We start from the raw sequence: 72,089 nt of genomic DNA, 5'->3' as shown, positions 1-72,089 counted from the left end.
ATTGTATGAAAAGTTAAACTGTTTCAGTATAGACTTAATGAACCTATACTTGGGACAGGCAAACTATTCATACCAAGATTTACATAAGCTTTAAATACGTACGTTAAGCAGAGAAAAGAGTAACCAGAGCAGAATAATGAGATACAGAGAACAGAGTAACCAGAACAGAGAAAAGAGATCAAGGGAAAAGAGTAATTTGATAAAGATGGTTTGAATTAAGATGTTGTAAAAGTGAAAGATGTAAAGTTTGTACAGAATGACTGAACAGAGAAAGAAAGAGGTACTGCATAAGAATGTGAAAGTGATGATGAATAATGAGAATGATAATGAACGATGATAATAAGAATGATTATGTGATGATCTGCTGCGTGAAGGCAGTCAGATAGATGGTGGTACGACCACTGAGAGCGCTTCCCTGGGATACTTAGCTATAATGCTATTCTGTAAGTCAGAGGACTCTTACAGAGGTATCAAGAAAACATAACTAGCATATACTCCTGTAAGTCAAAGGACTCTTACAGTGAGAGTGTGTGTGTGCTCCTGTAAGTCAAAGGACTCTTACAGTGAGTGTGTTGGGCAGATATAAGTTAACTAGCTCCGCCATGCAAGTCAAAGGACTCTTGCAGTGGGTTGCTAGTGCCGTCCTGCAAGTCAAAGGACTCTTGCAGTGGTTTGCCTCACAAGTCAAAGGACTCTTGCGAGGGGCATTGCCAACAGGGAAGCCTTACCTGGTCAGAGGACTCCGGGTAACGTCGGGAGCGGGTATGTAACCGACAAATGAGCTCATTACCTGCGCTAGGGCTAGACATGCATCATTCTTGTCTGCGCATCATTCTCTGTTGCATTCTTTTCTTTGTGTGATCTATTTCCTTGTGTTTGTCTGCTTGTATGCTATTTCTATGTTTTATTTTCTTGTATTCTTTTGTTTGTGTTCTGCTTTCTATTGTCTCTACTTTCTCTTTCAGTCTTTATCCTTTGTTTATTGCTTCGCTATATTCTATTATTCGTCTGCTAATCGACCCCAAATAAATGAACGTAACTAATAACCCCGACCCTACTAAGGACTCCCCAGTTCTTACCCCTTCTCTCTCCCTTCCCCTTCAGATGGAAGTAAGAGTACCTTACCGTAGTTCGTTGATGATGGTTCTGCAACGAGGATTCTGCTCTAGATAGTCTTCTGAGTCTAGGGTGAATATCGTTCTCTGATTATACGTATATACTGTGAGACCAGCCAACGTCTGCACCCCGTTCGTATGCGCACTTTAACCTAAAACCCGTGTACAAGACTCCTGTTGTGTGGCTACTTGATGAGGTACCAGAGGGACGTCCTATGGCAATGTCTGATTGTGCAGAGGAATAGCAGATGATGTCCTACCTTTGGTGACGTTCCACCTGACTTGAGTTTTGAAGACTTAGAATGTACTTTCCCTCGCTTTAGTAGTGTAGAGGGACTAGGTGAGTATAGAGTCTAGGCTAGCCTAGGTGCCAGCTTAAGGACTTCTTGAACAGGTCAGGACCTGGGATGTTGTATGTATATATATGTACATAGTTATTATCTAGCTATATCTAGGGGTGTTCTAACTAAAGGTCTATACTCTAACAAAGGCTGGATAAATGAATGTTGCTAGCTACCCGTGATGTATTTATATGTGGTTGTTTATAACTGTTTTATCTGTTATTACTTGTGAATTGATTATGAGTGATTCCGTCTATTAACCCAAATGTTTTCAAAAAAAAAAATACCCCGCAAATTAACTACGTTTTTAACAAAAAATTAGGCTCATATGATAAATAATAGATAATAATTAAGAGGACAAATTGGTAGCGCTCAGTTTTCGGTATGATCTAGACATATTGAAAATTGGGTCGTTACAATTTGCTCACAAAAACAGACCAGGTAACCTTATAATATCATTCAAGCATTTTCTAATACTAATATAATGATAATATTATACTATTATCTCTCTCCTCTCATGAATCGAGTCCGGATTGTCAAACAAAGACTATTTATGAGAATCAGAATCAAAACTGCCAACCGATACGGTTCAAAAACTAGGTTCTTCGCGATTGCATTATTGAGCTTGCCTCAAAGGAGGTTCTAGCTTAAGGATGACATAATGATAATGAGGATTGAGATGCTTGATGATATAACAGAGGTGTTCCCTTTACTGATCTTCCGGAGGATTCCGTGCCTTTAGAAAAGATCTCGCGTACACGAAAATCAGGGTCGTTACACATTAGAGCAACTAGTTGAGGTTTCAGCTCAAAATTGTTTGCTCCAATGGCAGTAATTGAGATGCTTCTTCCATCAAACTTGGAAGTAGGTGTAGTATAATCACCAAGCATCCTTCTTACATTATTGTTGTTGGGTTCGGCTGCCATCTCCTTCTCTTGTTCAAAAATTTCAGTAAGGTTGTCTCTGGATTGTTGTAATTTGGCTTCACTTAGTTTCCTCTTCAGAGTCCTTCCAGGTTCAGGTTCAGCTTCAACAAGAATGCCTTTTTCCTTATTCCTGCTCATATGAAAGAGAAGAGAACAAGAAAAGAAGAGAAGATGAGTCCTTTATGTCATAGTAAAGAGGTTCCTTATTATTAGTAGAAGAAGAAAGGGAATAAGAAGAATGGAGAAATCCAAACACAAGGGTAAGGATAGAGGTAGGGATTTGAGACGAAGAGAAGTGTTAGTGAATAAATAAATAAATAGAGAAAGATGAGAGAGAGAGAGAATTCGAAAATTAATTTTGAAAAGCAGTTAATGATTTTTGAAAATTAAAGGTGAGATAGAATTAAAATTAAAATTTAAAATTTAAAACAATTAGTTAATTAAAAAGAATTTTGAAAAAAAGGTGAGATATTTTTGAAAAATTAGAGAGAGAAAAGTAGTTAGGTGGTTTTGAAAAAGATAAGAAACAAACAAAAAGTTAATTAGTTAGTTGAAAAAGATATTAAAATTAATTTTGAAAAAATAAGAAGATAAGAAGTTAGATAAGATATTTTGAAATCAAATTTTTGAAAAAGATATAATTTTAAAAAGATATGATAGAAAGATATGATTAAAAAGATATGGTTGAAAAAGATTTAATTTTTAAAATTAAAATTAATTACTTAACTAACAAGAAACTAAAAAGATATGATTCTAGAATTTAAAGATTGAACCTTTCTTAACAAGAAAGTAACAAACTTCAAATTTTTGAATCAATCACATTAAATGTTAGTGTAATTTTCGAAAATCATGAAAAAAAATTAAGAAAAAGATTTTTGAAAAATATTTTTAAAATTTTTGAAAATGAATAAAAAAATGAAAAAGATTTGATTTTTTGAAAAAGTTTTGAAAAGATAAGATTTTTAAAATTGAAATTTTGACTTGACTAACAAGAAACAACTTATTTTAAAAAAATTTTGACTAAGTCAACCCAAAATTTCGAATTTTTGAGAGAATAAGGAAAAAATATTTTTTTATTTTTGAATTTTTAATGATGAGAGAGAAAAACATAAAAATGACCCAAAACATGAAAATTTTTTATCAAAACACATGATGCATGCAAGAACACTATGAATGTCAAGATGAACTCCAAAAACACTTTGAAGATCATGATGAACATCAAGAGCATAATTTTGAAAAATATTTTATGCAAAGAAAACATGCAAGACACCAAACTTAGAAATCTTTACTGCTTGGACACTATGAATGCAAAAATGCACATGAAAAACAATAAAAGACACAAAACAAGAAAACATCAAGATCAAAGAAGAAGACTTACCAAGAACAACTTGATGATCATGAAGAACACTATGAATGCATGAATTTTCGAAAATTATAAGAAAAAGATGAACATGCAATTGACACTAAACTTAAAACATGACACAAGACTCAAACAAGAAACACAAAATATTTTTGGTTTTTATGTTTTTATTAATTTTTTTTTTGTTTTCATTTTTTTTTTGAAAATTGTTTTGGAAAATGAAAAAGAAAAGAAAAATTTTTGAAAGATTTTTCAAAACTTGTTGAAAAGTAAATAAAAAGAAAATTACCTAATCTGAGAAGCAAGATGAACCGTCAGTTGTCCAAACTCGAACAATCCCCGGCAACGGCGCCAAAAACTTGGTGCACGAAATTGTGATCATCAACAATGGCCCCAATAACTTGGTAGCGCTCTCAAACGTGAATCACACTTAGTCACAACTCCGCACAACTAACCAGCAAGTGCACTGGGTCGACCAAGTAATACCTTATTTGAGTAAGGGTTGATCCCACGGAGATTGTTGGTATGAAGCAAGCTATGGTCATCTTGTAAATCTCAGTTAGGCGGATAATAAATGTTATGGATTTTTCGAATATTAAATAAATAAACAAAAAATAAAGATAGAGTTACTCATGTAATTCAATGGTGGGAATTTCAGAGTTACTCATGTAATTCAATGGTGGTAATTTCCTACTGTCTTCCTTCAATCCTTCTTATTCCTTTCCATGGCAAGCTGTATGCAGGGCATCATCGTTGTCAAAGGCTACATCCCATCGTCTCAGTGAAAATGGTCCAAATGCTCTGTCACAGCACGGCTAATCATCTGTCGGTTCTCGATCATGTTGGAATAGAATCCCTTGATTCTTTTGCGTTTGTCATCATGCCCAACAATCGCAAGTTTGAAGCTCGTCACAGTCATTCAATCCCGGAATCCTACTTGGAATACCACAGACAAGGTTAGACTTTCCGGATTTCCATGAATGCCGCCATCAATTCTAGCTTATACCACGAAGTTTCTGATTAAGGAATCCAAGAGATATGCGCTCGGTCTAAGGTAGAACGGAAGTGGTTGTCAGTCACGTGTTCATAGGTGAGAATGATGATGAGTGTCATGGATCATCACATTCATCATGTTGAAGTGCAACGAATATCTTAGAATAAGAACAAGCGGAATTGAATAGAAAATAATAGTAATTGCATTGAAACTTGAGGTATAGCAGAGCTCCACACCCTTAATCTATGGTGTGTAGAAACTCCACCATTAAAAATACATAAGTGATGAAGGTCCAGGCATGGCCAAATGGCCAGCCCCCAAACATGATCAATAGTCTCCTAAGATGAATAATAGAATAAAACCGAGACCAAAAGATTTTAAATACAATAGTAAAAAGTTCTATTTATACTAAACTAGTTACTAGGGTTTACAGAAATAAGTCTAAGTGCAGAAATCCACTTCTGGGGCCCACTTTGGTGTGTGCTTGGGCTGAGCTTGAAGTTTACACGAGCTGAAGCTTCTTTTGGAGTTGAACGCCAAGTTGTAACGTGTTTTTTTGCGTTCAACTCTGGTTCGTGACGTGTTTCTGGCGTTTCACTCCAGAATGCAGCATGGAACTAGCGTTGAGCGCCAGTTTACGTCGTCTAATCATGAATAAAGTATAAACTATTATATATTGCTGGAAAGCTCTGGATGTCTAATTTCCAACGCCATTAAGAGCGCGCCATTTAACGTTTGGTAGCTCCAGAAAATCCATTTCGCGTGAAGGTCATAATCCAATAGCATCAGCAGTCCTTTGTCGGCCTTCTTTCAGAGTTTTGCTCAGGTCCCTCAATTTCAGCCAGAAAATACCTGAAATTATAGAAAAACACACAAACTTATAGTAAAGTCCAAAAATGTGAATTTAACTCAAAAACCAATGAAAACATCCCTAAAAGAAGCTAGATCCTACTAAAAACTACCTAAAAATAATGCCAAAAAGCGTATAAATTATCCGCTCATCAGTAGGGCATCACCGTTGTCAATGGATACTTCCCATCTCCTCAGTGAAAATGGTCCAAATGCTCTTGTTACAGCACGGCTAATCATCTGTTGGTTCTCGATCATGTCGGAATAGAATCTATTGATTCTTTTGCGTCTGTCACTACGCCCAACAATCGCGAGTTTGAAGCTCGTCACAGTTATTCGATCCCTGAATCCTACTTGGAATACCACAGACAAGGTTTAGACTTTCCAGATTCTCAAGATTGGCTGCCAAAGGGTTCTAGCTTATACCATGAAGATCCTGATTAAGGAATCCAAGAGATACACGCTTGGTCTAAGATAGAACGGAAGTGGTTGTAGGTCACGCGTTTATCGGTGAGAATGATAATGAGTGTCACAGATCATCACATTCATCATGTTGAAGTGCAAAAAAATATCTTAGAACAGGAATAAGCTGAATTGAATAGAAAATAGTAGTAATTGCATTGAAACTCGAGGTACAGTAGAGCTCCAAACCCTTAATCTATGGTGTGTAGAAACTCCACCGTTGAAAATACATAAGTGGTGGTCCAGGCATAGCTGAATGGCCAGCCCCCATAAACATGATCAAAGGATCATAAGGTAATCCAATAATAATCCCAAGATGTCTAATACAATAGTAAAATGTCCTATTTATACTAGACTAGTTACTAGTGTTTACAAAAATAAGTCTAAATGCAAAAATCCACTTCTGGGGCCCAGTTTGGTGTGTGCTTGGGCTGAGCTTGAGCTTTACACGTGCAGAGGCTTCTCTTGGAGATAAACGTGAAGTTGTAACATGCTTTTGGCGTTTAACTCTGGTTTGTGACGTGTTTCTAGCGTTTTACTCTAGAATGCAGCATAGAACTGGCATTGAATGCCGGTTTGCGTCATCTAAACTCGAACAAAGTATGGACCATTATATATTGCTGGAAAGCTCTGGATGTCTACTTTCCAACGCCGTTAAGAGCGTGCCATTTGGAGTTCTGTAGCTCTAGAATATCCATTTCGGGTGCAGGGAGGTCAGAATCTAACAGCATCAGCAATCCTTTTTCAGCCTGAATCAGATTTTTGCTCAAGTCCCTCAATTTCAGCCAGAAAATACCTGAAATCACAGAAAAATACACAAACTCATAGTAAAGTCTAGAAATGTGATTTTTTCATAAAAACTAATGAAAACATCCCTAAAAGTAGCTAGATCCTACTAAAAATTACCTAAAAACAATGCCAAAAAGCGTATAAATTATCCGCTCATCATCCTGCTTGGTTAGAGGGTAATTCAAAGCAGCATGATCAGTATAAACAATCACCTTAGAACCAATTAAATAGGACCTAAACTTATTAACAGCATACACAATAGCTAATAATTCATTTTTTGTAGTTGTGTAATTATTTTGAGTATCATTTAACACACGGCTATCATGGTAAATGGCATGTATAAGCTTGCCATGCCTCTGTCCTAAAACAGCTCCAATAGCATAATCACTAGCATCACACATTAATTCAAATGGTAAAGTCCAATCAGGGGGAGCTATAATGGGGGCAGAGGTAAGGTTTGCTTTCAGAGTTTCAAAAGCATGCAGGCATGCAGCATCAAACACAAAAGGAATATCAACAACTAATAGGTTGCTCAATGGTTTAGCAATTTTTAAAAAATCCTTTATAAATCGTCTATAAAATCCTGCATGACCCAAGAAACTCCTAACCGCCTTAACCTTAGATGGTGGTGGTAATTTTTCAATTACCTCCACCTTTTGCTTTATCAACCTCAATCCCCTTGCTTGAAATCCGGTGTCCAAGAACAATACCTTCTGTAACCATAAAATGACATTTTTTCCAATAAAAAACAAAGTTTGATTCTTGATACCGTTTCAAGACCAGAGATAAATGCTTAAGGCAGGATTCAAAAGAATTACCAAAAAACAGAAAAGTTATCCATAAATACCTCAATGAACTTTTTAACCATATCAAAAAAATTGAAAGCATACACCTCTGAAGAGTTGCTGAAGCATTACAAACTCCAAATGGCATTCTCCTATAAGCAAATACTCTAAAAGGACATGTGAATGTTGTCTTCTCTTGATCTTGAGGGTCCACTGCAATTTAATTATATCCAGAATATCCATCTAGAAAATAATAAAAAGCATGACCAGCTAACGTCTCGAGCATCTGATCAATGAAAGGCAGGTGGAAGTGATCATTCCTTGTAGCAGTGTTGAGCCTCCTGTAGTCTATGCACATTCTCCATCCTGTGATGGTTCTTGTAAGAATCAACTCATTCTTTTTTATTTTTGATCACTGTCATCCCTCCTTTCTTGGGAACTATCTGCATAGGACTCACCCAAGGGTTGTCAGAAATAGGGTAAATAATGTCGGCTTCCCATAGTTTCATTACCTCTTTTTGGACCACCTCTTTCATAGTTGGATTGAGTCTCCTTTGTGGTTGTACAACCGGTTTAGCATCATCTTCATGTAGGATCTTGTGCATACACTTGGTTGGACTAATCTCCTTTAAATCACCAATGGTCTACCCAAGAGCTATTTTTTGGCTCCTAAGCATTGCAATATGTTCCTTTTCCTCTCCAGGCTTTAAGGAAGAGCTAATAATCACTGGATATGACTTATTTTCACCCAAGAACACATATTTCAGAGAAGGAGGCAAAGGTTTGAACTAAAGCTTGGGGTGGTGAATCATCAACTTCAACTAATTCATACTCAGAAGTAAGATCTAGAACATCATCAAGTACCTCAGCTTCTAGTACCTCTTGAACAAGTGGTTCAACAACATCAACTCTCATACACCCTTCAGAATCATTTGGGTGTTTGAGAGCTTCAAATATATTAGGACCACCTATTCTTCATTGACCTTCAGGGTTAATTCACCCTTTTGCACATCAATTATAGCTCTACCTGTAGCTAAAAAGGGTCTACCAAGAATAATAGAGGACTTTGCATCCTCTTCTATATCCAATATAACAAAATCAGCAGGAAAAATAAATGGTCCTACTTTCACAAGTAAATCCTCAACAACACCCACAATAAATTTTATAGAAAAATTAGCAAGTTGAAGAGAAATATGAGTGGGTTTTACCTCCTCAATTCGGAGTTTTTTCATCATTAAAAGTGGCAGGATATTGATGCTAGCTCCAAGATCACATAAAGATCTCTAAATAGTGACATCTCCAATGGTGCAAGGAACTACAAAGCTCCCTGGATCCTGCATCTTCTCATGAAGGTTATGTTGAATAATAGCACTGTATTCCTTAGTAAGTGATGAGCGGATAATTTGTACGCTTTTTGGCATTGTTTTTCGTATGATCTAGTTAGTTTTTAGTATATTTTTATTAATTTTTAGTTAAAATTCACTTTTCTGGACTTTACTATGAGTTTGTGTGTTTTTCTGTGATTTCAGGTATTTTCTGGCTGAAATTGAGGGACCTGAACAAAAATCTGATTCAGAGACTGAAAAGGACTGCAGATGCTGTTGGATTCTGACCTCCCTGCATTCAAAGTGGATTTTCTGGAGCTACAGAAGCCCAATTGGCGCGCTCTCGATGGCTTTGGAAAGTAGACATCCTGGGCTTTCCAGCAATATATGATAGTTCATACTTTGCCCAAGATTTGATGGCCCAAACTGGCGTTCAAAGTTACCCTCAGAATTCCCAGCGTTAAACGCCGGAACTGGCACCAAAGTGGGAGTTAAACGCCCAAACTGGCATAAAAGCTGGCGTTTAACTCCAAGAAGAGTCTCTACACGAAAATGCTTCAATGCTCAGCCCAAGCACACACCAAGTGGGCCCGGAAGTGGATTTTTATGTCATTTACTCATCTCTGTACACCCTAGGCTACTAGTTCTCTATAAGTAGGACCTTTTACTATTGTATTGGGATCTTTGGATTATTTTAGATCATTTGATCATCTTTGGACATCTAGTTCTTAGATCATTGGGAGGCTGGCCATTCGGCCATGCCTAGACCTTGTTCTTATGTATTTTCAACGGTGGAGTTTCTACACACCATAGATTAAGGTGTGGAGCTTTGCTGTACCTCGAATATTAATGCAATTACTATTGTTCTTCTATTCAATTCCGCTTGTTCTTGTTCCAAGATATCACTTGTTCTTCAACTTGATGAATGTGATGATCCGTGACTGATGTGCATAATCTTGATATGCTACGATTTAGGAAATTGCACGATCGGCAAAATTCCTTCCGGCAAGTGCACCGGTTATCGTCAAGTAAAAACTCACAATAGAGTGAGGTCGAATCCCACAAGGATTGGTTGAGTGAGCAATTCGGATTAGAAGTGTGTTCTAGTTGAGCGGAATCAAGATTTAGATGAGAATTGCGGAATGTAAAATTGCATGAATTAAAGAGCGAGAAGCTAAATTGCTGAAATTAAAAGGGATGGGGGTGATTGCATGAATTTAATTGCAGAATGTAAAGAGAAAGTGTAGATCAGAAATGGGGAGTTCATTGGGTGTTAGGAGATATTGAGATCTCTGAATCAAAACATTTTTATCTCTTCCTCAACCAATGCATTCATTGAATTTTGCTTGGCAATCTTATATGATTGGATCCCAATCCCTTGGCTCACCAATTCTCTCTAAAAACAAACAAATTCCCAATCCCTTGGTTTAAATGTTCATAAGAAGAGATGATACTCGATCACTGATTATACCACACAGTTTCATGAACCACAATTTGGTAGGATTACATGTCACAATATCCATCCAAACCCCAATCCAATTCACTGTGAGAAAGCTTCTCTAGCATGAATCCTCCATTCCTTTCCCAAGGTTCCGAAGGATTCCAATTATGGGTAGTTTCTTTCTCAAGACAACTACCCAATGGAATTAGATCGAGAAGCTTTCTAACAAAATTCAAGAGAAAAGATCGAAGAAGAAGGTAAAACTATTATTGATTCATTGAATTACAATAGAGCTCCCTAACCCAATGAAAGGGGTTTAGTGATTCATAGCTCAGAATTCAATTACAAAATATGAAAAGTGATTTCCAAAACTCAAGGTAAAAGTCCCCCTCAGGGGCTGGATTCCCCTTCTTCAATCCCCTTTGTCCCTCAAATGCAGAAACTAAGGCCTTTAAATAGGCTTCCTAAATTACAAAATGAAAATGAAATGAAAAGCAAATTACAGTCAAATGAAAATAAACTATTCTAGATGATTCTTGTGGCCTTGATTTGGTGTTGTTGATGGGCCTTGCTTGCTTGAAGGGTAGAGTGACATAATTGATCCAAAAAGGATAATGATCCATTAAACTACACTCAAACGTTGCACCCCCCTTTCTTGAGTCGTCACTTTGTTCTCTTGTCAACCTTGCCAATTTGATGCCAAATATAGACTATTATACCTCGTTGGAAAGCTATGGATGTCAGCTTTCTAACGCAATTGGAAGCACCTCAATTGGATCTCTATAGCGCAAGTTATACTCCATGGAAGGTGAAGAGGTCAGCTGGCCTGATTGCATGTTGGTACTATGCTCTTCTATGCACATTACGGGGCTGTTTTCTCCCTCAATTTTCAGTATCCACCATGCATGCCATATATGCTTGGAAAGCTCTAGATGTCTTCTTTCCAATGCATTTTGAATCACCTCATTTGGAGTTTTGTAGCTCAAGTTATTTATGTTTGAAGAAGGCATGGTCAAGCTGTTCCATATAACACGTTTAAGCTCCAGTTTAAGGTTAAACTGGAGCTTAAACGTGGAAATGGCTTCCTGGTGCATAATATGGGTCGAACACGTTTAACCTCCAGTTTAAGGTTAAACTGGAGGTTAAACGTGGAAATGCTCCCTTGGTGAAATTCTCATTCTGGCGTTTAACTTCCAGTTTAAGGTTAAACTGGAGGTTAAACGCCAGTTTCAGCATTTCTCAACTTCCATGATTCTGGCGTTTAACTTCCAGTTTAACCTTAAACTGGAGGTTAAACGCCACTTTCAGCATTATATGGCTTGGCAGTTTAAGTTCCAGTTTAAGCTTAAACTGGAACTTAAACTCCACATGTGATCTTCAAGCTTCCTTTATTGATTTTGTTGCTTCCTTGCCTAGCCTCTTCTTCCCTGAAATCATCCAAACAATTGCATCAAAGTCTTGCAAAATTTCATGAGAAATCTTCCATTCATAGCATTCAAGTAATATAACTAAAAACTCATGGAATTTGCATCAAAATCTTCATGTTTGAATGATTTAAGACAAGCATGACTATTTGGCCCAAATGATTACTTAAGGCTCAAGAAAATGCATAAAACAACTAAAAATAAAAGAAAAATGCTAGTGAAACTAGCCTGACAACCGAGCGCTCGCCTGACAACCGAGCCAGCCATTCCGTGAGATTAGAGTCTTTGTGGTATAGGCTAGAACTGATGGCGGCATTCAAGAGAATCCGGAAGGTCTAACCTTGTCTGTGGTATTCTGAGTAGGATTCAATGATTGAATGACTGTGACGTGCTTCAAACTCCTGAGGGCGGGGCGTTAGTGACAGACGTAAAAGAATCACTGGATTCTATTCCGGCCTGATCGAGAACTGACAGATGGATAGCCGTGCCGTGACAGGGTGCGTTGAACATTTCCACTGATAGGATGGGAGGTAGCCACTGACAACGGTGAAACCCTTGCTTAAGCTTGCCATGGAAAGGAGTAAGAAGGATGGGATGAAGACAGTAGGAAAGCAGAGAGACGGAAGGGACCAAGCATCTTCATACGCTTATCTGAAATTCCCACCAATGAATTACATAAGTATCTCTATCTTTATCTTTATGTTTTATTCGTATATCACCTATACCCATTTGAGTTTGCCTGACTAAGATTTACAAGGTGACCATAGCTTGCTTCATACCAACAATCTCTGTGGGATCGACCCTTACTCGCGTAAGGTTTATTACTTGAACGACCCAGTACACTTGCTGGTTAGTTGTGCGAAGTTGTGTTTATGCCATGGTATTGAACACCAAGTTTTTGGATTCATTACCGGGGATTATTTGTGTTGTGAAAAGTATTGATCACAATTTCGTGCACCAAGTTTTTGGCGCCGTTGCCGGGGATTGTTCGAGTATGGACAACTGACGGTTCATCTTGTTGCTTAGATTAGGTATTTTTTTCTTCAGAGTTCTTAAGAATGAATTCTAGTGTTTCAAGTGATGTTCTTATCATCACCAAAGCTGATTGATCTTCATCAATTTAGCTCTTGAATGCAATGTCCTGCTGAAGCTTGGCTAGCCATGTCTAATTTCTTTAGACTAAAGCTTTAGACTAACATTGCATGATTCCTGGAATTCTTATTAAGAACTTTGATATCTTTATTTTCTTTTCCACTTAATTTTCGAAAAGTCAAAAAAAAAATTTAGAAAATCATAAAATCCAAAAATTTCTTGAAGAAGAGAGATCTCCACATGGAGTCTAGAGTCTCATTTTAAGTTTGGTGTCAATTGCATGTTTTTGTTCTTTTTGCATTCATGCATATATCTTCATTAATCTTCAAGTTGTTCTTGATGATTTCTTACTCTGATCTTTGAATTCTCTTGACTTGAGTGTTTATGTGTCTCATATGCATTCTCATTAGTGTCAGTAGTATACAAACTGCTAAGTTTGGTGTCTTGCATGCATTGTTATTTGATTTTAGTTGCATTTTGATTATTCCTCACTATTAAAAATCCAAAAATATTTTTTATTTGTGTCTTTTCAAGTCAATAATACAGAGAATTGAAGATTCAGAACATACTGCAGAGGAATTACACAGAAAAAGCTGGGCGTTCAAAACGCCCAGTGAGGAAGACAGACTGGCGTTTAAACGCCAGCCAGGGTGCCTGGCTGGGTGTTTAACGCCCAAAAGGGTAGTAGTTTAGGCGTTAAACGCCAGAATGTGCACCATTCTGGGCATTTAACGCCAGGATGGCACAAGAGGGAAGATTCTGTTTTTAATTCAGATTTTTTTCAGGTTTTCAAAATTTTTCAAAATCAAATCTTTTTCAAATCATATCTTTTCAATCATATGTTTTCAAAATCAATTTCTTTCCTTTTTCAAAGATACTTGCTATCAATTAATGATTTGATTCAACATTTCAAGTATATTGCCTTTTCTGTTGAGAAAGGTTTAATGTTTGAATCATATCTTTTCTTGATAGCCAATTCATTAGTTTTTTTTAATCAAATCTTTTTAAAATGTTTTTCAAATCATATCTTCTCAATCACATTTTTCTTAAAATCAATCATATCTTCTTAACCACATCTTTTTCCAAATAGTTTTCAATCAAATTTTTTTTATTTCTAATTTCAAATTCTCTTTCAAAAATCACTTGATTTCTTTCCCACTTTTATTTTCGAAAATCAATTAGTGTTTTTCAAAATGTTTTCAAAATCTTCTACTCAATTTTCGAAAATTACTTCCCTTCTTCTCACATCCTTCTATTTATGGACTAACACTATTCCTTAATGCAAAATTCGAACTCCATCTTCTTTGATAAGTTCGAATTTTCTACTTCTGCCTTCTAATTTTCTTTTCCTCTGACACCTCAAGGAATCTCTATACTGTAACATAGAGGATTCCATATTTTCTTGTTCTCTTCTCTTTCATATGAGCAGGAGCAAGGACAAAAGCATTCTTGTTGAAGTTGATCCTGAACCTGAAAGAACCTTGAAGCGAAAGCTAAGAGAAGCTAAGGCACAATTCACTGTAGAGGACCCAACCGAATTCTTCAAAGAAGAAGAACTCATGACAGCCGAAAACAACAACAATGCCAACAATGCAAGGAAGGTACTGGGTGACTTTACTGCACCTACTCCCGACTTCTATGGGAGAAGCATCTCTATCCCTGCCATTGGAGCAAACAACTTTGAGCTTAAGCCTCAATTAGTTTCTCTAATGCAACAGAATTGCAAGTTTCATGGACTTCCATTGGAAGATTTTCATCAGTTCTTAGCTGAGTTCTTGCAAATCTGTGACACTGTCAAGACTAATGGGGTTGACCCTGAGGTCTATAGACTTATGCTATTCCCTTTTGCTGTAAGAGACAGAGCTAGGACATGGTTGGACTCTCAACCTAAAGAAAGCCTGAACTCTTGGGAAAAGCTAGTCAATGCCTTCTTGGCAAAGTTCTTTCCACCTCAAAAATTGAGTAAGCTTAAAGTGGAAGTCCAAACCTTCAGACAGAAGGAAGGAGAATCCCTCTATGAAGCTTGGGAAAGATACAAACAATTAATCAGAAAGTGTCCCTCTGATATGCTTTCTGAATGGAGCATCATAGGTATTTTCTATGATGGTCTCTCTGAACTGTCCAAGATGTCTTTGGATAGCTCTGCTGGAGGATCTCTTCATCTGAAGAAGACGCCTACTGAAGCTCAAGAGCTCATTGAAATGGTTGCAAATAACCAATTCATGTACACTTCTGAAAGGAATCCTGTGAACAATGGGACTAGTCAGAAGAAAGGAGTTCTTGAGATTGATACTCTGAATGCCATATTGGCTCAGAACAAAATATTGACTCAGCAAGTCAATATGATTTCTCAAAGTCTGTCTGGAATGCAAAATGCACCAAGCAGTACTAAGGAAGCTTCATCTGAAGAAGAAGCTTATGATCCTGAGAACCCTTCAATGGAAGAGGTGAATTACATGGGAGAATCCTATGGAAACACCTATAATCCTTCATGGAGAAATCAACCAAATTTCTCATGGAAGGATCAACAGAGACCTCAACAAGGTTTCAACAATAATAATGGTGGAAGAAACAGGTTTAGCAATAGCAAGCCTTTTCCATCATCTTCTCAGCAACAGACAGAGAGTTCTAAGCAGAACAACTCTGACTTAGCAACCATGGTCTCTGATCTAATCAAAACCACTCAAAGTTTCATGACTGAAACAAGGTCCTCCATTAGAAATTTGGAGGCACAAGTGGGTCAGCTGAGCAAGAGAATTACTGAACTCCCTCCTAGTACTCTTCCAAGCAATACAGAAGAAAATCCAAAAGGAGAGTGCAAAGCCATCAACATGACCGAATTTGGAGAGGAGGAAGAGGCAGTGAACGCCACTGAGGAAGACCTCAATGGACGTCCACTAGCCTCCAATGAGTTTCCCAATGAGGAACCATGGGAATCTGAGGCTCAAAATGAGACCATAGAGATTCCATTGGATTTACTTCTGCCATTCATGAGCTCTGATGAGTATTCTTCCTCTGAAGAGGATGAGTATGTCACTGAAGAGCAAGTTGCTAAATACCTTGGAGCAATCATGAAGCTAAATGACAAGTTATTTGGAAATGAGACTTGGGAGGATGAACCCCCTTTGCTCACCAAAGAACTAGATGACTTGTCTAGGCAGAAATTACCTCAAAAGAGACAAGATCCTGGGAAGTTTTCAATACCTTGTACCATAGGCACCATGACCTTCAAGAAGGCCTTATGTGACCTAGGGTCAAGTGTAAACCTCATGCCTCTCTCTGTAATAGAGAAGCTAGGGATCTTTGAGGTGCAAGCTGCAAAAATCTCACTAGAGATGGCAGACAACTCAAGAAAACAAGCTATGGACTTGTAGAGGATGTTCTGGTAAAAGTTGAAGACCATTACATCCCTGCTGATTTCATAGTCTTAGAGACTGGGAAGTGCATGGATGAATCCATCATCCTTGGCAGACCCTTCCTAGCCACAGCAAAGGTTGTGATTGATGTTGATAGAGGAGAGTTGATCATTCAAGTGAATGAAGAATCCTTGGTGTTTAAGGCTCAAGGATATCCCTCTGTCACCATGGAGAGGGAGCATGAAGAGCTCCTCTCAAAACAGAGCCAAACAGAGCCCCCACAGTCAAACTCTAAGTTTGGTGTTGGGAGGCCTCAACCAACTTCTAAGTTTGGTGTTGAACCCCCACATTCAAACTCTAAGTTTGGTGTTGGGAGGTTCCAACATTGCTCTGAGTATCTGTGAGACTCCATGAGAGCCCTCTGTCAAGCTACTGACATTAAAGAAGCGCTTGTTGGGAGGCAACCCAATGTTATATTTTATCTATTCTCTTTTGTTATTTTATATTTTTTGTAGGTTGATGATCATGAGAAGTCACAAAATCAATTGAAAAAGCAAAAACAGAATGAAAAAAACAGAAAGAAAAATAGCACACCCTGGAGGAAGAACCTACTGGCGTTTAAACGCCAGTAAGGCTAGCAGATGGGCGTTTAACGCCCAGTCTGGCACCATTCTGGGCGTTTAACGCCAGAAAGGGGCACCAGACTGGCGTTAAACGCCAGAAAAGGGCAAGCACTTGGCGTTAAACGCCAGAAATGGGCACCAGCCCGGCGTTTAACGCCAGAATTGGCTAAAAACGCATTTTTGCATGCCATTTGGTGCAGGGATGACTTTTCCTTGACACCTCAGGATCTGTGGACCCCACAGGATCCCCACCTACCCTACCACTCTCTCTCTTCTTCACCCATTAACCAATCACCTCAACACCTCTTCCCCAAAAACCCTTCACCTATCAAATCCCATCTTTCTCTTCACCACTCACATCCATCCTTCATAAAACCCCACCTACCCCACCATTCAAATTCAAACCACTTTCCCTCCCACACCCACCCATATATGACCAAACCATGAGCTCCCCACTCCTATATAAACCCATCTTCACTCCCTCATTTTCACACAACATAAACACTACTTCTCCCCCCCTTGGCCGAACCACAAGGCCATCTCCATCTCCTTCATTTCTTCTTCTTCTACTCTCTTCTTCCTTCTTTTGCTCGAGGACGAGCAAACCTTTTAAGTTTGGTGTAGTAAAAGCATTGCTTTTTGTTTTTCTATAACCATTTATGGCATCCAAGGCCGGAGAAACCTCTAGAAAGAGGAAAGGGAAGGCAAAAGCTTCCTCATCCGAGTCATGGGAGATGGAGAGATTCATCTCAAGGGTGCATCAAGACCACTTCTATGACGTTGTGGCCTTGAAGAAGGTGATCCCCGAGGTCCCTTTCAAACTCAAAAAGGGTGAATATCCAGAGATCTAACATGAGATCCGAAGAAGAGGTTGGGAAGTTCTTACCAACCCCATTCAACAAGTCGGAATCTTAATGGTTCAAGAGTTCTATGCCAATGCATGGATCACCAAGAACCATGATCAAAGTGTGAACCCGGATCCAAAAAATTGGCTTACTATGGTTCGGGGGAAATACTTGGATTTTAGTCCGGAAAATGTAAGGTTGGCATTCAACTTGCCCATGATGCAAGGAGATGAACACCCTTACACTAGAAGGGTCAACTTTGATCAAAGGTTGGACCAAGTCCTCACAGCCATTTGTGAAGAGGGCGCCCAATGGAAGAGAGATTCAAGAGGGAAGCCGGTTCAATTGAGAAGGCATGACCTCAAACCCGTGGCTAGAGGATGGCTAGAGTTTATCCAACGCTCAATCATTCCCACTAGCAACCGGTCCGAAGTTACTATAGACCGGGCTATCATGATTCATAGCATCATGATTGGAGAAGAAATAGAAGTTCATGAGGTTATAGCTCAAGAACTTTATAAGGTGGCGGACAAGTCCTCTACCTTGGCAAGGTTAGCCTTTCCTCATCTCATTTGTCACCTCTGTTATTCAGTTGGAGTTGACATAGAGGGAGACATCCTCATTGATGAGGACAAGCCCATCACTAAGAAAAGAATGGAGCACACAAGAGATCCCACTCATCATGAGATCCCTGAGATTCCTCAAGGGATGCACTTTCCTCCACAAAACTATTGGGAGCAACTAAACACCTCCCTAGGAGAATTGAGTTCCAACATGGGACAACTAAGGGTGGAGCACCAAGAACATTCCATCCTCCTCCATAAAATTAGAGAAGACCAAAGAATCATGAGAGAGGAGCAACAAAGACAAGGAAGAGACATTGAGGAGCTCAAGCACTCCATAGGATCTTCAAGAGGAAGAACAAGCCGCCATCACTAAGGTGGACCCGTTCTTTAATTTCCTTGTTCTTTATTTTCCTGTTTTTCGAATTTTAGTGATTATGTTTATCTATGTTTGTGTCTTGTGATCATTAGTGTCTTAGTATCTATGCCTAAAAAGTTATGAATGTCCTATGAATCCATCACCTCTCTTAAATAAAAAAATGTTCTTAATTGAAAAAGATAAGAATTGCATGAATTTTGAATTTTATAACAGTTTAATTATCTTGATGTGGTGGCAATGCTTTTGTTTTCTGAATGTATGCTTAAACAGTGCATATGTCTTTTGAATTTGTGGTTCATGAATGTTGGCTCTTGAAAGAATGATGAAAAAGGAGACATGTTACTGAGGATCTGAAAAATCATTAAAATGATTCTTGAAGCAAGAAAAAGTAGTGTTAAAAAAAACGAAAAAAAAGAGAGAAAACGAAAAAAAAGAGAGAAAAGAAAAAAAAATAAAGTTGTGATCCAAGGCAAAAAGAGTGTGCTTAAGAACCCTAGACACCTCTAATTGGGGACTTTAGCAAAGCTGAGTCACAATCTGAAAAGGTTCACCCAATTATGTGTCTGTGGCATTTATGTATCCAGTGGTAATACTGGAAGACAGAGTGCTTTGGGCCACAGCCAAGACTCAATAAGTAGTTGTGCTCAAGAATCATCACACTTAACTAGGAGAATCAATAACACTATCTGGATTCTGAGTTTCTAAAGAAGCCAATCATTCTGAATTTCAAAGGATAGAGTGAGATGCCAAAACTATTCAGAGGCAAAAAGCTAAAAGCCCCGCTTATCTAATTAACACTGATCTTCATAGATGTTTTTGGAATTCATTGCATATTCTCTTCTTTTTATCTTATTTGATTTTCAGTTGCTTGAGGACAAGCAACAATTTAAGTTTGGTGTTGTGATGAGCGGATAATTTGTACACTTTTTGGCATTGTTTTTAGTATGTTTTTAGTATGATCTAGTTAGTTTTTAGTATATTTTTATTAATTTTTAGTTAAAATTCACTTTTCTGGACTTTACTATGAGTTTGTGTGTTTTTCTGTGATTTCAGGTATTTTCTGGCTGAAATTGAGGGACCTGAGCAAAAATCTGATTTAGAGACTGAAAAGGACTGCAGATGCTGTTGGATTCTGACCTCCCTGCATTTGAAGTGGATTTTCTGGAGCTACAAAAGCCCAATTGGCGCGCTCTCAACGGCGTTGGAAAGTAGACATCCTGGGCTTTCCAGCAATATATGATAGTTCATACTTTGCCCAAGATTTGATGGCCCAAACTGGCGTTCAAAGTCACCCTCAGAATTCCCAGTGTTAAACGCCAGAACTGGCACCAAAGTGGGAGTTAAACGCCCAAACTGGCATAAAAGCTGGCGTTTAACTCTAAGAAGAGTCTCTACACGAAAATGCTTCAATGCTCAGCCCAAGCACACACCAAGTGGGCCCGGAAGTGGATTTTTATGTCATTTACTCATCTCTATACACCCTAGGCTACTAGTTCTCTATAAGTAGGACCTTTTACTATTGTATTGGGATCTTTGGATTATTTTAGATCCTTTGATCATCTTTGGACATCTAGTTCTTAGATCATTGGGAGGCTGGCCATTCGGCCATGCCTAGACCTTGTTCTTATGTATTGTCAACGGTGGAGTTTCTACACACCATAGATTAAGGTGTGGAGCTCTCCTGTACCTCGAGTATTAATGCAATTACTATTGTTCTTCTATTCAATTCCGCTTGTTCTTGTTCCAAGATATCACTTGTTCTTCAACTTGATGAATGTGATGATCCGTGACACTCATCATCATTCTCACCTATGAACGTGTGACTGACAACCACCTCCGTTCTACCTTCGATTGGGTGAATATCTCTTGGATTCCTGATACACGATGCATGGTTGATCGCCTGACAACCGAGCGCTCGCCTAACAACCGAGCCAGCCATTCCGTGAGATCAGAGTCTTCGTGGTATAGGCTAGAACTGATGGCGGCATTCAAGAGAATCCGGAAGGTCTAACCTTGTCTGTGGTATTCTGAGTAGGATTCAATGATTGAATGACTGTAACGTGCTTCAAACTCCTGAGGGCGGGGCGTTAGTGACAGACGCAAAAGAATCACTGGATTCTATTCCGGCCTGATCGAGAACCGATAGATGGATAGCCGTGCCGTGACAGGGTGCGTTGAACATTTCCACTGAGAGGATGGGAGGTAGCCACTGACAACGGTGAAACCCTTGCTTAAGCTTGCCATGGTAAGGAGTAAGAAGGATGGGATGAAGACAGTAGGAAAGCAGAGAGACGGAAGGGATCAAGCATCTTCATACGCTTATCTGAAATTCCCACCAATGAATTACATAAGTATCTCTATCTTTATCTTTATGTTTTATTCGTATATCACCTATACCCATTTGAGTTTGCCTAACTAAGATTTACAAGGTGACCATAGCTTGCTTCATACCAACAATCTCTGTGGGATCGACCCTTACTCGCGTAAGGTTTATTACTTGGACGACCCAGTACACTTGCTGGTTAGTTGTGCGAAGTTGTGTTTATGCCATGGTATTGAACACCAAGTTTTTGGATTCATTACCGGGGATTATTTGTGTTGTGAAAAGTATTGATCACAATTTCGTGCACCAGTAAGCACCACTGTCTCTTGTTCCTTCCAATTCCTCTTGTTAATCAACAATTCTTTCGTGAATTTAGCATAGAGAGGCATTTTCTCAAGAGCCTCTGCAAAAGGAATGTTGATCTGCAGCTTCTTGAAGACTTCTAAAAATCTAGAAAATTGCTTGTCCTTGGAAGCCTTCTGAAGCCTTTAAGGGTATAGCATTTTAGTCTTGTACTCAGGAGCCTTGGTTAATGTAGGATGAGTGTCAAGAAAATCTGGAAATGGGTTGTCCGCACGCTTTGGACGGGTGTGCTTCACTGCTTCCTTCTTCTCTTCTGTAGCTTCTTTTTCAACTAGCTCCTCATTGACCTGGGTCTCAGAACCAGCTACTTTACCATTTCTCAATTGAATAGCCTTGCAATCTTCTCTTGGATTCACTGTATCACCAGGAAATGTACTTAGAGACCTCTCAGGTATTTGCTTGCTCAATTGGCCCATTTGCACCCCTAAGTTTCTAATAGAAGCTCTAGTTTTCTGCATAAAATTATTCATCACTGTCTCCCAATTAGTGTTCTGTTGGGGCTAAGAATTTGCCTGCTGAGGTGGTTGTTGTTGATGAGATTGAAATTGGCGGTTATTATGATTGTTCTATTGAAAATCACTTTGAGAATTGTTATGAAAATTCCATAATCTCTGAGGTTGATCTCTCCACCCAAAATTTGGATCATTATTGGGGTTTCTAGGAGCATTTCCCATGTAATTGACCTGTTCGGTAGAAGATTGAGCATAATCATAATTCTCACCTTGCATGAAGTTGCCAATCATGTCATAAGGGACCTCTTGAGGTGCATTCTGAGTGTTGACAGCTGAAACATGCATTCCACTCAACTGTTGAGTAATTAGATTCATCTGCTGAGACAAAATTTTGTTCTGAGCAAGAAGAGCATCAAAAGCTTCCAACTCCATAACGCTTTTCTTCGGAGGAGTCCCAGAGTTCACAGGATTCCTGTTAGATGCGTATAAATATTGGTTGTTAGCAACCAACTCAATAAGCTCCGCAGTCTCCTCTAGTGTCTTCTTCATGTGCAATGAACCACCTGTAGCATTATCTAAACTCTTCTGATAGGGTCTTACTATCTTTCTGTCTGAAAGTCTGAACCTCTACCCTCAGCTTAGTCAGCTTTTGTGGTCGGAAAAAATCTAGTCAAAAATCCAGTGACCACCTTGTCCCAAGTATCCAGACTCTCCTTGGGTTGAGAATCTAACCACAGCTTTGCTCTATCCTTCACAGCAAATGGGAAGAGAATGAGTTTGTACACCTCAGGATTTACTCCATTGGTCTTCATAGTATCACAAATCTACAAGAAATCAGAGATAAATTGATTTGGGTCTTCATGAGAAAGTCTATATTACTAGCAATTTTGTTGCACAAGAGTGACAAGAAGAGGCTTCAGTTCAAAATTGTTTGCAGCTATAGGAAGCACCACAATGCTTTTTCTATAAGGATCTGCATTGGGAGCAGTGTAAGAGCCAACCACTCTTCTAGGTTGCTCATTCTCATTCAGATTTGCCATATTGGCATTTACATCACGATTATGATCCATAGAGGTTTCACTCAGATTTTCACTAGCCTTGTAATGTCTAGCTTGTTGCAAGCGTCGCCTCAAATTCCTTTTAGGTTCAGGATCAAACTCTAAAAGAGGTTCTTTGTCCCTGTTCCTGTTCATAAACAGACAGAAGACAAGAAAAGATAAGATTCTCTACATCAGAGTGTAGAGAATTCTCAATGAGGTAACTTGTGTAAAAAAATAAAATAAAATGCTTATCTACTTAAAATAAAAAATTCGAAAATTACAAACTATATTAGGCTAAAAATTTAGAAATTAAGAAAAAAATTAAACAGAAAAAATCAAAATAAAAATAACTAGGGGACACGCCTTAATTTCAGAAATTACGGAAAAATAACAGCTAAGAATTCAAAATTTTAAGAACAAAATTAAATAAAATTAAAGTTAAAACGCCTAACTACAAGAGACACGCCGAATAGCGGCGGTTTTTTTAGGAATTTGCGGCGGTTTTTAACCGCCACAAAACAAAATTCCAGCGGTTCTACAAACGTTGCCTATTAGGGGGTGGAGATTTGATTTTGCGGCGGTTTTGAGAAACCACTGGCACAACCGCAGCAAATCAAATAATTGATTTTGCGGCGGTTTCAAAACCGCCGCTATTTGGTCATTCGATTTTTAAAAAAAAGTCTGCGGCGGTTTGAAACCGCCGCAGATTTATATGGGTTTTTTTAAAAGAATGCGCCATGATTATATCACATACAAAGCGAATGTAAATGACTTGCTAGCATAATCTTCCCTTATAATAAAAAAACAAGATTATATCACCAGTTCATGCACATCAATAAATTTATGAAGCCATTTCACAATTTAAGACAAAATAAAAATTTTGACAAAGAATAAAAAAAGCATACTTTAACCTTTTTTATCATAATTTCTTGTTCTAATTGCAAAGCAAAATAGTTCAGTTATTAGCCAAACTACTTAATAATGCTTGTTGAACTCATCTCACATTCCAATTTAGACCTCTTCTCTCGGCTCCATTCTTTTTCATTGGTTGTTGACTCCATTTCAAGTTCCATACTTTGGTGAGACTACTGTTGGTTCTCAGGAATCAAAGAATGCATGTTGAACTTGCTTTAAGTCCCCTCCATTACTCTATGCTGTTGGCTACTAACTGGTCCCATTCCCTTGCATAGGATGAAAATATGAAAATAAAAGTGCTTACTTTATGACACTGTTTAAAGCTATCATATGATGAAATAGACCCCCTTTCAAAAAAGCTACCATATGAACATTGTAGATTACAAATTCAATGAACTGAATATATAAAAAGACCAACAAATAAAATGATGAATTCGAAAGGAATAATCCCCCACCTGGTTTCGCGAAAGACCTGTTTGTATTGCCAACATGTGTTTATCAGTGTCTGGGGTATCTGAAATGAAATTCAAACAAAAAATAAATAAATAATAAAACATGTTTTATTCATATAAACTAAGAATTACGCATTCAAGTACGATTTTTGTTTAAAATGGCTGACTACACGATACAAGGATACTACTTGTTATTAATATTAGTATTAATCGATGGAAAACAATACATATTAGAATATTCACTTCTGAACTTGGGACTTGGTGCTATAAGCCTTACCCTTAACCTTACTCATATGAAGTGTCGAGCCACGGTGATATACATAATACATAACTTTAAACCTTATCACATGTGAAACAAAGTTTAATAATGATCACAAGCATTTCACGATATAGTTTTCTAAATCTTGCAAGTTGCATTAATGTTTAACCAATCATATTCACAACTTTCCACTCACAAAATGTCACATTTTAGTAAGAGAACTACCTCACCTTAGCAAGTGCGCATTTGTTTCTTTTTGTCTCATGGTTAACTCCATTAACAACACCCTTCAAAATTTAAAAAAAAATTGTTATAACCATCACTGCAGAAAAAGAAAAAGCGAAAGAAGTCAAAAGAATACAGTTATAAGCATGTACCATGACCTCCTTCCACTTGATGGTAGTTCTAGTAATATTTGAGGTTCCCTCCTCCTCAAAGAATGAAAGTTTTAGTCAACTTGGTACCTTAAAATAAGGATTCTCTTTAAAATTGTGAAAAGGTTATAATTTTTTCATTATTACAATCAAGACAGAAAATAAACAAAATTGAGAAGAAATAGAAAAACTGATCCTATCATTAAAAACAAAATAGATATAAAAAAATAAGAAAAAATGAGAGAAGAATCTTACAAAGGTGATTGAGTAGCCCAACTTCATATCTTTGAAATCTTCAACATCAAGGGAATGTAAATACTTGAAGATCTATGTCATACAAAAATGTCAATGTATTAGACATCGTTCAAGCCTTTCTTAACTCTCCCCCCCCTCCCCAAAAAAAACAAGAATCTCAGTGTGATATAATCTAACCTGTTACAATTCTTTAAAATAAAATTTCAACCACAAAATATATCATAAACTAAAATAGCAGTAGAAATAATAAGAAGTAGTACATTCAAATCCTCAACAACTATGCAATAAGTACTTATAAATTAAATATTTTAACAGTCTAAATTAGGACAACATAAAACACACTCAAAGATAATCAAAGCATCATGTAGCAGATAGCATAAAAGAATACAGATCCTTGGAAAAGAACATGACCTGCCAGTGATAATAACATCAAAATATTGAAGGCAGGCAAAACTTTTACTTCCATTTAACTCACTAGATCCAGAGAGGAAATTCATGACAATGTTTGTGTACTCCCACAAACTACAAATGCCATATTGATAATGTTCCATCCACCAGTAATAACCACAAGATAGTTCGACTAGTCATTAATACCCCTTTCTTCTTAAGTTAGAGCATACTCTCATTTGCATTTTTCTTCTCCTCCATTCTTGTTCAGTAAATAGTTCACAAACCTTGATTTTTTTGAGCTCTTTCTGGAACTCCTCTGAGTGTTCATATTGTTTATCATATTTTTCCTAATAAGCACAAAAGAGAATGAGAGAGAACAAAATATAATAGGTCTTTTGGTGGGAAAAGAAAGGCAACCAATATATTTTTGGTTTAGTATTGATAGCATACTAATTATAAGATATTAGAACACGAGCAGGGGCTAGACAGATGCAGAACAAAAAGAAAGCCTCAGTGCCTCACAACAAGAGGGTATTCCAAAATTCTAGGTTCTAGGTTCTAGGTGCATAATAAAGAACACAAATTTGTATAGAACTCTAATAATAAAATAGTAAACACATGCAATGAAGAGAATATTGCATACAATAACAAGTGAATGAATGCAGACAAATGACCAGTAAAAATTGAGAGCACTCAGCTAAAAATCAATCAATGATCACAGTTGAAGTGCTAAAATTTCAAAGAAATAGAAAATAAAAAAAAAACAACCCATAAAGAAAGCAGAATAAAACCCCTTAATGGAAATCATAAACAGCAAAAGAGAGTAATCAAGAAAGCAAAGTGATATAGAGAATGCTAAACAGGAAAGAAGAAATTAATTTCAGTCGTAAACACAGAGAGATAACAAACAATAAAGATAAAGGCATACTGGAGAGGAAGAATAACAAGATCAGCTGCGATTACATGGAAAGAATAATTAGAGCAGCAATGTTTTTGTTCTGGATTTGGAAGTTTGGAGGTAGCAACGCATGAGAAGGCAATGCAAGATTGATAGATAGAAGAGTGGCTCTTGCTATTGCTCTTGCTCTTACTAGATTTCAAAGCTCTTGCTCTGCCTGCAAAAAATATTGTCCATATTCCAGAAGAGTGCTTCTTTCAGTGCTATAACTACCAAAGTTGAATGTAATTTTAATGAAAAACAACAATAAAATTGACTTCAATAATTAACAGAATTGGAAATTTCAATAGCGAAATCACACAAGTGCAAAGATAGAGAGCTTCAATCACAGAATAATCTAAGTTCATCCCATGACAAGGATGAAATTGCCACACAATGCTAAATGAAACTTCCAAATTATAGAAACAAAACCCGTATTCTATTGGAACATATCTCAATAACATAATAGTTAATTGAATTGAAGGCAAAATCTTCAATCTAAAAAGGAAGTGAATTGAATTGAAAAAAAATAGGGAACATGGTGATAATCTTCAGAAGGGACAACTATAGCATCAAGAAGGAGAGAGTAAGAATACATCAAAGAAATGAACCTAGAAAGAAAGTTAGGAGAATAGTGGAAACAATTGAAGCAGAACAGTTTCAAAAAAGGAAGAAGCAGAGTTATCAGTGAATCTGTCCTGGTTTCGGTGACGGTTGTAACTGGTGGCGGCGTGTGCGATGGCGACCTACTCTCCCTATTTGGCTCCTCCCAGCGGCAGCTCTATCATTGGCAGCAGCAGCAAACCCTGATGGCGACGGGAACAGGTGATGAGCGGATAATTTATACACTTTTTGGCATTGTTTTTAGGTAGTTTTTAGTAAGTTTAAGCTACTTTCAAGGATGTTTTCATTAGTTTTTATGTTAAATTCACATTTCTGGACTTTACTATGAGTTTGTGTGTTTTTCTGTGATTTCAGGTAATTTCTGGCTGAAATTGAGGGACTTGAGCAAAACTCTGAAAAAGGCTGATAAAAGGACTGCCGATGCTGTTGGAATCTGACCTCCCTGCACTCGAAATGGATTTTCTGGAGTTACAGAACTCCAATTGGCGCTCTCTCAACGGCGTTGGAAAGTAGACATTCAGCGCTTTCCAGCAATATATAATAGTTCATACTTTATTCGGAAATTGACGATGTAACTTGGCGTTGAACGCCAAGTACATGCTGCTGTCTGGAGTTAAACGCCAGAAAAACGTCATGATCCGGAGTTGAACGCCCAAAACACGTTATAACTTGGAGTTCAACTCCAAGAGAAGCCTTATCTCGTGGATAGATCAAGCTCAGCCCAAGCATACACCAAGTGGGCCCCGGAAGTGGATTTAAGCATCAATTACTTACTCATGTAAACCCTAGTAGCTAGTCTAGTATAAATAGGATAAGTAACTATTGTATTAGACATCTTTTGACAGTTTAATCTTTTGACTTTGTAGTCTTTGATCATTCGGTCTCTTGATCATTCAGGGGGCTGGCCATTCGGCCATGCCTGAACCTTTTACTTATGTATTTTCAACAGTGGAGTTTCTGCACACCATAGATTAAGGGTGTGGAGCTCTGCTGTACCTCAAGTTTCAATACAATTATTATTACTTTCTATTCAATTCTCTTCTATCGTTATTCCAAGATATACGTTACACTTAACTTTGATGAATGTGATGATCCGTGACACTCATCATCATTCTCACCTATGAACGCGCGTGACTGACAACCACTTCCGTTCTACTCTAGGCCGGGCGCATATCTCTTAGATTCCCCAACAGAATCTTCGTGGTATAAGCTAGATAGATGGCGGCATTCATGAGGATCCGAAAAGTCTAAACCATGTCTATGGTATTCCGAGTAGGATTCTGGGATTGAATGACTGTGACGAGCTTCAAACTTCTGAAGGCTGGGCGTGATGACAAGCGCAAAAGAATCAAGGGATTCTATTCCAACCTGATTGAGAACCGACAGATGATTAGCCGTGCTGTGACAGAGCATAGGAACATTTTCACTGAGAGGATGGGATGTAGCCATTGACAACGGTGATGCCCTACATATAGCTTGCCATGGAAAGGAGTAGGAAGGATTGGATGAATGTAATAAGAAAATAGAGATACGAGAGGAGCACAGCATCTTCACACACTTATCTGAAATTCCCACTATTGCTTTACATAAGTATTTCTATCCCTTTTTATTTTCTATTTATTTATTAATTTTCGATCTCACCATAAACCAATTTAATCTGCCTAACTGAGATTTACAAGGTGACCATAGCTTGCTTCATACCAACAATCTCTGTGGGATCGACCCTTACTCACGTAAGGTATTACTTGGATGACCCAGTACACTTGCTGGTTAAGTTGAACAGAGTTGTGGAAAGAAAAAGCTTCTCTAACAGTGCTTGGAACTCTTGTATCACAATTTCGTCCACCAACAGGCTGCGACGGCGACGGCCTTGACCCCAATCGACGGCAGCGGCGGCAGCAGAGCAGAACGGTGCAAGAACAGACCTCCTCCTTCTCGCCTGCGTTCATCGTCTTCTGCTTCTCCTTCACTCTTCGTCATTCTTCTCCTCCATGACCGTGCGCACTCCCTCTCTTCACGAACTCTCTCTCTCTCTCTCTTTGGCTTCAGCGGCGATGATAGCAAGCTTAGAGGTGGCGGTGGTGGTAAGACGCGATGGTGAAGACCCGCGATGAGGACAACGACGGTGCTGGCTTCGCGATGAGCTGATGCGATCTCCCTTTCTCTTCGCAATTCTTTCTCTTGTAGTTCTGGCTTTCTGACGGCACGGCAACATGACGGCGGCAGCGAACCCAACAGCGCCGGCCCGGCTCCTTCCTCCCTTCCCTCTTCTTCTCCGTTTTCCCCTCTTTTGTCTTTAGGTTTATCTCTTTCTTTTTTTGCTGTTGCTGAGTGTTGTTGTGTTTTTGGGAAGGGGGAGATTGAAATATTGCCAAAAAAAAAGCTAAATTACCTTCGGTTCTTAAAATTCGTGGCAAAATCTTATTAAATAGCTGCTCTTTCAACTTTCACCACTAAAACTGCTGGAAAACCACCAGATAGCTGCGGTTGTGAAAACAGCTGCTATTTATCTGCAGCTATCTTCCGTTTTTGTGATAGTGTAATCTAAGCAATGAAACAACTAATAATTGTCAATCCCCGGCAACGACGCCAAATACTTGGTGTGGAAATTGAATACCACAAACTAACCGGCAAGTGCACCGGGTCATACCAAGTAGTACCTCAAGTGAATGAGGGTCGATCCCACGAGGATTGATGGATTAAGCAACAATGGTTAAATGATTTACTTAGTCAGACAAACAAAAAATGGTGTTTTGAAACTTCAATTGCATTAAACAGTAAATCAGAGAATTAGAAAAGTAAGCAATAAACAAATTGTGAATAATATATGGAGAAACAGTTAAGGCTTCAGAGTTATCTATTTTCCAGATTGACTTTTCTTACTAACTCTTTTAATCATGCAAGATTTAATTCACGGAAAACTATATGTGACTAAACCCTAATTCCTTAGAGCTTTTTGGTCTCCTCTAACCTTCATCAACTGCCAATTCCTTAGTCACTTAATTCCAATTTGAGGGTGAAATTCAATTCTAGTTTATTTGCCACAAAAACTCTAATTACCCAAATATAAGAGGATTATATGTCACGTATCCTGTTAACTCCAAATAATTAGAAGTTTAGGAGAATATGTTTTCAAGCTGTTGTTCAAGTAAAGAGCTTTTCCAAGTTATACAAGAACTCAATTAGAGCAAGGGTCATACTTTTGTTCCACCCAGATTCGTAAGATAAAGACCGAAAACAACTCTTGAAATAGAAATCAGTGCATGTATTAAAAAAGAAAAATAATAGTATCAATCCATATAATAGACAGAGCTCCTAACCTGAATAGTGGAGGTTTAGTTGCTCATGGTTCAGAGAGAAAACTAGGATTCTGTAAAACTGTAAATTGCGGAATGAGGTAGAAGAGAAGAGAAGAACCCGAAGGGCTAATTCTTTTCCCTTTTATATCTAATCCTAATTAATGCAAAATATATTTTTCTAAAACTAAATAATATCTTTTCCTATTTTTAAATAAAATAAAGTTTAATCAATAATTAAATAAACAATTCACGCAACCTTCATAGAGCGAATGGGGACCACAAATCGCACTAAGGGTTGGCGCCAAACCTGGAAGAATCCAAGTTTGGCTTGGGATTGTGCGTGAAGCCTTTCCTTGGAGTCTTTCAGTTGGCACCAAACTTGAGTAATCTCAAGTTTGGCGTGGAGGTGGTAGCAAGCTTTCCTTGGGATCTTTGAGTTGGTGCCAAACTTGAACTTCTTCAAGTTTGGCGTGGAGGTGGCAGCCTTGCTTTCTTGGAACATCAAGTTGTGGCGCCAAACTTGAATTTCTTCAAGTTTGGCATAGAGGTGGCAGCATGCGTTCTTCCATTCTCCATCCTTGGCTCCAACTCTATTAAATTCGTCCGAAATGCTACCTGAAATAAACAAAAGTGCACACAACTCAAAGTAGCATTCATAGTGGCTAAAATATATTAAATCTTGATTAAACTTAGCAATTCAAGTGCAAATTCCCTAAGAAAAGATAGAGAAGATGCTCACGCATCAGTCATCACCGCCCAACTGTTGGGGTGCAGATGAGATGGCGCCACTAAACAACAATTGAACAGCGTTTGAACAAACTCATAGACCCACATCTAGTTGGTAACCCAGGTAGAGTCGGAATTTATATAACAGACCTTCTCACCTACCCCGGAGAGCAAATGCTCGTACTTACGTTGTGCTTCCCCGCCTCCACAAACCAAGCCCTTATCACGAAGCTTCTGGAGGTCTTCCTCTGTAACTCAAGACGGCATCCCACACACATTAGTGGTCACTCAGAAATATGCATTAGGAATGCCGCCAGTCGGGACAACGAAAACCCTAGAGCCCTTTGCCAAGCCATACCTAAAAATGGGGACACCACCGTCAGCCCACTCCACCGAAGAAGAAAACCATACAAATTTCACAACTAACGCGCCAAAAGGGAAGCCTAAAAGACAACGGCACCTCCCCCCTATTTCCATACCATTAACACTATCACAAAATTACACTAAAAACAGTGGCACCGCCCTGATTTCCTACCACTCAGACCCAAAAAATCACCCCAAATAGACAAACGTAGAAGCGAGTAAATTGAAAGGAAAACACAGGACAAACAAACTCAAAATATGCATAAGAGAGTTAGAAAACACCAACCTGATTTTCTAAAAGAGATAGGGAAAATGACGAAGCACGAAACATGAGATGAACAAATGCACAATGCACAAATGACCTGGCCGAAAGACAAGCAGCACATGGAAAAGTATGGAAAGAGGAGAAAAGTGAAAGAAAAAGAAGAAGTTACCAACAAAAGAAACATAAAAGCTGACGTGGTTACAAATAAAACCCAAAACACTCAAATGCAAAACGAATGGATGGAAAGCAAAATGGGAAGAGAGCACAAAAATTCCCCCCACCTTAAACATCAATATTACGCTTGGAGAATTGCAACTAACAAAATCCCCCTTCAAGAAAACAAACGAGCAAATAATGGGATGGCCAGAGCACTACACAGACTCCCAACCTCCGTCAGAGAACTCAGATGGCACTCCACCCTCCATGGCAGGCTCACGGCTACACGACAAAGCGAACCTCTCCAGGGATGAGACTAGGTAAGCATACTCTCTTGCTGCGGGGGCAACTGTTCCGAATCTAATCTTCGGGTCTCTATTGGAGCAGCTATAACTTGGTTTGCTGGGCCTGGGCCGCCCAATAACCATAAACACCTAACAAACATTCAAATTCAAACAATTTTCTTATCTTAGCCAACAGGATAATATAAGATAAGATAACAACTCTAAACTATAAAAAGTGAGCCAAGGGCTCCCTTAGGTACGTCACGCATCCCTATCCCTTATCTATATCTCTTAAATCCATTCTGACTTGAGTGTTGGAGTATTTTTACAGGTACCACCCCTACCGCTCCAGAAGTCTAGTCTTGTCACCACCTTAACCGGTGAGTCCCTGATCCATCTCACAACTCGTACCAGCAACTTCCAATATAGTTTCCAATAACTCAAGCGAATACACATTATTATCTTCTGCAAAGAAAACAATGGCACTCAATATGCTTAAACACCAAATTCCCCTAGTGAACTCATTCATCCTTCAAATCAGCTCCACCATATACATCATTCCGGTCTTTCTTACAACCTCCGCTGTCTCCATCAGCCTTCATCTCCACCACAACTACACAACACTGGCAAAGACACCAATTGCAGTAACTACCCTAGCCCATTCAGAAAATATACCTGAAGAGCACAGTTATAGGTTGGACGTGTTACCGCTATCAGCTGCTTCCGCGGCACAAAATCGAACCTCTCTACTACCGATCGAGGGTTTATTACGCTCAGAGTTACCGAATCGATGATGAAACTACTCTCTCTGGCACTAACACTTTCACTGCTGACAAAAGCTTGAATTTAGAATAATATTCTATATATCTATTATATAAATATATTAGGCTATAGTAATAGTCAATCCAAAAATTTCATTATATCCCTTCTAAAAAAATCGTTCTTTTTCGTCTCGTATTTTGTAGAGATAAATGGTATGTGGATACAGCAGAGAATTTGCCTTTTTTCTGTTATTCAAACTAAAAGTGAAACTCAAAAAAGAGAACTCAAAAAAACTAAAAAGAAATAGCAGTATGGCCTCTAGCAATGCTGATGACTGCTCACGTAATTGGAAATAGAGTGCATAATAATCTCTTCTATTAAATTATTTAATAAGACAGACATAAAATAAATTCCATCTTTGAATTTCAAATTCAAATCTGAATCCCCTAGCCTAGGTTGCACAAAAAAATTATTGAATTGAAATTCAATGTCCAGAAGGAGTTTTAGAGGATTCAAAAAGGTCCGTTCAGCGCCTATATCGTATGTTAGCCTCTCGGGAGAATTGATGACTGCATCAAAGATGCACTTGCTATTGCTAATACTAGTACATCGGAGAATTCTGAATTGGTTAGTTTAAATAGCCCCGGACTGTGGAACAAGGGAGTATCCCGAACCTACACCGAGGTATTGACGGCAATTCTCAAATATCGCAGAACCGAACGGGATACGATGAGATAGAATGCAATAGAGACAAACAAAAGACAGGGGGAACGGGTTACCTACTTTTAACAGTCAAAGCGAACCCAACCCTTTCATTTCGAATTCAAGAATTCGGAATGAACCAAACCTCCCCAAGTAGGATTCGAACCTACGACCAGTCAGTTAACAGCCGACCGCTCTACCACTGAGCTACTGAGGAACAATGGGAAATTTGATCTCATAGAGTTCAATTCCCGATCTCAACCCATGACCAATATGAGCTCGAAGTTTCCTTCGTAACTCGTGGAACTTCTTCGCAATGGCTCCGTTCCATGCCTCATTTCAAAGGGAACCTCAAAGTGGCTCTATTTCATTATATTCCACCCATATCAAAATTTCACTCATTTTAGATCCCCCTCTTTGGTGTCAGTGAGATAAGAGATGTCGTTTCTAGTCTATCTCTTTCTATTTCTATATAGAAATATGGAAGGTTGAAAAATCATTATATAAATATATGGATTTAAAATTAGATAATAATCCGGAGATTGCAATAGATAATAAAAAGCAACAAGTACAACCAAGTCACATGGCCCATGTCACTTTTCAAAGGATTGTGTGCCTATACGGCTATGCCTCACTCTACATAATAATGTCACACGGCCCATGACCTACTAAATCCACATAGAATGGTAGAGGCAAACCACAAAAAAGGAAGGCGTGGCCATGGGAGCAAGATGACAGTGAATTTTAGCCTATGTCTGTCCAAAAGGGGTGTCTGGGACGCCTCGTACTTTCTGATAGGCTCTGACACAGGTTTGTCGATAATTTGTGAGTTTATATTCATTTTCAGTTTTGACCACTAAACATGGTACTTTCTGAATTTAAACCATTTTTGTTATTAATAATTGAAAAATATCCCCACAATTTCATGAGGCTTTTTTGGGAACGTAACTTGTTCTTCTAAACTTCTATAATAACATGTCAGCCCAATTTTTTACAACATGAAATGTCCATTAAAAGTCTAGTAGGTGAAAAAATGTACTTCACATTAGTTATATATGAATTTTATACATATAATTACGTAATAGTGGTGCTATATGAGTAATAATTTTTTTTAATAAAAACATTTTAATATTATTTATTACAAAAATATTTTTTTTACATTTTCAATTCATTAAATATATCAAAAGTATTAAAATATTTTCTTTTATGGTATACTTAACCATTGTTCATAAAACAGAGGATAGCAAAATCCGTTTTTTTTAAAAGATGAAAAATTAAAATTAAAATATTGACATACATTAATAACTAAAAAGTTAACCATTATTTGAATTTTTTTATTACATTAAATTGTTTAAATTTGTTTCATTTTCTTTAAATTTGATGGCTATAAATCTGTAATATAAGAGCAGCATGTCTTATTAAGATTTTTATTAATAAAAAGTTAATAGTCTTTTTTAAATAAATATAAAAAATTATCAATTAATAAGTTTAATATATGTGATAAATGTTAACTAATATAATCTTGGTAAAAATTATTTAAAGAAGTGGACAATTACTAGTTATGTTTTCTGTCGTGACTTTATTAATGCATTTTGGATAACATGTAAGAGAAGAAGTTAACTAACTTGTGATGTGTATACAATGACATTAGTGGTCACCAACATATTCAACAACCTACCCAAATTTTCAAATGTTCTAATAAATACCATGCTCAAATTAATTAGTATTTACAAATTTATAGAAAAAAAGGAGTTAGCAACTACGTAATATTATTCTATTGAATTAGAAACAAATTTCATAATTGTTAAAATTAATTTTGTAAATCAACTAAAAAAAAGTAACTTATTGAAATATTTAATTTTAAGGTGCTAAATAAATTATTTAAATAATTCTGTATTTTTTAACAAAACAATTATTTTTTTCGATTGACACAAAATAGCTAAATTTGTTTATGGCTATACACACAACAATCATTTAATTCTTAATTTTTGCCTATGATTAAGTTACAATTTTTTCTTGTCCAATGTGCAAAAAATTCGCACCAAAAATGTATTACTTTTTCAATATATTCATACATTTTTTTTTGTCAGAATATATTCATACATTTAAAAGGTACACCTTACCAACCAAAAAGTATTCATATATTTAATCAGCCCAACTTATCCACTTGATCACCAAAAATACGTTTACACATTTAATATTTGATGTATGTATATTTTATTTTTATCACAAATATAAAAGATCACAATGCAATTATAAAAATACAAGGTGAAACTGGATAGAAGTCGTATAAATACACGTCATTGTCACATCTTATCACTATTAAAAATATGCGTCTACTACATAAAAAATCACCGTAATAAACAAAAAAACAGACATTCCAAACAACTCTTTTAAACAGGCGCAAACTAAATTTATCCAAAAAGACTGGCAATATAGGAAGCTGAAGAAGCCCACTACTTACAAATGAGGTGGCCCAGTTGATGAAGAAGCGGTAACTGTCCATCGTGTGAGTTGCAGCTCAACAAATTTCTTGCCGAGATAATGCCAAAAAAAAAAAAAAAAAACTTCTTGAGGAAATATTCGAATATGTATCAACAACTTCTGTACCGTAAAATTAGCATTTTACAATTCCTTTATGCAAATCCTTTTGGTTGAAGGATTGAAGGCAAACATTCTTAGTTCATGGTATCTGCTCATTGCTATATTAGTTTTTTTTTTTTACGAATTTAAAATTTATATATCCTTATACAATTTAAATGTTTTGAGAAAAATTCTTTAAAGTAAAATAAGACAAAATGTATGTATAATCACTTTTTTTAGTCTTTGACGGTAGTTTATCTTCATTAAAAACTAGGATGTCTATATGGTTACTCCAAGCATGCAAAAATAATTGTTTACTCATTTTGATATGTATATCTAAAATAAAGTTCCGTGTTCTAGAAGAAAATGTATATCACTTTTTCCAATACACGAGGTTCTAATAATATGATAAAATAAGATATTAAAAATAAAATAAAAATATAAAAATATAAAATTTTATTTTTTTATATTTTTAATTTTGTTTAATAATAAATTAAAATAAATTATAAAAATTTAATTTAATTTATTTTTTATTTAAAAAATTAAAAAAATAAAATAAAAGATATAATTATAAAAAATTAATAAAAATAACAAAAAAATAAATTGTATTTTTTATTAGTATTTTTGTAGTTTTTATTAAGACAAATATAAAATACATTAATCTATATCTCTAAATATAATATTTTTGTTCATATCTTATTTATTAAATATAATTTTGTATCTTTATTTTTTTGTCTCAATGTTTTATCTTTATAAATAAATGCAATCTAAAATACAAAAAAAAATGTTTTTTTTTATTATTTTTAATATATTTTATAATACAAGAGTAAGATTGTCTTTTTATAACATTTCTTTCTTTTTTATTTTCCTAACATCCAATCATATCTAAGGAAAATAAAAATCAACTCAATATCTTTCTGTTCCTTTCTTTTCTTTCTATTTCTTTTCTCTCTATTTCTTTTCTTCAAACCAAACATAGCGTTAGAGCATCCAAAATTCGAACGAAAATATTTTGAAAAACAGTATGGCTATACATCCAAGTATTTTTGGCAACCAAATCCAATCAAATTGGCCCAAACTCAATAAAAACTATTTTCATCACAGCAACGTGTATCATATGCATATTTCAAAAATGCAACTTCTTCGTATTTGTCTTCTTCTATTTTTCCGTTTTCTTCTTCTCCTCCTCCTTCTTATTCTTTCAAATTCGTGCGTTTCTTTTTCTTCTTCTATTTCTCCATTTCCTCCTCCTCCTCCTCCTCCTCCTCCTTCTTATTCTTTCAAATTTTCGCACGTAGGTTCTTCTTCTTCCCTTCTTCTTCTTCTTCACGCACGCAGATTATTCTTCTGCTTCTTCTTCTTCTCTTTTGTTATTGTAATTACCAACAACACTAACATTTTGCTTATTAAAACTAATATTTGAATTAAATTTGAATTTATATAATAGACAATGTTCGATTCATTTAGTATTATATAGTGGTTTCACTTTGATAATATTTTCGATTCATTCTAGACACAGGTATTTCTGAATTTGAATTTATATAATGGACAAATGTTTGATTTATTTGGTATTATACAATAGTTTCACTTTGATAATATTTTTGGTTCATTCTAGATGCATGTATTTCTAAATTTAAATTTATATAATGGACAAATATCCGGTTCATTTGGTATTATACAATGATTTTGCTTTAATAATATTTTTGATTCATTTGCAGTCCAGGTGTGTTGTCGATGAATAATTTGTCCCAATGGTTGGAATGACTTTCAAGACAAATTGGATGGAATATAATGAAATCAGATATAACTGAATAAAATCATAATAAAAAATTTCATTTTTTTTGCCAAAAAAGACTCAATCATTAACAAAAACACATCAAATTTATTTTTAGATCCAAAATGAATCTCAATTAAATTAAGAAATAAATCGAAATTACTTAAGGAATAAATAATTTGGTCAATACTTATCAGTAACATCAAGTGAACCTCAATTAACACATAAATGTACCGAAATAAATTAAGAAATGAACCGAAAACTATTTAATGATGGCAATAGAGAAAATTAGAACTAATAAAGATGTTCGCAAAATGTTGGTATTATTAGTGATAATGATAACAAAAAAGAAAAAGAAGAAGACGCAACATTGAAGAAGATGAAAAAGAAGAAGGAAAGAAGAATCTGCAAGCGCAAATTTAGAAGAAGAACAAGAAAGAGGAGGAGGAGGAGGAGGAGGAGGAGGAAGAGGAGGAGGAGGAGCGAGATTTGAAAAGTTGTTATAACAACTTGGTTAAATTTAATTAAATATTTTACTTGAATGTAGAGATTTTTTTTTATTCTTTAAAAAATAAGCATTTTCATAAAATTAATGTTATATACACAATTAGGTTGACATTTATAAAAGACAATTATGAAAAGGTAAAAATAAAGAAAGATTTTGTAACATGTTTTTGGGAATGATATGAACACCACTTTTATGTACGAAAATATTTGGGAAGTCAAAATTTAGAGTAAAAAATAGTCATAACTTATTTTTTAGATTTTATTTGTGTTTATTATTTATCTACAAAATAAATACATAATATTATATATAATAATTGTATAATTAAAAATATTACATAAAATTATAAATATTAAATTAAATAATTTTTTTGTCAAAAAATTGAATAAGTTAACTTTGTATTATTATCTTTTTAATATTACTCTTTATATTTCTTTTCATTTTTGATATTAATAAATATAGCTAAGAAATAAGAAAAGATAAAAAACTTTGTGAGTAAACTATTATTTTCGTTTCTAACGTTTGGGATAAAAATTTTTTTGTGTCCCTAACATTTAAATTGTTCTATTTATATCCCTAACATTTGTAAAAGTGATTTATGTTATCCTGCCATCAATTACACATCATGAGTTTTAGTTGGAATTCTAAAAATCACATCTTAAAGGTAGACTACAAATACCTGGGACAAAACTGATAATCCACTCCAAATAATAGTTCATCAAAAATTGAATTTATATATAATTCACTTTTTCAGGAATATAATTCAACTCTAACACAAATAGTAAGTACAATATTAAAATCGAATACATCCAAATGAAATCTAATTGAGAATGAATACATTCAAGTGAAAATAGTTGAAAAATATAATCTGATCTGTTTGCATAATTGATGACAGGATAACATTGAATCACTTTCACAAACGTTAGGAGAATACAAATAAGATAATTTAAACGTTAGAGATACAAATAAGACTTATCCCAATCGTTGAGGACAAAAATGATACTTTACTCAAAATTTATCTTTTACACAAAATGGTGCAAACATTTATGATGCTTTTATACTCTAAATTATACACCCCTATGAATATCAAATGAAGATATTTAAATAGCATATTTTGTTAACCAACTATCTTTGGATTACTCTTCATTTTCTAAGTTCTAACAAGTAAGAAAGGAAATCAAAGTCTCAATACTCAAACAACCATGAGTGGAGATAAAGGTGACAAAGGAGGAACACTAAAGATTGTTCCCATAACTTCGGTGTCCCAAAACCCTTTCCAACACGATGGTGTCAAAGGACATGCCGTAAAGCACTCCTCTTTCTTCACTTGCTTCTTATTGTTACTCTCCACAACATTTTCACTACCCTCTTCATCATTTTCTCTTCTCCTCTTCCCACCAACCTTCATTATTGAGCAAGAAACTGAACATTCTTTAGAGTATTCTCCAACTTCAATAGGGAAGTTCAGTATAGCTTTGCTTCCTCTCATCTTGAAAGCAGCTCTATCGTATGCTCTAGCAGCTTCTATGGCTGTGTCAAATGTTCCGAGCCACACCCTGGATCCTTTCCGATTCGGGTCGCGAATCTCTGCGGCAAACTTCCCCCATGGTCGTCTCCTAACGCCTCTATAATGCTTATCCTCGTTCGGATAACAATTTTCCGAGAAACTTTGGTTGCTGCAATTAACGGTTGTTCTTTCATTTTGTTGTGTGAAGGTCATTGTGAGGGCTGGTCTTGTTGAAGGGATTGAGATGTTCTTCAAGAAGGGCTTGCGGTTGCTTAAGTTTGAGGATGTTGGAGGCATAGAGAAAGAGGCTTGAGTTTGAGGAATTTGAATATTGTTGGGGTGGCTTGAAACATAGTTTGGTTTTACATTATTAGTTGATTGGGGTTGCAAATGATCACTGATGCTCATATTGGAGTCAAAGGCTTGCATACTTCTCTAAGTTCTAATTAAGTCCGAGGGCAGAATTAAAGGATTGCATAGAACTAAGAAGGGTTTAATAATTTGAAGGATTGCCGAAAGGAGGAGTCTAAGAAAAGGGGAATTGAATTAGTTGTTTTGTTTTGTTGAGTGGAAAGTGGGAGTGAGAGGCGTATAAATATGGGAAAGACTGAAGTGAGGAAAGTAATTTGGGGATGCTTCCGTATAGATTCCAAGATGGAGAGACGAAGCATCGTTTTCTTTCTATCGAGTATTGGTGTTTATGTTACGCCTCTCTTGTCTTTTTGGTTGATGTCAAATGTCAAGTTGACTACTTGTTCTAATGGGGACCATTGTCCACTATAAATATGGACTTTCCTGGTTACTTCCAACTGTAGTTGGATTTAAGTAGGGTGTTTTAATAGAGAACAATGACAGGTAAAAATCTACTTTTGTGGGTTAACGAATTTTGAGAATAGAGGGAAAAAAATAATTATTATAAAATATAAGTTTGGTGGCTAATTTTATTTTTCAACAGTGTCTGTAATAAAAAATAGTTATTATTTGTTTATATTCTGATCTAAAATATAAAGTCAGGTCTAATAAAGATAAAAGACTCAACTAAAAGAGATGGTCTATGCCGTTTATCCGACCTCTTTAAGAGGTTAGACACGATAAAAAGAATCCAGCCCTACTTATCCAAACAAGTAACTGCCTCCTCGAATCTTTTCTACTATATGTACCTTCACTAAAAGATAGATTTTAACAAACTCCTAAGATAAAGGGAATGGTTACCCATTAACACTACAACATTTTGGGTCTATGGCCACGGTTTTTTTGGTTATGGTAAAAAAACTGTGACAAAAAAAACTATGATCACGGTTTTTTAAAAAAAAAGGTGGCCTAAAAGGGTCTATAGTCATGGTTTACGGAGGCGACCTAAAAGAGTCTTTGGTCACAATTTTTTGGGTTGACCAAAAAGAGTCTATGGTCATGGTTTTTTAAAAAAGGGTGACCTAAAGGGGTCTATGGTCACGATTTTTTTGGGTGACCTAAAAGAGTCTATGGTCACGGTTTTGGGGGTAACCTTAAATGGTCTACGGTCTTGCCTATTCAAAAAAGGTGACCTAAAAGGATTTATAGTTACGATTTTAGGGGGTGACCTAAAGAGGTCTATGGTCACCATGTTGCGGGTGACCTAAAATGGTCACAGTTTTTGGAGTGACCTAAAATGGTCACTCTCCAAAAGACATCTATGATCACGATTTTGAGGTGTGACCTAAAAAAGTATATGGTCATAGTTTTACAAAAAAAGTGACCTAAAAGGGTCTAAGATCACGGTTTTAGAGAGTGGCCTAAAGGTATCTATGGTCACGGTTTTAGGTGGTGACCTATAGAGGTATATGATGTGAGATATTTTGTCGATCTAGAATTTATCAATAAATTTCGTCACCAGTATAGTCTAAACCAACAAGCTACCACGCACCAAATTTAGAAAATGTGTCACCACAATTGAAAATCAATAATCGAGAGTAGAATCGCGGGTCGTTCTCCCTAGGAGTTGCTCTATAATGCACGTCATTGGTTAGGAGTTCTCATGGTATTTTGAAGTTGAATACAAGAAAAGTAAATGAACATGAATTGGAACGATGAGAAATTAACAATTGGAATAAGAAAACCAAGAAATTAAACTAATAAAGGTGAATGACAATCAACCAATGTAAAATCCTTGGCTAGGGGTGAGAATTGGAATTCCTATCATTATAGCCTCCATCAATTGTGACAAGAATTGGCTATTGCTCCAGGCTGCACAAAATTGTGATCTCTAACAATGGCACTCAACTTGGTATGTGCATTCATAATATCAGCACTTTCTTCACAACTCCGCACAACTAACCAGCAAGTGCACTGGGTTGTCCAAGTAATAAACCTTACGTGAGTAAGGGTTGATCCCACGGAGATTGTTGGCTTGAAGCAAGCTATGGTCACCTTGTAAATCTCAGTCAGGCGGATTAAAATGGTTATGGAGTTTAATTAAAATATAAATAAACATAAAATAAAGATAGAGATACTTATGTAATTCATTGGTGGGAATTTCAGATAAGCGTATGAAGATGCTTCATCCCTCTTGAATCTCTACTTTCCTACTGCCTTCATCCAATCCTTCATACTCCTTTCCATGGTAAGCTGTATGTTCGGGTTTCACCAGCGTCAATGGCTACCTCCCGTCCTCTCAGTAAAAATGGTCCAAATGCGCTGTCACTGCATGGCTAATCATCTGTCGGTTCTCGATCATGTTGGAATAGAATCCAGTGATCCTTTTGCGTCTGTCACTACGCCCAACACTCGCGAGTTTGAAGCTCGTCACAGTCATCCCTTTCCAGATCCTACTCGGAATACCACAGACAAGGTTTAGACTTTCTGGATCTCAGGAATGACTGTCAATAATTCTAGCTTATTGGTGCACGAAATTGCAATCACACTTTTGTAATTCCGCACAACTAACCAGCAAGTGCACTGGGTCATCCAAGTAATACCTTATGTGAGTAAGGGTCGATCCCACGGAGATTGTTGGCTTGAAGCAAGATATGGTTATCTTGTAATGCTTAGTCAGGATATCAATAATTCTCAGGTTTAATTGTGAAAAGTAAAAGAACATGAAATAAATACTTGTGTTTTGCAGTAATGAAGAACAGGTTGAGGTTTTGGAGATGCTCTATCTTTTGAATCTCTGCTTTCCTACTGTCTTCTTCTTCATGCACGCAAGGCTCCTTCCATGGCAAGCTGTATGTAGGGTTTCACCGTTGTCAATGGCTACCTCCCATCCTCTCAGTGAAAATGTTCAACGCGCTCTGTCATAGCACGGCTAATCATCTGTCGATTCTCAATTAAGTTAGAATAGAATCCAGTGATTCTTTTGCGTCTGTCACTAACACCCAGCCTTCAGGAGTTTGAAGCTCGTGACAGTCATTCAATCCTCGAATCCTACTCAGAATACCACAGACAAGGTTTAGACCTTCCGGATTCTCTTGAATGCCGCCATCAATTCTAGCTTATACCACAAAGATTCTGATTAAGGAATCCAAGAGATATTCACTCAATCTAAAGTAGAACGGAGGTGGTTGTCACGCACACGTTCATAGGTAAGAATGATGAGGAGTGTCACGGATCATCACATTCATCAAGTTGAGGAACAAGTGATATCTTAGAATAGAAGCAAGCGTGATTGAATGAAAAACAGTAGTAATTGCATTAATCCATCAAGATACAGCAGAGCTCTTCACCCCCAACCATGGGGTTTAGAGACTCATGCCGTAGAAGATACAATAAGAAACGTGTAATATGTCATGAGATGAAGATACAATGTCAAAAGGTCCTATTAATAGTGAACTAGTAACCTAGGGTAGACAAAAATGAGTAAATGACATAAAAATCCACTTCCTGGGTCCACTTGGTGTGTGCTTGGGCTGAGCATTGAAGCTTTCATGTGTAGAGACTTTTTCTGGAGTATAACGCCAGCTTTTGTGCCACTTTGGGCGTTTAACTCCAATTTTTGTGCCAGTTCCGGCGTTAAACGCCGGGAATTCTGAAGCTGATTTACAACGCCAGTTTGAGCCATAAAATCTCTGGCAAAGTATGGACTATTATACATTGCTAGAAAGCCCAGGATGTCTACCTTCCAACGCATTTAAAACCGCGCCAATTGGGCTTCTATAGCTCCAGAAAATCCACTTCAAGTGCAGGGAGGTCAGAATCCAACAGCATCTGCAGTCCTTTTTCAGCCTCTGAATCAGATTTTTGCTCAGGTCCCTCAATTTTAGCCAGAAATTACATGAAATCACAGAAAAACACACAAACTCATAGTAAAGCCCAAAAAAGTGAATTTTAAATAAAAACTAATGAAAACATACTAAGAACTAACTAAAATGTACTAAAAACATACTAAAAATGATGCCAAAAAGCGTATAAATTATCCACTCATCACAACACCAAACTTAAATTGTTGCTTGTCCCCAAGCAACTGAAAATCAATTAGGATAAAAAGAAGAGAACATACTATAGACTCTAAAATATCAATGAAACTTAGCTCCAATTAGATGAGCGGGACTAGTAGCTTTTTGCTTCTGAACAATTTTGGCATCTCACTTCATCCTCTGAAGTTTAGAATGATTGGCATCTATAGGAACTCAGAATTCAAATAGTATTATTGGTTCTCCTAGTTAAGTATGATGATTCTTGAACATAGCTACTTTATGAGTCTTGGCTGTGGCCCAAAGCATTCTGTCTTCCAGTATTACCACCGGATACATACATGCCACAGACACATAACTGGGTGAACCTTTTCAGATTGTGACTCAGCTTTGCTAGAGTCCCCAATTAGAGGTGTCCAGGGTTCTTAAGCACACTTTTTTTTTCTTGGATCATGACTTTATTATATATATAAAAATTTTTTTATTTTTTTTTATTTTTGATTTTTTTGATTTTTTGATTTTTTTTTGAATTCACTGCTTTTTCTTGCTTCAAGAATCAATTTGATAATTTTTCAGATCCTCAATAATACTTCTCCTTTTTCATCATTCTTTCAAGAGCCAACAAGTTTAACATTCTTCAATCAACAAATTCAAAAGACATATGCACTGTTCAAGCATTCATTCAGAAAACAAAAAGTGTTGTCACCACATCAAATTAATTCAACTAGTTTCAGAGATAAATTCAAAATCCTGTACTTCTTGTTTTTTTGTGATTAAAGCATTTTTCATTTAAGAGAGGTAATGGATTCATAGGACATTTATAGCTTTAAGACATAAACCTTAAATTTTATTAATCATAAATTAAGAACAAGACTCAAAAATAAATATAAGATAAGGCTAATAGTATTAGAAAACACAAAATTAAATGACTCTAAAATAGACTCCTAATGATAGAGGTTATCACAGAGTTAGGACTCAACAACCTTGATTTTGAGAAGTGGATGCTCCCTCAACTTGTGGGGTATTTAACCCTTCAAGGGAGAGCTTCTGGCGCTTCAGCTCCTGTAGCTCACGCCCTGCTTCTCTTGTTCCTTCCGCAATTTGCAGAGCATGCAGTTTTGATTCTGCTGTTCTTCCTTAATTTATTCCATAGTTTCTTGCAGCTTGGCAACAGATGCTTCTAGGTTGGCCCAGTAGTCAATTTCAGGAAGTTCAGGGAGGAACTCCTGCGCCCTCCTTTTGATAGAGTTATCTTGCATTTGTCCTTCCATTGACTTCTTGGTGATTGGATGTTCAATTGGGATGAATTCATCTACTCCCATCCTCACCCCAGCATCTTTACATAGCAAAGAGATTAAGCTTGGGTATGCCAGTTTGGCTTCAGTGGAATTCTTGTTTGCAATTGTGTAAATCTCACAAGCAATCAGATGATGAACCTCAACTTCTTTTCCCAGCATAATGCAATGAATCATCACTGCTCTCTTGATGGTGACCTCAGAACAGTTACTAGTGGGCAATATAGAACGCCCAATGAAGTCTAGCCAACCTCTTGCAATTGGTTTGAGATCTCCTCTCTTGAGTTGGTTTGGGACACCTTTTGAATTGGTTGTCCACTTAGTTCCAAGGAGGCATATATCCTCTAGAACTTGATCCAACCCCTTCTCTGCTCTCACCATTCTCCTATTAAAGGATTCAGGATCATCTTGCAGTTGAGGCAATTTGAAGACCTCTCTTATTTTGTCCAGATGGAAGTAAATAATTCTCCTTCTGACCATGGTTCTATAGGTATGAAAAGCAGTTCCGGTCATTCTCTGCTTGTCTGTCAGCCACAGATTTGAGTAGAATTCCTGAACCATGTTTCTTCCAACCTTTGTCTCAGGGTTGATTAGAACTTCCCATCCTCTGTTTCGAATTTGCTCTTGGATCTCCAGATATTTGTCTCCTTTCAGATCGAATTTAACTTCCGGGATCACTGACCTCAGACTCATTATTTTGTGGTAATGGTCTGCATGTTCTTTGGTTAAGAACTTCTCTTGACTCCAAAGATTCTTTGGAGTATTCTCTTTCTTGCCTCTTGAATTGGTTTGTTTTCCCTTAGGAGCCATGATCTTGATAAATCTTGGCTTAGTGATCACAGAAAAGCACACCAAACTTAGAGGTTTGCTTGCCCTCAAGCAAAAGAAAGGAAAGAAGAGAGAGAGGAGGAGAAGCAAATTCGAATGGTGAAGAGAGGGGGGTGGCCGAATGTGTATTTATAAGGGAGGGGGAGGTATTTCGAAAGTTTTGAAAGAGATTTGAGAAGATATGGAAAGAATTTGAGAAAATACTTGAGTTTTTTTGAAGAAGATTTGGAAAGGATTTGAAAGAGATTTGAGAGATAGTTTAGAAAATTGTTGGATTTTTCAAATTTGAGGGTGAATGATGAAAATTTGTAACATGTTTATGTAGAAAATTATGGGTCAAAACATAAAAGTGTGAAAAAGTTTGAAGTGGAAAGCAAAATCTCCTTCCCTTGCCTTTCTGGCGTTAAACGCCCAGAATGGTATCCATTCTGGCGTTTAACGCCCACTTGGTGGCCATTATGGGCGTTTAACGCCCAGCCAGGTGCCTTGGCTGGTGTTAAATGCCAGAAACCCCTTTATTACTAGGCATTTTGCTGAATGCCCAGGATGCTGCAATTCTAGCGTTAAACGCCCAAAATGGTGCCCATTCTGGCGTTTAACGCCCAGAGTACCCCTTACTGGCGTTTTCTTGCCAGAAGCTCCTTTTCTCTGCTTTGTGCACTGAATCCTTCTGTAACTCTGTGAATTCCTTCAATTTCAATGATCAACCTTGAAGAATGTATATCAAACCTTTATAGAACAAATAATCTGCTAATGACTGGGTTGCCTCCCATCAAGTGCTTCTTTATTGTCTTTAGCTGGACCTTTACTGAGACTCATTCAAGCCTCAGTTTTGAGCATTCTTGCTCAAAATTGCTTTCAAGATAATGTTTGATCCTCTGTCCATTAACAATGAACTTTTTATTAGAATCAATATCTTGAAGCTCAACATATCCATATGGTGACGCTCCTGTAATCACATACGGACCCCTCCATCAGGATTTAGGTTTTCCTGGGAATAGTCTGAGCCTAGAGTTGAAGAGTAGAACTTTTTGTCCTGGTTCAAAAACTCTGGATGACAAATTTTTGTCATGCCACTTCTTTGCCTTTTCCTTATAAATTTTTGCATTTTGAAATGCATTGAGTTTGAACTCCTCTAGCTCATTTAGCTGGAGCAATCTTTTTTCACCAGCTAACTTAGCATCCATGTTTAAGAATCTGGTTGCCCAGTAGGCTTTATGTTCTAGTTCCACGGGTAGATGACAGGCCTTCTGGTGGACGAAATTGTGATCACTTGTTCTTTCTACTTGTAGGATGTTTACTCTGATGACATTGTTTATTTTCACAACTCCGTTCAACTAACCAGCAAGTGTACTGGGTCGTCCAAGTAATAAACCTTACGTGAGTAAGGGTCGAATCCACAGAGATTGTTGGTATGAAGCAAGCTATGGTCACCTTGCAAATCTCAGTTAGGCAGATTAAAATAGTTTTATGGGTTTTCGAAAATAGAAATAATGAAAGGGATAAAGATACTTATGCAGATTCATTGGTGGGAATTTCAGATAAGCGGATGGAGATGCTGTAGAGCTCTTGGACGCCTGCTCTCCTACTGCTTCTACTCAATCCTTCTTACTCCTTTCCATGGCAAGCTTTGTATAGGGGTTCACCATCAACTGTGGCTACTTTCATTCCTCACGGGGAAATATCCTGTGCGGCTGTCACTCGCACAGCTAACCAGTCTGGAGGCATCACCCATGGCTGATGGCTACATCCCATCCTCGCAGTGAAAACTATGCTAACGCACTCTGTCACAGTACGGCTAATCACCGGTTGGTTCCCGCTCCTACTGGAATAGAATCCCTCTTTTGCGTCTGTCACGAACGCCCAGCAGGTTAAAGTTTGAAGCACGTCACGGTCATTCATTACCGGAATCCTACTCGGAACACCACAGACAAGGTTGGACTTTCCGGATTCCCAGGATCCTACTCGGAATACCACAGACAAGGTGAGACTTTCCGGACCCTCATAAATGCCGCCATCTATCTAGCTTATACCACGAAGATTCTGTTGGGGAATCTAAGAGATACGCATTCAAGCTCTGTTGCATGTAGAACGGAAGTGGTTGTCAATCACGCGCGTTCATAAGTGAGAATGATGATGAGGGTAATTCGACTCATCACATTCATCATGTTCTTGGGTACGAATGAATATCTTGGAATAAGAATAGAAGAGATTTGAATAAAAGAAAATAGAATTGCATTGATACTTGAGGTACAGCAGAGCTCCACACCCTTAATTTATGGTGTGCAGAAACTCCACCGTTGAAAATATATAAGCAAAGAGTTCAGGCATGGCCGAATGGCCAGCCCTCTCTAACGTGATCACAGGATTCAAAATACAATCCAGGATGTCTAATACAATAGATAAATGTCCTATATATACTAGACTAGCTACTAGGGTTTACATGAGTAAGTATTTGATGCATAAATCCACTTCCGGGGCCCACTTGGTGTGTGCTTGGGCTGAGTTTGATCATTCCACGAGCTAAGGCATTTCTTGGCGTTAAACTTTGAGTTATGACGTGTTTTGGGCGTTTAACTCCGGATCATGACGTTTTTCTGGCGTTTAACTCCAGACAGCAGCGTGTACTTGGCGTTCAACGCCAAGTTACGTCGTCATTCTTCGAATAAAGTATGGACTATTATATATTGCTGGAAAGCCCTGGATGTCTACTTTCCAACGCCGTTGAGAGCGCGCCAATTGGAGTTCTGTAGCTCCAGAAAATCCATTTCGAGTGCAGGGAGGTCAGAATCCAACAGCATCAGCAGTCCTTTTGTCAGCCTTCTTCAGAGTTTTGCTCAAATCCCTCAATTTCAGTCAGAATTTACCTGAAATCACAGAAAAACACACAAACTCATAGTAAAGTCCAGAAATGTGAATTTAACATAAAAACTAATGAAAACATCCCTAAAAGTAGCTCAAACTTACTAAAAACTATATAAAAACAATGCCAAAAAGCGTATAAATTATCCGCTCATCACAACACCAAACTTAAATTGTTGCTTGTCCCCAAGCAACTGAAAATCAAATAGGATAAAAAGAAGAGAATATACTATAAAGTCCAAAATATCAATGAATATTGATTTAATTAGATGAGCGGGGCTTGTAGCTTTTTGCTTCTGAACAGTTTTGGCATCTCACTTTTTCCTTTGAAGTTTAGAGTGATTGGCTTCTCTAGGAACTTAGAATTTCAGATAGTGTTATTGACTTTCCTAGTTAGGCATGTTGATTCTTGAACACAGCTACTTTATGAGTCTTGGCTGTGGCCCTAAGCACTTTGTCTTCCAGTATTACCACCGGATACACAAATGCCACAGACACATAACTGGGTGAACCTTTTCAGATTGTGACTTAGCTTTGCAAAAGTCCCCAGTTAGTGGTGTCCAGAGCTCTTAAGCACACTCTTTAGCTTTGGATCACGACTTTAACCATTCAGTCTCAAGCTTTTCACTTGGACCTTCATGACACAAGCACATGGTTAGGGACAGCTTGTTTTAGCCGCTTAGGCCTGGATTTTTAATTTCCTTGGGCCCTCCTATCCATTAATGCTCAAAGCCTTGGATCTTTGCTAAAATTTTCGCCACTTTTTTTTTTGCTGCTTTTTCTTGCTTCAAGAATCAATTTCATGATGTTTTTCAGATCATCAATAACATTTCTCTTTGTTCATCATTCTTTCAAGAGCCAACAATTTTAACACTCATAAACAACAAGATCAAAAATATGCACTGTTCATTCATTCATTCAGAAAACAAAAATTATTGCCACCACATCAATATAATTAAATTAAATTCACTAATAATTTCGAAAATTATGTACTTCTTGTTCTTTTGAATTAAAACATTTTTCTTTTAAGAGAGGTGAAAGACTAATGGAATTTATTCATAGCTTTAAGGCATGGTTACACACTAATGATCATGAAGTAGAGACACAAAAACATACATAAACATAACACTTAAAAACCGAAAACAGAAAGAAAATAAAGATCAAGGAATGAATCCACCTTTAGTGGCGTCTTCTTCTTGAAGGACCAATGATGTTCTTCAACTCTTCTATGTCCCTTCCTTGCCTTTGTTGCTCCTCCCTCATAGCTCTTTGATCTTCTCTTATTTCTTGGAGAGTGAGGGCGTGTTCATGGTGTTCCACCCTTAGTTGTTCCACATTATGGCTCAAGTCTTCTAAAGAGGTACTAAGTTGCTCCCAATAGTTGTTAGGAGGAAAGTGCATTCCATGAGGCATTTGTTGATGAACTTCCTCATGTTCTCCTTGGGGGCCGTGAGGAACTTCCCTTGTTTGCTCCATCCTCTTCTTTGTGATGGGCTTGTCTTCTTCAATGGAGACATCTCCATCTATGATAACTCCAGCTGAGTAGCATAAATGGCATATAAGGTGGGGGAAGGCTAGCCGTGCCATGTATGAAGGCTTGTCAGCTATTTTGTAGAGTTCATTAGAGATGACTTCATGAACCTCTACTTCTTCTCCCATCATGATGCTATGGATCATGATTGCCCGATCCACAGTAACTTCAGATCGGTTGCTTGTAGGGATGATGGATCTTTGGATGAACTCCAACCATCCTCTAGCTACAGGCTTGAGGTCCAGTCTTCTTAGTTGGACCGGTTTGCCTTTGGAGTCTACTCTCCATTGGGCGCCTTCCACACAAATGTCCATTAGGACTTGGTCCAACCTTTGATTGAAGTTGACCCTCCTTGTGTAGGGGCGGTCATCACCTTGCATCATGGGTAGATGAAACGCCAATCTCACATTTTCCGGACTGAAATCTAAGTATTTCCCCCGAACCATTGTGAGATAGTTCTTTGGATTCGGGTTCATACTTTGATCATGGTTCCTAGTGATCCATGCATTAGCATAGAACTCTTGAACCATCAATATTCCGACTTGTTGCATGGGGTTGGTTATGACTTCCCACCCTCTTCTTTGAATTTCATGTCGGATTTCCGGATACTCATTCTTTTTGAGCTTGAAAGGGACCTCGGGGATCACCTTCTTCTTTGCCACAACATCATAGAAGTGGTCTTGGTGGCTTTTGGAGATGAATCTCTCCTTCTCCCATGACTCAGAAGTGGAAGCTTTTGCCTTCCCTTTTCCTTTTCTTGAGGAAACTCCGGTCTTGGGTGCCATTGATGGTGAATGAAAAATAAAAAGCTTAGGCTTTTTACCACACCAAACTTAAAATTTGCTCGTCCCCGAGCAAAAAAGAAAAGAAGAGTAGAAGAAGAAGAAGAGAATTGTGGTAGAGAAGTAGAGAAGGGGGTTCGGCTATATGAGAGAAGAAGAGGTTGTGTTGTGTGAAAATGAAGAAGAAAGGAGAGGTATTTATAGGGAGGGGGGAGGGTTAGGTTTCGGCCATTTTGGGGGGGAATGGGTGGGAAATTGAATTTGAATGTAATGGAGGTAGGTGGGGTTTATGGGGAAGAGGAGGTTGATGTGAATGGTGAATGGGGTAATTGGGAAGAGGAATTGATGTGATTGGTAAAGAATATTGGGAAGGGTGACATTGAAAATGAGATTTGGATTAGGAGAGTGTGAATAGGATTAAAAGAAAAGGTAGGTGGGGATCCTGTGGGGTCCACAGATCCTGAGGTGGGGATCCTGTGGGGTCCACAGGTCCTGAGGTGAAAAGAAATACCATTCCTTCACCCTATAGGCGTGTAAATTGCCTTCATGCACCATTCTGGCGTTCAAACGCCCATTGGTGCATGTTCTGGGCGTTAAACGCCCATGTGATGCTTGTTTCTGGCGTTGAACGCCAGTTTCAAGCTTGTTTCTGGCGTTCAGCGCCAGATTGTCTTCTGTGTGCGCATCCTGGCGTTAAACACCAGGATGTTGCTTGTTTTGGGCGTTCAGCGCCAGAAAGATGCTCTGTTCTGGCGTTGAACGCCCGCCAGATGCATCTTCTGGGCGTTGAACGCCGGCCCGTGCGTCCTCAAGGGTGAAAATTTTTTTCTTCTGTTTTTGACTCTGTTTTTAATTTTTTGATTTTTTTCGTGACTCCTCATGATCATGTACCTAATTCAACACAAAAATAACACCAAAACAAAATAAAATTAAAATTAGATAAATAAAATTGGGTTGCCTCCCAACAAGCGCTTCTTTAATGTCAATAGCTTGACAGTGGCTCTCATGGAGCCACAAGATGATCAAGTCAATTTAGTGTGTTGTCTCCACACCAAACTTAGAGTTTGGATATGGAATTTGAACACCAAACTTAGAGTTTGGTTGTGGCCTCACAACACCAAACTTAGAGTTTGACTGTGTGGGCTCTTCTTGACCTTGAACTGAGAGAAGCTCTTCATGCTTACTCTCTTTTGTCACAGAGGGATGACCATGTGCTTGAAACACAAGGTATTCCCCATTCAATTGAAGGACTAACTCTCCTCTATTGACATCTATCACAGCTTCTGCTGTGGCTAGGAAAGGTCTTCCTAGGATGATGCATTCATCATCTTCCTTCCTAGTATCTAGGATTATGAAATCAGCAGGGATGTAAAAGTTTTCAACTTTTACTAGCACGTCCTCTACTGTTCCATAAGTTTGTCTTATGGACTTATCTGCCAATTGTAATGAGAACAAGGCAGGTTGTACCTCAATGATCCCTAGCTTCTCCATCACAGAGAGTGGCATCAGATTTATTCCTGACCCAAGGTCACATAGAGCTTTTTCAAAGCTCATGGTGCCAATGGTGCAAGGTATTAAGAACTTGCCAGGATCTTGTCTCTTTTGAGGTAGAGTTTCCTGAATCCAAGTATCCAAATCACTAATGAGCAAGGAGGTTCACTTTCCCAAGTCTCATTACCAAATAGCTTGGCATTCAGCTTCATGATAGCTCCTAAATATTGAGCAACTTGCTCTCCAGTCACATCTTCATCCTCTTCAGAGGATGAATAATAGTCAGAGCTCATGAATGGCAGAAGGAGATTAAATGGAATCTCTATGGTCTCTGTATGAGCCTCAGATTCCTCAGGATCCTTAATAGGAAACTCCTTCTTGCTTGAGGAATGTCCCAGGAGGTTTTTCTCACTAGGATTTTCGTCCTCCTCCTCCTTGATGCATTCGGCCATGTTGACTAGGTCAATGGCTTTGCACTCTCCTTTTGGATTCTCTTCTGTATTACTTGGGAGAATACTGGGAGGAGTTTCAATAACTTTCTTACTCAGCTGGCCTACTTGTGCCTCCAAATTTCTAATGGAGGATCTTGTTTCATTCATGAAACTGAAAGTGGCCTTTGACAGATCAGAGACTATATTAGCTAAATTAGAAGTATTTTGTTTAGAGTTCTCTGTCTGTTGCTGAGAAGATGATGGATATGGCTTACTATTGTTCAGCCTATTGCGTCCACCATTGTTAAAGCCTTGTTGAGGTTTTTGTTGATCCTTCCATGAGAAATTTGGATGATTTCTCCATGATGAGTTATAGGTGTTTCCATAAGGTTCACCTAAGTAATTAACCTCTGCCATGGCAGGGTTCTCAGGATCATAAGCTTCTTCAGAAGCTGCCTCTCTAGTACTGTTGGATGCATGTTGCAATCCATTCAGATTTTGAGAGATTATGTTGACCTGTTGAGTCAACATTTTGTTCTGAGCCAATATGGCATTCAGAGCATCAATTTCAAGAACTCCTTTCTTCTGAGGGACCCCATTATTTACGGAATTCCTCTCAGAAGTGTACATGAACTGGTTGTTTGCAACCATGTCAATGAGTTCTTGAGCCTCTTCAGGCGTTTTCTTTAGGTGAATAGATCCACCTGCAGAGTGGTCCAGTGACATTTTCAAAAATTCAGAGAGACCATAATAGAATATATCTAATAGGGTCTATTCTGAAAACATGTCAGATGGACATCTCTTGGTCAGCTGCTTGTATCTTTCCCAAGCTTCATAGAGGGATTCACCATCTTTTTGTTTGAAGGTTTGAACATCCACTCTCAGCTTGCTCAGCTTTTGAGGAGGAAAGAATTTATCCAAGAAGGCAGTGACCAGCTTATCCCAGGAGTCCAGGCTATCCTTAGGTTGTGAATCCAACCATATTCTAGCTCTGTCTCTTACAGCAAAAGGGAAAAGCATGAGTCTGTAGACTTCAGGATTAACTCCATTCGTCTTTACAGTATCACAGACTTGCAAGAACTCAGTTAAAAACTGATAGGGATCTTCAGATGGAAGCCCATAAAACTTGCAGTTTTTGTTGCGTTAATGCAACTAGTTGAGGCTTAAGCTCAAAGTTATTGGCTCCAATGGCAGGAATGGAGATGCTTCTTCCATCAAACTTGGACGTTGGCTTTGTGAAGTCACCAAGCATTCTCCTTGCATTATTATTATTATTATTTTCGGCTGCCATTTCCTTCTCCTGTTCGAAAATTTCTGAAAGGTTATTTCTGGATTGTTGTAATTTAGCTTCTCTTAATTTTCTCTTCAGAGTCCTTTCAGGTTCTGGATCAGCTTCAACAAGAGTGCCTTTATCCTTGTTCCTGCTCATAAGAAAGAGAAGAAAACAAGAAAAGAAAAAGGAATCCTCTATGTCATAGTATAGAGATTCCCTTATGTTAGTAGAAGAAGAAAGAGGTAGAAGAATGAAGAGGGAGGTTCGGATTTGTGGATGAAGAGAGGTGAAGAGAAGTGTTAGTAATTAATTAATTAAATAGAATAAGAAAAGAGAAAGAAATTTTCGAAAATAATTTTGAAAAAAAGGGGTTAGTATTTTCGAAAATTAAAGATGAATTAAAATTAAAATTTAAAACAAAAAGAATTTTTGAAAAAGAGAGGGAGAATTTTCGAAAATTAGAGAGGGAAAAGTAGTTAGGTGGTTTTGAAAAAGATAAGAAACAAACAAAAAGTTAGTTAGTTGATTGAAAAAGATTTGAAATCAAAATTTGAAAAAGATAAGAAGATAAGAAGTTAGATAGGATATTTTGAAATCAAATTTTGAAAAAGATAAAATTTTTGAAAAAGATAAGATAAAAGATAAAAAGATATATTTGAAAAAGATATTTTTGAAAAAGATTTAATTTTTAAAAATTACTTAACTAACAAGAAACTACAAGATAAGATTCTAGAACTTAAAGATTGAACCTTTCTTAACAAGAAAGTAACAACTTCAAATTTTTGAACCAATCACATTACTTGTTAGTTAATTTTCGAAAATTTGATAAAAAGATAAGAAAAAGATTTTGAAAATATTTTGAAAAATAATTTTGAAATTTTCGAAAATTATATAAAAAATGAAAAAGATATGATTTTTGAAAAAGATTTTGAAAAGATAAGATTTTTAAAATTGAAATTTTGACTTGACTTGTAAGAAACAACTAATTTTAAAAATTTTTGACCAAGTCAACCCAAAATTTCGAAATTTTAGAGGGAAATGAGGAAAAGATATTTTTTTGATTTTTGAATTTTTAAAGAAAAACACAAAAATGACCCAAAACATGAAAATTTTGGATCAAGACACAAGATGCATGCAAGAATGCTATGAATGTCAAGATGAACACCAAGAACACTATGAAGATCATGATGAACATCAAGAACATAATTTTGAAAAATCTTTAATGCAAAGAAAACATGCAAGACACCAAACTTAGAAATCTTTAATGCATGGAAAATATGAATGCAAAAGTGCACAAGGAAAACAAGAAAAGACACCAAACAAGAAATCATCAAGATCAAACAAGAAGACTTGTCAAGAACAACCTGAAGATCATGAAGAACACTATGAATGCATGGGATTTTCGAAAAAATGCAAGAAAAATTTTAAAAGCATGCAATTGACACCAAACTTTAAAATTGACACAAGATTCAAACAAGAAACACAAAATTTTTTTGATTTTTATGATTTTCTAATTTTTTTGTATTTTTATTAAATTTTTTTCGAAAAACATTGTTGGAAAAAACGAAAAAAAAAGAAAAATTTTGAAAAAGTTTTTGAAAAGAAAATTACCTAATCTGAGCAACAAGATGAACCGTCAGTTGTCCATACTCGAACAATCCCCGGCAACGGCGCCAAAAACTTGGTGGACGAAATTGTGATCACTTGTTCTTTCTACTTGTAGGATGTTTACTCTGATGACATTGTTTATTTTCACAACTCCGTTCAACTAACTAGCAAGTGTACTGGGTCGTCCAAGTAATAAACCTTACGTGAGTAAGGGTCGAATCCACAGAGATTGTTGGTATGAAGCAAGCTATGGTCACCTTGCAAATCTCAGTTAGGCAGATTAAAATAGTTTTATGGGTTTTCGAAAATAGAAATAATGAAAGGGATAAAGATACTTATGCAGATTCATTGGTGGGAATTTCAGATAAGCGGATGAAGATGCTGTAGAGCTCTTGGACGCCTGCTCTCCTACTGCTTCTACTCAATCCTTCTTACTCCTTTCCATGGCAAGCTTTGTATAGGGGTTCACCATCAACTGTGGCTACTTTCATTCCTCACGGGGAAATATCCTGTGCGGCTGTCACTCGCATCAGGATATTTCCCCGTGAGGAATGAAAGTAGCCACAGTTGATGGTGAACCCCTATACAAAGCTTGCCATGGAAAGGAGTAAGAAGGATTGAGTAGAAGCAGTAGGAGAGCAGGCGTCCAAGAGCTCTACAGCATCTTCATCCGCTTATCTGAAATTCCCACCAATGAATCTGCATAAGTATCTTTATCCCTTTCATTATTTCTATTTTCGAAAACCCATAAAACTATTTTAATCTGCCTAACTGAGATTTGCAAGGTGACCATAGCTTGCTTCATACCAACAATCTCTGTGGATTCGACCCTTACTCACGTAAGGTTTATTACTTGGACGACCCAGTACACTTGCTGGTTAGTTGAACGGAGTTGTGAAAATAAACAATGTCATCAGAGTAAACATCCTACAAGTAGAAAGAACAAGTGATCACAATTTCGTTCACCAAGTTTTTGGCGCCGTTGCCGGGGATTGTTCGAGTATGGACAACTGACGGTTCATCTTGTTGCTCAGATTAGGTAATTTTCTTTTCAAAAACTTTTTCAAAATTTTTCTTTTTTTTCGTTTTTTCCAACAATGTTTTTCGAAAAAAATTTAATAAAAATACAAAAAAATTAGAAAATCATAAAAATCAAAAAAATTTTGTGTTTCTTGTTTGAATCTTGTGTCAATTTTAAAGTTTGGTGTCAATTGCATGCTTTTAAAATTTTTCTTGCATTTTTTCGAAAATCCCATGCATTCATAGTGTTCTTCATGATCTTCAGGTTGTTCTTGACAAGTCTTCTTGTTTGATCTTGATGATTTCTTGTTTGGTGTCTTTTCTTGTTTTCCTTGTGCACTTTTGCATTCATATTTTCCATGCATTAAAGATTTCTAAGTTTGGTGTCTTGCATGTTTTCTTTGCATTAAAGATTTTTCAAAATTATGTTCTTGATGTTCATCATGATCTTCATAGTGTTCTTGGTGTTCATCTTGACATTCATAGCATTCTTGCATGCATCTTGTGTCTTGATCCAAAATTTTCATGTTTTGGGTCATTTTTGTGTTTTTCTTTAAAAATTCAAAAATCAAAAAAATATCTTTTCCTCATTTCCCTCTAAAATTTCGAAATTTTGGGTTGACTTGGTCAAAAATTTTTAAAATTAGTTGTTTCTTACAAGTCAAGTCAAAATTTCAATTTTAAAAATCTTATCTTTTCAAAATCTTTTTCAAAAATCATATCTTTTTCATTTTTTATATAATTTTCGAAAATTTCAAAATTATTTTTCAAAATATTTTCAAAATCTTTTTCTTATCTTTTTATCAAATTTTCGAAAATTAACTAACAAGTAATGTGATTGGTTCAAAAATTTGAAGTTGTTACTTTCTTGTTAAGAAAGGTTCAATCTTTAAGTTCTAGAATCTTATCTTGTAGTTTCTTGTTAGTTAAGTAATTTTTAAAAATTAAATCTTTTTCAAAAATATCTTTTTCAAATATATCTTTTTATCTTTTATCTTATCTTTTTCAAAAATTTTATCTTTTTCAAAATTTGATTTCAAAATATCCTATCTAACTTCTTATCTTCTTATCTTTTTCAAATTTTGATTTCAAATCTTTTTCAATCAACTAACTAACTTTTTGTTTGTTTCTTATCTTTTTCAAAACCACCTAACTACTTTTCCCTCTCTAATTTTCGAAAATTCTCCCTCTCTTTTTCAAAAAATTCTTTTTGTTTTAAATTTTAATTTTAATTCATCTTTAATTTTCGAAAATACTAACCCCTTTTTTCAAAATTATTTTCGAAAATTTCTTTCTCTTTTCTTATTCTATTTAATTAATTAATTACTAACACTTCTCTTCACCTCTCTTCATCCACAAATCCGAACCTCCCTCTTCATTCTTCTACCTCTTTCTTCTTCTACTAACATAAGGGAATCTCTATACTATGACATAGAGGATTCCTTTTTCTTTTCTTGTTTTCTTCTCTTTCTTATGAGCAGGAACAAGGATAAAGGCACTCTTGTTGAAGCTGATCCAGAACCTGAAAGGACTCTGAAGAGAAAATTAAGAGAAGCTAAATTACAACAATCCAGAAATAACCTTTCAGAAATTTTCGAACAGGAGAAGGAAATGGCAGCCGAAAATAATAATAATAATAATGCAAGGAGAATGCTTGGTGACTTCACAAAGCCAACGTCCAAGTTTGATGGAAGAAGCATCTCCATTCCTGCCATTGGAGCCAATAACTTTGAGCTTAAGCCTCAACTAGTTGCATTAACGCAACAAAAACTGCAAGTTTTATGGGCTTCCATCTGAAGATCCCTATCAGTTTTTAACTGAGTTCTTGCAAGTCTGTGATACTGTAAAGACGAATGGAGTTAATCCTGAAGTCTACAGACTCATGCTTTTCCCTTTTGCTGTAAGAGACAGAGCTAGAATATGGTTGGATTCACAACCTAAGGATAGCCTGGATTCCTGGGATAAGCTGGTCACTGCCTTCTTGGATAAATTCTTCCCTCCTCAAAAGCTGAGCAAGCTGAGAGTGGATGTTCAAACCTTCAAACAAAAAGATGGTGAATCCCTCTATGAAGCTTGGGAAAGATACAAGCAGCTGACCAAGAGATGTCCATCTGACATGTTCTCAGAATGGACCCTATTAGATATATTCTATTATGGTCTCTCTGAATTTTCGAAAATGTCACTGGATCATTCTGCAGGTGGATCTATTCACCTAAAGAAAACGCCTGAAGAGGCTCAAGAACTCATTGACATGGTTGCAAACAACCAGTTCATGTACACTTCTGAGAGGAATTCCGTAAATAATGGGGTCCCTCAGAAGAAAGGAGTTCTTGAAATTGATGCTCTGAATGCCATATTGGCTCAGAACAAAATGTTGACTCAACAGGTCAACATAATCTCTCAAAATCTGAATGGATTGCAACATGCATCCAACAGTACTAGAGAGGTAGCTTCTGAAGAAGCTTATGATCCTGAGAACCCTGCCATGGCAGAGGTTAATTACTTAGGTGAACCTTATGGAAACACCTATAACTCATCATGGAGAAATCATCCAAATTTCTCATGGAAGGATCAACAAAAACCTCAACAAGGTTTTAACAATGGTGGACGCAATAGGCTAGGCAATAGCAAGCCATATCCATCATCTTCTCAGCAACAAACAGAGAACTCTGAACAAAATAATTCTAATTTAGCTAATATAGTCTCTGATCTGTCAAAAGCCACTTTCAGTTTCATGAATGAAACAAGATCCTCCATTAGAAATTTGGAGGCACAAGTAGGCCAGCTGAGTAAGAAAGTTATTGAAACTCCTCCCAGTATTCTCCCAAGTAATACAGAAGAGAATCCAAAAGGAGAGTGCAAAGCCATTGACTTAGTCAACATGGCCGAATGCATCAAGGAGGAGGAGGACGAAAATCCTAGTGAGAAAAACCTCCTGGGACGTCCTTCAAGCAAGAAGGAGTTTCCTATTAAGGATCCTGAGGAATCTGAGGCTCATACAGAGACCATAGAGATTCCATTAAATCTCCTTTTGCCATTCATGAGCTCTGACTATTATTCATCCTCTGAAGAGGATGAAGATGTGACTGGTGAGCAAGTTGCTCAATATCTAGGAGCTATCATGAAACTGAATGCCAAGCTATTTGGTAATGAGACTTGGGAAAGTGAACCTCCCTTGCTCATTAGTGAATTAGATACTTGGATTCAGGAAACTCTGCCTCAAAAGAAACAAGATCCTGGCAAGTTCTTAATACCTTGCACCATTGGCACCATGAGCTTTGAAAAAGCTCTATGTGATCTTGGGTCAGGGATAAATCTGATGCCACTCTCTGTAATGGAGAAGCTGGGAATCATTGAGGTACAACCTGCCTTGTTCTCATTACAATTGGCAGACAAATCCATGAGAGAAGCTCATGGGACAGTAGAGGACGTGCTAGTAAAAGTTGAAGACTTTTACATCCCTGCTGATTTCATAATCCTAGATACTAGGAAGGAAGATGATGAATGCATCATCCTAGGAAGACCTTTCCTAGCCACAGCAGGAGCTGTGATAGATGTCAACAGAGGAGAGTTAGTCCTTCAATTAAATGGAGAATATCTTGTGTTTCAAGCACATGGCCATCCCTCTGTGACAAAAGAGAGTAAGCATGAAGAGCTTCTCTCAGTTCAAGGTCAAGAAGAGCCCACACAGTCAGACTCTAAGTTTGGTGTTGTGAAGCCACAACCAAACTCTAAGTTTGGTGTTCAAACCCCATATCCAAACTCTAAGTTTGGTGTTGGGACTAAGACAACATTGACTTGATTGCTCTGTGGCTCCATGAGAGCCACTGTCAAGCTATTGACATTAAAGAAGCGCTTGTTGGGAGGCAACCCAATTTTATTTATCTAATTTTATTTTATTTTGTTTTAGTGTTATTTTTGTGTTGAATTAGGTACATGATCATGAGGAGTCACGAAAAAAATCAAAAAAATTAAAAACAGAGTCAAAAACAGAAGAAAAAAAATTTTCACCCTGGAGGACGCACGGGCCGGCGTTCAACGCCCAGAAGATGCATCTGGCGGGCGTTCAACGCCAGAACAGAGCATCTTTCTGGCGCTGAACGCCCAAAACAAGCTACATCCTGGCGTTTAACGCCAGGATGCGCACGCAGAAGACAATCTGGCGCTGAACGCCAGAAACAAGCTTGAAACTGGCGTTCAACGCCAGAAACAAGCATCACATGGGCGTTTAACGCCCAGAACATGCACCAATGGGCGTTTGAACGCCAGAATGGTGCATGAAGGCAATTTACACGCCTATAGGGTGAAGGAATGGTATTTCTTTTCACCTCAGGACCTGTGGACCCCACAGGATCCCCACCTCAGGATCTGTGGACCCCATAGGATCCCCACCTACCTTTTCTTTTAATCCTATTCACACTCTCCTAATCCAAATCTCATTTTCAATGTCACCCTTCCCAATATTCTTCACCAATCACATCAATTCCTCTTCCCAATTACCCCATTCACCATTCACATCAACCTCCTCTTCCCCATAAACCCCACCTACCTCCATTACATTCAAATTCAATTTCCCACCCATTCCCCCCAAAATGGCCGAAACCTAACCCTCCCCCCTCCCTATAAATACCTCTCCTTTCTTCTTCATTTTCACACAACACAACCTCTTCTTCTCTCATATAGCCGAACCCCCTTCTCTACTTCTCTACCACAATTCTCTTCTTCTTCTTCTACTCTTCTTTTCTTTTTTGCTCGGGGACGAGCAAATTTTAAGTTTGGTGTGGTAAAAAGCCTAAGCTTTTTATTTTTCATTCACCATCAATGGCACCCAAGACCGGAGTTTCCTCAAGAAAAGGAAAAGGGAAGGCAAAAGCTTCCACTTCTGAGTCATGGGAGAAGGAGAGATTCATCTCCAAAAGCCACCAAGACCACTTCTATGATGTTGTGGCAAAGAAGAAGGTGATCCCCGAGGTCCCTTTCAAGCTCAAAAAGAATGAGTATCCGGAAATCCGACATGAAATTCAAAGAAGAGGGTGGGAAGTCATAACCAACCCCATGCAACAAGTCGGAATATTGATGGTTCAAGAGTTCTATGCTAATGCATGGATCACTAGGAACCATGATCAAAGTATGAACCCGAATCCAAAGAACTATCTCACAATGGTTCGGGGAAATACTTAGATTTCAGTCCGGAAAATGTGAGATTGGCGTTTCATCTACCCATGATGCAAGGTGATGACCACCCCTACACAAGGAGGGTCAACTTCAATCAAAGGTTGGACCAAGTCCTAATGGACATTTGTGTGGAAGGCGCCCAATGGAGAGTAGACTCCAAAGGCAAACCGGTCCAACTAAGAAGACTGGACCTCAAGCCTGTAGCTAGAGGATGGTTGGAGTTCATCCAAAGATCCATCATCCCTACAAGCAACCGATCTGAAGTTACTGTGGATCGGGCAATCATGATCCATAGCATCATGATGGGAGAAGAAGTAGAGGTTCATGAAGTCATCTCTAATGAACTCTACAAAATAGCTGACAAGCCTTCATACATGGCACGGCTAGCCTTCCCCCACCTTATATGCCATTTATGCTACTCAGCTGGAGTTATCATAGATGGAGATGTCTCCATTGAAGAAGACAAGCCCATCACAAAGAAGAGGATGGAGCAAACAAGGGAAGTTCCTCACGGCCCCCAAGGAGAACATGAGGAAGTTCATCAACAAATGCCTCATGGAATGCACTTTCCTCCTAACAACTATTGGGAGCAACTTAGTACCTCTTTGGAAGACTTGAGCCATAATGTGGAACAACTAAGGGTGGAACACCATGAACACGCCCTCACTCTCCAAGAAATAAGAGAAGATCAAAGAGCTATGAGGGAGGAGCAACAAAGGCAAGGAAGGGACATAGAAGAGTTGAAGAACATCATTGGTCCTTCAAGAAGAAGACGCCACTAAAGGTGGATTCATTCCTTGATCTTTATTTTCTTTCTGTTTTCGGTTTTTAAGTGTTATGTTTATGTATGTTTTTGTGTCTCTACTTCATGATCATTAGTGTGTAACCATGCCTTAAAGCTATGAATAAATTCCATTAGTCTTTCACCTCTCTTAAAAGAAAAATGTTTTAATTCAAAAGAACAAGAAGTACATAATTTTCGAAATTATTAGTGAATTTAATTTAATTATATTGATGTGGTGGCAATAATTTTTGTTTTCTGAATGAATGAATGAACAGTGCATATTTTTGATCTTGTTGTTTATGAGTGTTAAAATTGTTGGCTCTTGAAAGAATGATGAACAAAGAGAAATGTTATTGATGATCTGAAAAACATCATGAAATTGATTCTTGAAGCAAGAAAAAGCAGCAAAAAAAAAAAGTGGCGAAAATTTTAGCAAAGATCCAAGGCTTTGAGCATTAATGGATAGGAGGGCCCAAGGAAATTAAAAATCCAGGCCTAAGCGGCTAAAACAAGCTGTCCCTAACCATGTGCTTGTGTCATGAAGGTCCAAGTGAAAAGCTTGAGACTGAATGGCTAAAGTCGTGATTCAAAGCTAAAGAGTGTGCTTAAGAGCTCTGGACACCACTAACTGGGGACTTTAGCAAAGCTAAGTCACAATCTGAAAAGGTTCACCCAATTATGTGTCTGTGGCATTTGTGTATCCGGTGGTAATACTGGAAGACAAAGTGCTTAGGGCCACAGCCAAGACTCATAAAGTAGCTGTGTTCAAGAATCAACATGCCTAACTAGGAAAGTCAATAAACACTATCTGAAATTCTAAGTTCCTAGAGAAGCCAATCACTCTAAACTTCAAAGGAAAAAGTGAGATGCCAAAACTGTTCAGAAGCAAAAAGCTACAAGCCCCGCTCATCTAATTAAATCAATATTCATTGATATTTTGGACTTTATAGTATATTCTCTTCTTTTTATCCTATTTGATTTTTAGTTGGTTGGGGACAAGCAACAATTTAAGTTTGGTGTTGTGATGAGCGGATAATTTATACGCCTTTTGGCATTGTTTTTATATAGTTTTTAGTAAGTTTGAGCTACTTTGAGGGATGTTTTCATTAGTTTTTATGTTAAATTCACATTTCTGGACTTTACTATGAGTTTGTGTGTTTTTCTGTGATTTCAGGTAAATTCTGACTGAAATTGAGGGATTTGAGCAAAACTCTGAAGAAGGCTGACAAAAGGACTGCTGATGCTGTTGGATTCTGACCTCCCTGCACTCGAAATGGATTTTCTGGAGCTAAAAAACTCCAATTGGCGCGCTCTCAACGGCGTTGGAAAGTAGACATCCAGGGCTTTCCAGCAATATATAATAGTCCATACTTTATTCGAAGAATGACGACGTAACTTGGCGTTGAACGCCAAGTACACGCTGCTGTCTGGAGTTAAACGCCAGAAAAACGTCATGATCCGGAGTTAAACGCCCAAAACACGTCATAACTCAAAGTTTAACGCCAAGAAATGCCTTAGCTCGTGGAATGATCAAACTCAGCCCAAGCACACACCAAGTGGGCCCCGGAAGTGGATTTATGCATCAAATACTTACTCATGTAAACCCTAGTAGCTAGTCTAGTATATATAGGACATTTATCTATTGTATTAGACATCCTGGATTGTATTTTGAATCCTGTGATCACGTTAGAGAGGGCTGGCCATTCGGCCATGCCTGAACTCTTTGCTTATGTATTTTCAACGGTGGAGTTTCTGCACACCATAGATTAAGGGTGTGGAGCTCTACTGTACCTCAAGTATTAATGAAATTCTATCTTCTTTTATTCAAATCTCTCTTATTCTTATTCCAAGATATTCATTCGTACCCAAGAACATGATGAATGTGATGAGTCGAATTACCCTCATCATCATTCTCACTTATGAACGCGCGTGATTGACAACCACTTCCGTTCTACATGCAACAGAGCTTGAATGCGTATCTCTTAGATTCCCCAACAGAATCTTCGTGGTATAAGCTAGATAGATGGCGGCATTTATGAGGGTCCGGAAAGTCTCACCTTGTCTGTGGTATTCCGAGTAGGATCCTGGGAATCCGGAAAGTCCAACCTTGTCTGTGGTGTTCCGAGTAGGATTCCGGTAATGAATGACCGTGACGTGCTTCAAACTTTAACCTGCTGGGCGTTCGTGACAGACGCAAAAGAGGGATTCTATTCCAGTAGGAGCGGGAACCAACCGGTGATTAGCCGTACTGTGACAGAGTGCGTTAGCATAGTTTTCACTGCGAGGATGGGATGTAGCCATCAACCATGGGTGATGCCTCCAGACTGGTTAGCTGTGCGAGTGACAGCCGCACAGGATATTTCCCCGTGAGGAATGAAAGTAGCCACAGTTGATGGTGAACCCCTATACAAAGCTTGCCATGGAAAGGAGTAAGAAGGATTGAGTAGAAGCAGTAGGAGAGCAGGCGTCCAAGAGCTCTACAGCATCTTCATCCGCTTATCTGAAATTCCCACCAATGAATCTGCATAAGTATCTTTATCCCTTTCATTATTTCTATTTTCGAAAACCCATAAAACTATTTTAATCTGCCTAACTGAGATTTGCAAGGTGACCATAGCTTGCTTCATACCAACAATCTCTGTGGATTCGACCCTTACTCACGTAAGGTTTATTACTTGGACGACCCAGTACACTTGCTGGTTAGTTGAACGGAGTTGTGAAAATAAACAATGTCATCAGAGTAAACATCCTACAAGTAGAAAGAACAAGTGATCACAATTTCGTCCACCACCTGTCTGTGGATGATACGGAGTTGCCACTTTGTGGCTAATTCCATATCGGACGATAGCAGAGTACAGTTGTTTATTGCAGAAATGAGTGCCCCCATCACTGATTAGTACTCTGGGAACACCAAACCTGCTGAAGATGTGTTTCTGGAGGAATTTCAGCACGGTCTTGGTATCATTATTGGGTGTGGCAATTGCTTCTACCCATTTAGATACATAGTCTACTGCCACCAGAATATAAGTGTTTGAGTATGATGGTGGGAAGGGACCCATGAAGTCAATACCCCATACATCAAACAATTCAATCTCTAAGATCCCTTGTTGAGGCATGGCATAACAATGAGGCAAGTTACCGCTCTTTGGCAACTGTCACAGTTACGCACAAACTCTCAGGCATCCCTATAGAGAGTAGGCCAGCAGAATCCACATTGGAGGACCTTAGTGGCTGTTCGCTCACCTCCGAAATGTCCCCCATACTGTGATCCATGGCAATGCCATAGAATCCTTTGTGCTTCCTCTCTAGGTACACATCTGTGGATTATTCCATCTGCATATCTCTTAAAGAGATATGGCTCATCCCATAGGTAGTACTTGGCATCTGAAATTAATTTTTTTTTGCACCCTGCTGTACTCCTGTGGTATGAACCTCACAGCTTTATAATTTGCAATGTCTGCAAACTATGGAGCTTCCTGAATGGAAAAGAGTTGCTCATCTGGAAATGTCTTAGAGATCTCAGTAGAAGAGAGGGACGCCCCTGCTACTGGTTCAATTCGGGACAGATGATCAGCTACCTGGTTCTCTGTCCCTTTTCTGTCTCTTATTTCTATATCAAACTCTTGCAGAAGCAACACCCACCTTATGAGCCTGGGTTTTGAATCCTGCTTTGTGAGTAAGTATTTAAGAGCAGCATGGTCAGTGTACACAATCACTTTTGACCCTACTAAATAGGATCTAAACTTGTCAATGGCATAAACCACTGCAAGTAACTCTTTTTCTGTGGTTGTGTAATTCTTCTGTGTGTCATTTAGAACACGGCTAGCATAATAAATGACGTGCAGAAGCTTGTTATGCCTCTGTCCCAACACTGCACCAATGGCATGGTCACTGGCATCACACATTAGTTCGAATGGTAATGTCTAGTCTGGTGCAGAGATGACTGGTGCTGTAACCAGCTTGGCTTTCAGGGTCTCAAATGCCTGCAAACACTGTGTGTCAAACACAAATGGTGTGTCAGCAGCTAGCAGGTTGCTTAGAGGTTTTGCAATTTTTGAAAAATCCTTTATAAACCTTCTGTAGAATCCTGCATGTCCTAGAAAGCTTCTGATTGCCTTAACATTGGCAGGTGGTGGTAATTTTTCAATTACCTCTACCTTTGCTTGATCCACCTCTATTCCCTTGCTTGAAATTTTATGCCCAAGGACAATTCCTTCAGTCACCATAAAGTGACATTTCTCCCAGTTTAAGACCAGGTTAGTCTCTTGGCATCTTTTCAGGACAAGTGCTAGATGATCAAGACAGGAGTTGAATGAGTCTCCAAACACTGAGAAGTCATCCATGAAGACTTTCAGGAACTTCTCTACCATATCAGAGAAGATGGAGAGCATGCACCTCTAAAAGGTAGCAGGTGCATTGCATAGACCAAAAGGCATTCTTCTGTAAGCAAACACGCCAGAAGGACAGGTGAATGCTATTTTTTCTTGATCTTGAGGGTCCACTGCAATTTGATTATAGCCTAAATAGCTGTCCAAAAAGCAGTAATAATCATGACCCGCTAGTATTTCCAGCATTTATTCTATGAATGGTAAAGGAAAATGATCCTTTCTGGTGGCTGTATTAAGCCTTCTGTAGTCAATACACATATGCCACCCTGTAACTGTTCTTGTAGGGACCAGTTCATTCTTTTCATTATGAACCACTGTCATGCCTCCCTTCTTGGGGACAACTTGGACAGGGCTCACCCAGGGGCTATCAGAAATAGGATAAATAATCCCAGCTTCTAGTAACTTAGTGACCTCTTTCTGCACCACCTCCTTCATGGTTGGATTTAGCCGCCTATGTGGTTGAACCACTGGCTTGGCATTATCTTCCAAGAGGATCTTGTGCATGCATCTTGCTGGGCTAATGCCCTTAAGATCACTTATGGACCACCCAAGAGCTATCTTGTGTGTCCTTAGCACTTAAATTAGTGCTTCCTCTTCCTGTGAATTTAAAGCAGAGCTTATGATCACTGGAAAAGTGTCACCTTCTCCTAGAAATACATACTTCAGGGATGGTGGTAGTGGCTTGAGCTCGGGTATAGGAGGCTTATCCTCTTCCTGAGGAATTTTCAGAGGTCCTTTTATTTCCTCTAGTTCCTCCAGGTCAGGCTGAACATCTTTAAAGATATCCTCTAGCTCTGATTCGAGACTCTCAGTCATATAGATCTCTTCCACCAAAGAGTCAATAATATCAGCGCTCATGCAATCATTTGATGTGTCTGGATGCTGCATACCTTTGACAGCATTCAACTTGAACCCATCCTCATTGACTCTCAGGGTCACTTCCCCTTTTTGTACATCAATGAGAGTTTGTCCAGTTGCTAGGAAGGGTCTTCCTAGGATGAGAGTTGCACTCTTGTGCTCATCCATTTCCAGCACTACAAAGTCAGTTGGAAAGAAAAATGGCCCAACCTTGACAATCATGTCCTCAATTATGCCTGATGGATATTTAATGGAACCATCAGCAAGTTGGAGACATATCCGGGTTGGTTTGACTTCTTCAGTCAACCCAAGCTTTCTGATAGTGGATACAGGTATTAGGTTGATACTTGCTCCAAGGTCACATAGGGCTGTCTTGGTACAAGCACCTTCTAATGTTCATGGTATCATAAAGCTTCCTGGATCTTAAAGCTTCTCTGGTAAGCTTCTCAGAATGACTGCACTGCATTCTTCAGTGAGAAACACCTTTTCAGTTTCTCTCCAATCCTTCTTATGACCTAAGATCTCTTTCATGAACTTAGCATAAGAAGGTATTTGCTCAAGTGCCTCTGCAAATGGAATCTTTATTTCAAGAGTCCTTAGATAGTCTGCAAAGCGGGCAAATTGTTTATCCTGTTCCGCTTGGCGGAGTTTCTGAGGATAAGGCATCTTGGCTTTATATTCTTCAACCTTAGTTGCTGTAGGTTTATTCCCTACAGAGGTGGTTGGAGAAGCCTTTTTAGAGGGGTTACTATCAGCACTCTCAGGTGTCTGATTCCTCATTGGCATTTGAACGCCAGGATTGGGTGAGGAATGGGCGTTTAACACTAACTTTCCCCCCTTTTCTGGCGTTTGAACGCCAGAACTGGGCAAGGAATGGGCGTTTAACGCCAACTTTTCCCCCTTTTCTAGATTTTGAACGCCAGGAGTATTCCTCTCTGGGCTCTTACTGTCCTCAGAGGGATTTTGGGCAGTGGTTTGGTTTTCCTCTGTCAGTTGTTCCTTTCTTAGCTTTTTGCTACTTTGAGCAGTGTTATTCAATGTCTTCCCACTCCTCAGTTGAACTGCTTGGCATTCTTTCGTTATCTGTTTAGATAACTGCTATTTTGTCTGATTCAATTGTGATTCTATATTCTTGTTAGCAATTTTGGTTTCTTGGAGCATCTCTTTGAATTCTGCTAACTGTTTTGTCATCAGGAGTAATTGCTGATTAAGCTCAACAATCTGTTCTTGAGGATTAGGATCAGTAGTTACTGCCATAGCTTCTTCTTTTGTATAGGACTCACTGCTTGAGTATAGATGTTGATTTCTAGCAACAGTATCTATGAGCTCTTGAGCTTCTTCAATCGTCTTCCTCATATGTATAGATCCACCAGCTGAGTGGTCTAGAGACATTTGAGCTTTTTCTGTAAGCCCATAATAGAAGATGTCTAACTGTACCCACTCTGAAAACATTTCAGAGGGGCATTTTCTTAGCATACCTCTGTACCTCTCCCAGGCATTATAAAGAGATTCATTATCCTCTTGTTTAAAGCCTTGGATGTCCAGCCTTAGCTGTGTCATCCTTTTTGGAGGGTAAAATTGATTCAGGAATTTGTCTGATAACTGTCTCCATGTTTTTATGCTTGCTGTGGTTCGTTATTCAACCACCCTTAGCTTGATCTTTTACAGCAAATGGAAACAGTAATAATCTATAGACATCCTGATCCACCTCTTTATCATGTACTGTGTCAGCAATTTGTAAGAACTGTGCCAGAAACTCAGTAGGTTCTTCCTGTGGAAGACTGGAATACTGGCAATTTTGCTGCACCATGATAATGAGTTGAGGATTTAGCTCAAAGCTGCTTGCTTTAATGGGAGGTATACAGATGCTACTCCCATATGCAGCTGTAATGGGGTTAGCATATGACCCCAGAGTCCTTTTGGACTGCTCACTTCCACTTAGGTCCATGATGGAGAAAGAGAAATGATATGGATTGCAAGTAGATTATTGAATTTTTTTAAAAAAAAATGACCAAAAATAATAAAATAAAACAAATGGAAAATAGAATGAAATTTCAAAAACTAAAAGAAAATAAAATCAAAGCAAATTGAAAACAAAATCAATTATTTAATAAAAAGATTTTGGATTTAGCAATTGAAAAGATATAATTGAAAATTATTTTGAAAAGGATTTGATTTTTGAAATGAGGAAAGAGAAGAACAACAAAATGACACCAAACATGAAATTTTTAGAAAATCAAACACAAATTTTTCAAAAATTTTAAAGGAAAACACAAAGAAGACACCAAACTTAAAATATGAAACTAAACTCAAATAAAGGACTCTAAACCACAAAAATAAAACAGTCCTAATCTAAGCAACATGATAAACCGTCAGTTGTCCAAACTCGAACAATCCCCGGCAACGACGCCAAAAACTTGGTGAACGAAATTAAAATCACACTTTTGCAATTCCGCACAACTAACCAGCAAGTGCACTGGGTCGTCCAAGTAATACCTTACGTGAGTAAGGGTCAATCCCACGGAGATTGTTGGCTTGAAGCAAGCTATGGTTATCTTGTAACTCTTAGTTAGGATATCAATATTTCTCAGGTTTAATTGTGAAAAGTAAAAGAACATGAAATAAATACTTGTGTTTTGTAGTAATGGAGAACAGGTTGAGGTTTTGGAGATGCTCTATCTTTTGAATCTCTGCTTTTCTACTGTCTTCTTCTTCATGCATGCAAGGCTCCTTCCATGGCAAGCTGTATGTAGGGTTTCACCATTGTCAATGGCTACCTCCCATCCTCTCAGTGAAAATGTTCAACACGCTCTGTCACAGCACGGCTAATCATCTGTCAGTTCTCAATCAGGTTGGAATAGAATCTAGTGATGCTTTTGCGTCTGTCACTAATGCCCAGCCTTCAAGAGTTTGAAGTTCGTTACAGTCATTCAATCCTCGAATCCTACTCAGAATACCACAGACAAGGTTTAGACCTTCCGGATTCTCTCTCTCTCTCTCTTTTCCCTTTCTTCCTTTCTCTCTCTCTCTCTCTCTTCTCCCTATCTCTTTCTCCCCCCTCTCTCCCTCTTCCCCTTTCTTTCTCTCTTTCATCTCCATCCTTTCTCTCTCCTTTCTCTCTCTCTCTCTCTCTCTATTTCTCCTTTTCCTCTCCCTCCCCCTTCCTTCCCCTCTCTCTCCCTCCCTCCCCTCTTTCCTCTCTCTCTCTCTCTCTCCACTCCCTCCTCTCTCTCTTCCCCTCCCCTTTTTCCTCTCTCTCTCCCCCCTCCTCTTTCCCCCTCCCATCTCTTTTTCTCTCTCTCTCTCTCTCCCCCTCCTTCTTCTTTCTTCTCTCTCTCCCATCTCTCTCCCCTCCCCTCTTTCTTCCTCTCTCTCTCTCCTTCTCCTCTTTTCCCC

The 72,089-nt window shown here is 37.8% G+C and overlaps 1 protein-coding gene, 1 long non-coding RNA gene and 1 other non-coding gene across 3 annotated transcripts; all 3 read right to left on the bottom strand.

Moving 5' to 3' along the window:
• Positions 1–24,855: 24,855 nt before the first annotated feature.
• On the bottom strand, positions 24,856–25,686 carry LOC112719128 (uncharacterized). Its single transcript, XR_003161447.2, has 3 exons — positions 25,514–25,686; positions 25,103–25,174; positions 24,856–24,937 (listed from the first exon to the last, which is right to left on the bottom strand). It is a non-coding gene; the product is annotated as an uncharacterized lncRNA (long non-coding RNA).
• Positions 25,687–33,755: 8,069 nt separating this feature from the next.
• On the bottom strand, positions 33,756–33,827 carry TRNAN-GUU (transfer RNA asparagine (anticodon GUU)). The gene has a single exon. It is a non-coding gene; the product is annotated as a tRNA-Asn (tRNA).
• A 5,629-nt stretch (positions 33,828–39,456) lies between these two features.
• On the bottom strand, positions 39,457–40,774 carry LOC112743852 (ethylene-responsive transcription factor ERF105). Its single transcript, XM_025793232.3, has one exon. The coding sequence runs from the start codon at positions 40,406–40,408 to the stop codon at positions 39,665–39,667; it is 744 nt and encodes a 247-aa protein (XP_025649017.1). The 5' UTR covers positions 40,409–40,774; the 3' UTR covers positions 39,457–39,664.
• Between the last annotated feature and the right edge of the window lie 31,315 nt (positions 40,775–72,089).

Source organism: Arachis hypogaea, chromosome 2 (genome assembly GCF_003086295.3).
Source record: "Arachis hypogaea cultivar Tifrunner chromosome 2, arahy.Tifrunner.gnm2.J5K5, whole genome shotgun sequence".
NCBI classification, from domain to species: Eukaryota; Viridiplantae; Streptophyta; class Magnoliopsida; order Fabales; family Fabaceae; genus Arachis; species Arachis hypogaea.
The sequence above is the reverse complement of the archived record's forward strand: the minus strand, read 5'-3'. Positions and strand labels throughout refer to the sequence as shown.

Coding starts and splice junctions, on each gene's coding strand:
- LOC112743852 (XM_025793232.3), bottom strand. CDS start 40,408: ATGCAAGCCTTTGACTCCAATATGAGCATCAGTGATCATTTGCAACCC.